This window comes from Dendrobates tinctorius, unplaced genomic scaffold (assembly GCF_039654945.1).
Source record: "Dendrobates tinctorius isolate UK_male_01 unplaced genomic scaffold, ASM3965494v1 ptg000029l, whole genome shotgun sequence".
NCBI classification, from domain to species: Eukaryota; Metazoa; Chordata; class Amphibia; order Anura; family Dendrobatidae; genus Dendrobates; species Dendrobates tinctorius.
This window is the reverse complement of record NW_027361697.1, coordinates 20,149,518-20,221,355: the sequence shown is the minus strand read 5'-3', so window position 1 is coordinate 20,221,355 and position 71,838 is coordinate 20,149,518. Positions and strand designations below refer to the sequence as shown.

Here is a 71,838-nt window from a genome sequence, read left to right as displayed (position 1 = left end):
AAGCAAAAAATAATGATTTATCATACCACCGAACAAAAAGTGCAATAACGCGCGATCAAAAAGACGCATATAAATATCCATGGTACCGCTGAAAACATCTTTTCCCACAAAAAACAAGCTGCCATACAGCGTCATCCGCAAAAAAATAAAAAAGTTATAGCTCGCAGAATAAAGCGATGCAAAAATAATTATTTTTTATATAAAATAGTTTTCATTGCATAAAACCGACAAAACATAAAAAAAGACCTATATGAGGCATCGCTGTAACCGTACTGACCCGAAGAATAAAACCGCTTTATCAATTTTACCGCACGCGGAACGGTGTAAACGCACCCCCCAAAAGAAATTCATGAAACGCTGGTTTTTATTCATTCTGCATCCCAAAAATCAGAATAAAAAGCGATCAAAAAATGTCACGTGCCCGAAAATGGTACCAATAAAAACGTCAACTCGTCCCGCAAAAAGTAAGACCTCACATGACTCGGTGGGTCAAAATGCAGAAAAATTATAGCTCTCAATATGTGGTGATGCAAAAACTATTTTTACAATAAAAAGTGTCTTTTAGCGTGCGACAGCTGCCAAACATAAAAACCGCCATAAATAGTAAATCAAACCCCCCGCTATCACCCCCTTAGTTAGGGAAAATAATAAAATAAAAAAATGTATTTATTTCCAATTTCCCGTTAGGGTTAGGGCTGAGATTAGGGTTAGGGGTGTGTTGGGGTTAGGGTTGGAGTTTTAATTGGGGGGTTTCCACTGTTTGGGCACATCAGGTGCTCTCCAAATGCAACATGGCGTCTGATCTCAATTCCAGCCAATTCTGCGTTGAAAAAGTCAAATGGTGCTCCTTCCCTTCCAAGCTCTGCCATGCGCCCAAACAGTGTTTTACCCCTACATATAGGGTATCAGCATACTCAGGACAAATTGGACAACAACTTTTGGGGTCCAATTTCTCCTTGTACCCTTGGGAAAATAAAAAATTGGTGACTAAAAGATCATATTTTTGGATTTTTTTTTATTTTCACGCCCGGGCGTTATAAGCTTCTGTGAAGCACTGGGGGGGTTCATAGTGCTCACCACACATCTAGATAAGTTCCTTGGGGGTCTAGTTTCCAAAATGGGGTCACTGGGGGGGGGGGGGAATTCCACTGTTTTGGTACATCAGGGGTTTTCCCCATCGCGACATGGTGTCCGATCTCAATTCCAGCCAAAAACATCAAATGGCGCTGCTTCCCTTCCGAGCTCTGCCATGCACCCAAATAGTCATTTATACCCACATATGGGGTATCAGCGTACTCAGGACAAATTGCACAATAACTTTTAGGGTCCTGTTACCCTTGGAAAAAAAAAATTGGGGGGGAGGGGATCATTTTTGTGGAAAAATTATTTTTTTTAATTGTACCGCTGTACGTTATAAACTTCTGTGAAGCCCTTGTGGGTTCAAAGTTCTCACCACATATCTAGATAAGTTCCTTGGAGGGGGGGGTCTAGTTTCCAAAATGGGGTCACTGGGGGGGGGGTTCCACTGTTTAGGTACATCAGGGGCTCTCCAAATGCGACATGGCGTCCGATCTGAACTCCAGCCAATTTTGCATTGAAAAAGTCAAACGGCGCTCCTTCCCTTCTGAGCTCTGCCATGCGCTGAAATAGTGATCCCCCCCCCACATATCGGGTATCAGCGTACTCAGGACAAATTGCACAATAACTTTTGCAGTCTAATTTCTCCTGTTACCCTTGGTAAAATAAAAAAAATTGAACCTGAAGTATTTTTTTTGTAAAAAAAGTTAAACGTTCATTTTTTTTTTTTTAAATATTCAAAAAAATTCCTGTGACGCACCTAAAGGGTTAATAAACTTCTTGAATGTGGTTTTGAGCACCTTAAGGGGTGCAGTTTTTAGAATGGTGTCTCTGTTGGGTATTTTCTATCATATAGACCCCTTGAAGTGGCTTCAAATATGATGTGGTCCGTAAAAATAAAATGGCGTTGCAAAAATGAGAAATCGCTGGTCAATTTTTACTCCTTATAAGTTCCTACCAAAAAAAAAAAATAAAAATTTTGGTTCCAGTGTAAAGTAAACATGTGGGAAATGTTATTTATTAAGTTTTTTTGTGTGCCGTATCTCTGATTTGAGGGCATAAAAATTCAAATTTGGAAAATTGCGAAATTTTCAAAATTTGCCAAATTTCCTTTTTTTCACAAGTAAACACAAGTTATGTGAATGAAATTTTACCACTAACATGAAGTACAATATGTCATGAGAAAACAATGTCAGAATCACCGGGATCCATGGAAGCGTTCCAGAGTTATAACCTCATAAAGGGACAGTGGTCAGAATTGTAATAATTGGCCTGGTCATGAACGTGCAAACCACACTTGGGGCTTAAGGGGTTAAAGGGAAACTGTCACAGCATTTCTCCAAAATAAGCTGCGGCCACTGCCTATCTGAAGCATTCTATAATGTTGTAGATAAGCCCCCGATTTAACCTGAAAAACAAGTTTTATTATAGTCACTCAGGGGCGGTCTGCTCTGGCACCTCCCATCTTCATGCGATGTTGTCATCCTCGTCGCAGCTCCTGCGCAGGTGTAATTCTCTGCCCTATTGAGAGCAGAGCCAAGTACTGCAGTGCACAGGCACAGGGAAAGGTCAGAGAGGCCCAGCACTTGCAGTACTTGGCTCTGCTCTCAATAGGGCAGATCAGTACGCCTGCGCAGGAGCCAAAGGAGAAGCAAGGAAGATGAAGACATCTCAAGATGAGAGGCACCGGACCTGCGATGCCTATCGGACCAGACTGCCCCGGGTGAGTATAATTAAACTTGTTTCTCTTATCCTTCAGGTTAGATTGGGGGCTTATCTACAGCATTATAGAATGGTGCAGATAAGCTGCGGCCACTGCCTTTCGGGGCGTGTTGCAGAACAACGATGTGACAGGTTCCCTTTGATACGATTTTTTGCAAGTTTTTTTTTTGGGTGCAGATTACATGTGTGCTTTATCTACAGTCAAAGTTTTTTTTTTTTTGTTTTTTTTCTTCAGCATTCCCCCTGTCTATGGGTGAAAAACCCTGCAAAAATGCTGAGAATTGACATCCCACGGGATTTATAAAGCACTGCAGTTCTCAAATTGTCAGGAGGGAAAAAAATAAATAAAACCACGCACGCATTGAGAGTGCTAGAGTGCTAAAATATGATCCTTTTAATTTGCATAAAAAAAAAAACAAATGAACATGCCATGTAAAATTTTAATACCTAAAAACAAAAAGGACAACTCTTAGAATTAACAGTTATAATAGAATGCAGGATTTCACTGTTCTGAGTTTTCCTGAGATCATTGACACTTTACAGTTCCCTTAAGTGTTCTGTAGCTTGTATGAGTGGAGGTCACGGGTTCTCCCTTTTTGCTAGTTGATTAGTAATATGGTAGACATATGAATGGGAATTAAAGAAAGGGCAGCATAAAGAGCATTCAAGTGAGGAGCATGAATCAAGCACATCACATAGAGAATGAGTAACGGAAAAAAAAAAAAAAAAAAAAAAACACATTATGATGTCCACACACCTGGAATAGCTGCTAGCCAAATACTCATTTGGTGCAGATTACTCCTGACCCTACGCACACCAACTTCTAAAGTGTTTGTAATGGAAGTGCAGAATAAGCTGCTCGTCTTTGGTGCACCCTTGGCACGACCAACAGTTTAGCGCACACTTACGCCTCTATTTGTATATTGGGGTCCTTCCCCTGCTTCTGATTGACAGCATGCGCTTCCCAGAGCTAGCGCTGTCTGACTGCTGCCAGCCTGCTTGTTTTACCTGTCTCCCTTCTTCTGACGCCGCTTGCTACACAAATAGACCTAAGATTGTGGAGTGTGGCGTTAGAAGAAAAGGAGACAGGGAGGATAACACTCAGCCACTTCCAATCAGAAGCAGAGAAAGGGTCCCAATATGCAAATTAGGTGTAACTGGGCACGAAACTCTTAGTCACACCAAGGGTGTATGAAAACCTTCTCATTTGCATATGAATTAAAGTTAAATTCTCAAGCACTAAGCCAGGAACCATACGGGGCTAGTATGATTGTTATAGGGGCAAAAAGTACCCTACAATACTGTAAAGGCCATTAAAAGTGAATTTTGGGGTGATGGACTATTAGATTACTCTTTCACATGTTCAATATTGTGTCAGTAATTGTAAGTCAAAATCATGAGTGGAACAGAGGAAAAAATTTTGGTTTTTTTGCCTCACTCCTGGTTTCGGCTTATATGTACTGATTAGTGATGAGCAAAAGTGCTTGGCAACGTATTATCGAAGAATATTTTCTAGTCCCCGCTGCATGTGTTGTAGCTGTTGAAAAGTCGAGAAAGACATGCAGCTGCCGGGACTAGAACATAATATTTGGGTTTGTCAAACACTGATAACATCTTATCCCAGCACATTAGCTCATCACAAATACTGACCAAAATACTTCTGTGTGAACATGGCCCAAATACCAATGTGTCAAGACATCTTCAATCGTGTTCGGCCAACAACTATTCCGTCCAGTTCCGTGATATACATCCATGTGTTTTCAGAGGGGAGTAAGCCCCTGCCAGACACCTGTGGCAGAAGCTCATCTTCAGCAAGAACAAAAAGATTGAAGTTTAACATGCCTGACCCTTCTTCTCCCAATGTCTGTTAGGGGATAGTCGAGAGGCCCAATTACGCATTGTTAGTCAGTGGGTCCCACCGAGATGTATGGGCACCTTCCGTGGATGTGTAACATGGGAAATGGAATGATAACAGTGTACATCATCTCAGACGCTCTAATTTCACACAGTATAAGAACGGATTCATAAGATATTGCCCGAGTTCTAACTAAAATTCAGAATTGTGACAAAAAACACCAAGTATAAAACTACACACACTTATCCTCAAATAGGAACTTGTACACAAGTAACGCATTTTCTCCTTATACAGTGGTCCCAAAAAGTGTTCTGTCTACATCCGAGTCTTCATCACTTTCAGCGTGGTGATGAACACTCGGAAGGCTGTTACCGTTACCGTGTCCCACATTGGGAAGACAAGGAATTACTTCAGCTTCCTCCATAAGAGAAACTAAAGAAGCCAACATAGGTCGGCTGCGACACATTTCAGCCAGAAGTCGGCTGTGTTGTCGACGGCACTCCAGCTCCCGGTCCTTATTCTTTATGGAGGCCATCAACTTTTCTATTTCTTCTTCAGATTGCGCCAACTTCACCTGGAGTTCAGCAACGGCTCTGTAAAAATGGGAACAAGCTGTATAAGTGAATGGATGTGAAAATAAATCCTTAGTGCTGAATTTTAATTTGAAATTTCCATTATTAATCTATTGCTGGGAGCGCAACACCGTTCCATGGAAGTGGAATGGCTTGCTGTAGTTCCCTGCACAGCCAGCGGTTGCAAGTGTATGCATTCAGGCTTTAGACTTATTAGGGGGGTTTGTTTTAATTCCTGGAAACAAAATTACATCTAAACAGCTTTTCCCCCAGTCTCAACAACTTGAGATGCTGCTATATCAAAACATGCTAATTTGTAGTACAGATGATGGCAGTGATCGGTCAGCACCTGTCTCCTTCTGTGGAGTGTCCTGATAAGCAGAACTCATGAGTATATCATCAGAATAAGGTCTCATTCAGACAACAGTTTCTCTTACGAGAAACCATCCATGTTTTTTCACCAATAACTCGTACTTTTGATAGTCAATGGGGCTGTTCACATGTATGATTTTTTTTCCTTGAACCGGATGGTCCATTAACCCATTTGTGACATGCACTGCACATGTCATGTCTCTCCCTTTGATGAGGGCTCCTTCACTGAGCCCACATCTTTTCTGGCACGTCAGCTGTTTTGACCAGCTGTCATGTGCCCCCTAACAGCCACGGGTGGAATCATGAACCAACCACGGCTGAAAACCCACTAAATGCTGCCGTCATCGCGCCAGAAGCGCGACCATAATCTCGCCCGTGTCACATGACCGCAGGTCGCCAACTGATTGCCAGCAAGTGGGGAAAAAAATAAAATAAAAAACGACATTTGGTATCACCGTGTTCAGAATCACCTGATCAAAATATGAAAAGAATTAAATTGGTAAATGTAGTGAAATAAAAAAAAAAACCACACACACCACACCTAATGAGGCTAGGACCAAACTGATCAAAATAATTGGTGCGATTTTCTCGTACATAGAAGATACCGACATCTGAATAACCATTTGAGACACAGGTGCTCAGATGACCCCTTCACTGCCAGCATCTGTACTCCGAGTGTATGTTCCCATATTAATGCTGTCAAAGGCAGCTGATGCATTTTACACAGCAAAAAAGTAGTGCAAAAACAGGTGTTGACTGTAAATCAGTAAGGAAATGTCAAAACACTGCAAACAATGTATTTCAATTTTTTTGTTCAAAAATTCAGGAAGGAAAATAGAGCTGATACTCGGCATATGTGCACATGGACATTAAAATGACAAAAAACAACACGTTATACTTCTAATATGCTGTTGTCTTTACATGAGATAAATATAAGAGTTTGTTTTCGTAGTTGTGGAGTATCAGTACTGTTCAGGTCATTTTGCCCCAACAACCGTATCTGCGATCCATATCCAATGCTAGTGTATATTGGCCTTGTGGGAAAAAGAAAGAAAGATAGCTCACCATGCACCAACTAGGCCACGTAGATAGCAGGCGACTCCCGCGCCCATCCGCTATGCAGAGGAACACCTCACATCTAATGTGCACTCATCTGAGTTTAATCCAAGGTTTCCATATAGAAGTTGCAACAAAACCAGTTTCATTGTGCCTCAGCTGATTACACGGTTATCAAAAGACATCAGTTGTGACCCAGTGCTCCCCCCCATCTCTACTGCAAAAACAAAACAGACCAGAATCTAAAACTAGTAGCCTATGCAAAAACTAGTTTTCCTTCACATCACTACCCCGCCAAGAAATAAGACTAGACAATTGGATAAGAGCTCATCCACATACCAGGTTCTCACGTACGAGTGCCATCCATTCCCCCCCCCCCATGGATAACACTCATATGTATGATCGGCTATGGGGATCTTCACATATTCGTTATTTGTTGACCAAGTGATCCAAGCAAAATTGCAGAGAAATGCCTGCTGCTAGTCAGAGTATCGTATAAAGTGTATGGAGCCACCAAATCAAAGTAAATAAGAATCTGACACTAGTCAGATGCCATCTGTGTGCGTTGTAATTATTTTTCCACTGACAAATAGAAAGTGGATAAATCTGCTCATCAGTGAAAACCTGGTGTGAATGAGGCTTTAGTAAAGAGCACAGATTTGTAAGACCTCATTCAGAGGTCAGTGATTTTTCTATTAGTCTTCTGGATCCGATTTTTATCGGTGTTTGGTCAGGTTGTCGGTTTTTACCATCAGCGTTTCATTAGTTGTTATATGTAAACAGAAACAAAAAAAAACCTATATGGAGGTTTCTCAAGTTTCTATGGCTATGTGCCCATGTTCCGGAAGTAGCAGTGTTTTGGAAGTGGCGCATGTTCGCTGCGTCCAGAGCGCTGCCTTCTGTTGAACGCAGGTGAATCCGCATGGGATTACTAAACCATGTGTATGCGCCGCCGCACCGGCTGATGAACAGCACCACCGCGGCACCAACCATTACACAGCACCACCGATACTCATGTGATATAGCGGAACTTCTACTTCTAGGGAAGTGGCATTACCAGCACAGCAGCAGTGTGGCACACACACACACACACACACAGATTCGACTTTGGTTCACGACATAGAAATAGTGTTAGTAGAGAAGAGAAGCTTCTGCCGATCGGCGCAGGGCATTACACTACTGACCTGTCTTTGGCATCAGCCAAGTTCTTTAGAGAAGCCTGGTGCTGCTCATCCTTCTTGATAAGACGCTCGGCTTGCTCTTGTATCGTGCCCTCCTGCTCCTCCAGCTGCTTGTACAGCGCGGTCAGGTGGACATTAGCCTCGCTATCCTGACTAGCGGTTGGAGAAGACATGGTGGACCGCGAGCTTCTTAGGTCAGATCTGTGAAGAGCGGACGATCTCCTAGAAGGATCAAGGTGACGAAGCCTGTGCTGCAATTGTGAGGAGCCTCTGGCCTGAGAAGGGGTCACACAATAAGGCTGTGTGCACACACTGCGGATTTTGCTGCGGTTCCGCAGCGGTTTTGGCCGCTGCAGACCCGCAGCAGTTTCTGCTGCGGTGTACAGTACCATTATTCCCTATGGGAATCAAAAACCACAGTGCAGACGGTGCGGATTTTTCCGCGCGGATTATCTGCAGTTTTCAATCCGCAGAAAGAATTGACATGTCAATTCTTTCTGCAGATTCTCCTGCGGTTTGCCATCTCCTCCATTGAGGAGATGAAAAACCGCATGGCAAAACCGCAGAGCAATCCGCAGGTAAAACCGCAGGTCTTTTGACCTGCGGTTTCACCTGCGGATTGTACAGAATCCGCACCTTTTCCGCAGCGTGTGCACACAGCCTTATGGCTGGTGGACAGACCAATTATTTGTCAATGGAGTGAGTGCAAGCTCTGCAGCCCAGTGTGGATGGCAGTGCTGGTGATGTGCCTGCACCATACAGCAGGTTCACCATCCACAGATGAAGGTGGCAACTAATCTGTCAATTACCCTGAAAGCCTCAATAATAAGAGCAAGAAAATAAGTAACTTTCAGCAGCTGTGGCTCCAGGAAGCTTCTGTGCCTGAAGGGGATTGGATGAACACTAGGGGGCGGCAGTGGGGCGCTTATTGGGCCAGGTGAGCCTCCATGGGATGATAGACTGGATTTTGACTCAATTGTGCCCGAGCCGCACCTCGCTGGGGTTCCCCACACACTGCAGCATTTAAGTGAATGGCTGCCGTGAAGGGAAGACGAATTAAGGCCTCATTCAGATGGTGACATTTCTTGCATGCGGAAAAAAAAAACCTGACTTATTTTTATGGGCGATCTGGATCAGCTTTTCATCAGAGTTTGGTCAGTGTCTGTTTTTACCATTAGAATTTCATCGTTTTTTCTTTTCTCGCATGCAAACACCCCAAAAATGATGAAGATTGCTTAAGCTTTACCAAGCAAACAATCAAGACTGCACACCGATGGCATCCGAGTGCTGTCCAATGTTTTCACGGACCCATAGACTTGGCGAGTTTGATCCATGACTCAGATCAAAAACGGATAGACAATCTAGGAAAAAAATCGCAACGTGATGGGATCTGACTCTGAAATTAGATGGATGCGAGAAAAAAAATCAGGAGTCCTGTGGAGCGATAGTGCGGCGTCAGATACATTGCAGTCCTGTAACATCGGAAACTGTAACTGGTCCTGTATGATTAATATCTGCTTAGTAATAAAACGGATTGTATACGACAGAGCAGGGGAGAATGACAGCCGGCTTCAACACAAGCTGCCGGGGAACAGCGCTTACTGTAGCGCTTCTTCCCCGGCGCCAATGCGTGTCACATGGAGGACATTAATGTGTGTTCTCCGTGTGCGGGATGTTTTGTCGTCCGTGCTGACGGCAAAAAACAGACATGGCAGCGTGTTTTGCCCACGGACACGGTCCATGGGAACACACTGACATGTGCACAGACCCATTCATTTGAATGAGCCTACGTGAGTACGTGTCTCCGATACATCGTGTGAAAACTGTCACCACACGTACTGGAGACACGGAACTTTTAGAATGGAAATGAGTAATGGTCAGTGTACAGGGACGGAGAGGAGGTAAACTGTGTCCATTTATTTTACTCACTCATGTAGTGCCATTAATTCCGCAGCACTTTACCTCATCATTACACATCACTGTCCCCATTGGTGCTCACAATCTACATTCCTTGATGTTAATGAAAAAACTGGATTACCACTGTGAACAGGTGACTTCTCCACAAATGAATCCACTAAAAACTGTTTTATTCCCTTGAGTGCCATTTAATAATTTGTCTAGTTCATTACATATTTTTACTACAAGTCAGAATAAAAAATAAATATGAAATAAAGTAATATTGCACCTTGTTGACAAACACATGTAGACATGAGTATTTTGCCCTTTTATTTTCACTTGGCCTTGTGCAGAAATTATATTAACCCCTTTGCTCCAGAGCCCATTATCGGTTTTGCGTTTTCGTTTTTCGCTCCCCTTCTTTCCAGAGCCATACATTTTTTATTTTTCAGTCCATATGGCCGTGTTGTACTTTTGAACTACGCCATTTGTTTTACCATAACGTGTACTCAAAAAAACGGGAAAAAAAATTCTAAGTGCGGTGAAATTGCGAAAAAAAAGTGCAATCCCACACTTTGTTTTTTTTCTTAACCATGTTCACTAAATGCTAAAACTGGCCTGCCATTATGATTCTCCAGGTCATTACAAGTTCACAGATACCAAACATGTCTAGGTTCTTTTTTTTTACTTAAGTGGTGAAAAAAAAAATTCAAAACTTTATTAAAAACTGCTCCATATTCTGATACTCATAGCCTCTCCATTTTTTGTGATCTCGGGTTGAGCGAGAGCTTACTTTTTGCATGCTGAGCTGATTTTTAATGATACAATTTTGGTGCAGATACGATCTTTTGATCGTTGGTTTTGCATTTTAGCGCAATGTTGAGGCGACCAAAAAAAAATGTAATTCTCGTGTTTTTAATTTTTTTCCCGCTATGCCGTTCGTTTAGCGATCAGGTTAATCTTTTTTTGCTAGTTCAAGCGATTCTGAAAGCGGCGATACCAAATATGCTTGTTTGATTTTTTTATTATTTTACTTTGAATGGGGCAAAAGGGGGGTGATTTGAGCTTCTGTATTTTATTTCGTATTTTTACAACTTTTTTTTACTTTTGGCATGCTTCAATAGTCTCCATGGGAGGCTAGAAGTTGCCACAACTTAATTGGCTATGCTACATAGAGGCGATGCTCAGATCACCTCTATGTAGCAGAATAACTTAGTTACTTACCGATAACGGTGTTTCTCGGAACCCATGGCAGCACCACGGAGAGAGGGGATCCGCCCTTCAGGAACAGGAACCTACAGATAAAAAAGGCGGCACCTCTCCTCCGCTCCCAGTTGGTTACAGAGCATCAGAGGGTCTCCAGGTTAGTTAAACAACAGAAATATATACATAACATTATAATATTGCTTATTATCAAGAAGCACCATGCCTAAACGAAAACACTCTACAAATAGTAAAGCGTGCTCACCGCACACATGAAGGGAGGGAATAAGCGGGTGCTGTCATGGGTTCCAAGAAACACCGTTATCGGTAAGTAACTAAGTTATTCTTTCTCACCCATTACAGCACCATGGAGAGAATTACAGAGACTGGTAGCTTAGGGAGGGACCACAGCCTGAAGAACCCTTCTCCCGAAGGTCAGGTCAGACGTAGAGGCTAGATCTAATCGATAGTGTCTGAAAAAGGTTGACTGTGATGACCAGGTGGCAGTCTTACAGATCTGTTCTATCGATACCTCAGATCTCTCAGCCCATGAGTTCGCCATTGCTCTTGTGGAATGGGCTCTCAACCCTTCTGGGATGGTATTCCCGCTGGATGAATAGGCCAGGGCAATCGCATCCTTTATCCACCTTGCCAGGGTACTCTTAGATGCTTTGAGTCCCTTCTGGGGTCCCTGGAAACAACAAAGAGAGAGCCTTCCTTCCTACATCCTTTGGTGGCCTCTATGTACTGAACTAGGCACCTTTTCACATCTAGGGCGTGAAATATCTCCTCTGACGTATTCCTAGGATTTGGGCAGAAGGAAGGAAGGACTACCTCTTGAGACCTATGAAAATGTGATGCCACTTTAGGTAGAGTCATATTAAAACCTGACCCGGCCTATCTTCTAGAATTTTTGTAAATGGTGGCACTGCTGATAGAGCTTGAATATCGCTCACGCTACGAGCCGATGTTAGCACCACCAGAAGAACAGTTTTTAATGACAAGATTCTTAGGGGTGCTGACTGAATAGGTTCAAACGGGGAACCTGTTAGTGTGGATAGTACAAGATTCTGGTCCCACGATGGTAACTTATGGCTAACTATTGGCCTAGACCTGGTTGCAGCCATAATAAAACATGCTACCCAAGGGTTGCCTGCCACATCATGGTTATAAAGGGCACCTAAAGCCGCTACTTGTACCTTTAATGTATTAACCGCCAGCCCCTGCTCTACGCCTCTCTGTAGAAATTCAAGAATTTTATCAATCTGGACCCCATCCTGGACTCTCACCCTGGAGGTGGACAGAAATTTTTTCCAAGTTCTCCCATAGGCTCTTGTCGTAACCGGTTTCCTACTCTTTTGTAGTGTAGTAATTAGGTTCTCTGAGAACCCTCTTTCCCTCAGCAGTGCCCATTCAAATTTCATGCTGTTAAATGGAGGTTCACTGCCAGAGAGTGTAACACCCCTGAGATAGTAGGTCCGGGAGATCCGGTAGAATCCAAGGGTCAGTTACCGAGAGCATTCTCAGCCAGGAGAACCAAGTTCTTTTGGGCCAAAAAGGGGCTATTAATATCATTCTTGTTCCGTCAACTCTGACTTTCATTATGACTGCCGCAATGAGAATGATCGGGGAAAAGGCATATGTCAGGCTCTGTGTGTTAGGCGTCGGGTTCCAGGCGCTGCACAGCGGGACTCCCGAGCCTTGACATCGACAGTCTCCCATTCCCCTCCGGCTGCAGTGGAGCCTGCTCAGCAGACTCCACGATCCCGGCGTTCTGCTCACACCAGCATTGTGAGTTCGGTTGCTGCTGCCACCTCTGGTCCAGTTATGGCAATGCAGCCTGGCCAGCAGCAAAAGACTCCAGAGTCAAAGTCCTTCCTTCGGTCCACTGAGCATGCTCATGAGACGATCTCCCATTGGGGATCGGGAGTCACATGCTCAGGTCCTTCTCCAGTTCTGATTGGTCCACCTGGAGGATCAGGAAGGTCCCGGCTATAAAAGGTTTGAATGGCCGCCCCGCCATGCGCTATGATAGACTGAGGCTATAGTACTTAGTGTATGTGTGATGATGGATGAATGAGCCTGGTGACTGACGCATTATAATTCCCCCTCCTTGGATATTACGCATGAGTTAGGTTTAGGAATTAGAGACAGCACAGCAGCTCTGACACTGCATAGCGCCTCAGTGTTCCTCATCGTTTTCCTTTAGCGCCTTGGGCGTCGGCCAATACAGGCCTCCTGGGCCACTGCTACCGAAGCGTCCGCCTAAACGCCGTGCACCTTAGGGGAGCTTTCCAGCTCAGATGATAGGCTGGTTAGTGGCGTCCGTGAGGGTGGACATTGCACCCGTACTAAGTGGTGGTTCACACTACCGTGATCTGTGACGTCAACAGGTTGCGGTTGTTCGCCGGCTGGTACCTGCTTCGTGAAGCAACGGGCTTCGTGCCTGCTAACACTGGGTCAGTGGTTATCCACCGGTGTCCGGCTTTCTTCTACAAGCCACTCTCTCATTCTCCAGCTGCAGTTAGTCACCTCTGCACGGTGGGCCCGGGCTGCGAACGCACCTCATATAGTGTTTCATCTTTATTTATTTGGTGCGTTCCGCCAGCCCATAACATTATCATAGCGCCAGGGCCCGGCTAACAATGACGGACGAGCAGCACCTGCAGCGATATGTCCAGCAGCTGGAGGGCAGGTTGCCCGCTATTGAGCGCTCAGCCTCAGTTGCGGACGTCACTGCAGTCGCCGTCCAGGCGGCAGCAGGGGCGGTCGTCGGCGCCTCTACATCCATTCCCGTCCCGACATTGTCCCGTCTCCCGTTACCCAACAAGTTCTCGGGCGACAGCGCCACCTGTAGGGGTTTCGTGAGCCAGTGCTCTATCCAGCTTGAGCTACTGGCCACGCGATTCCCTTCAGAGTGGGCTATGGTGGGGTTCATCATCTCCCTCCTGTCGGTCAGGGCTTTGGAATGGCCCACTCCACTGTGGGAGCGTGGTTCTGAGTGCTGTTCAGTTCCTGACCTCCCTAAAGCAGGTCTTCTTGGGGCCGCGGGTCACACACGACACCTCTCTCCAGTTGTTGGCACTAACACAGGGATCCCTCTCGGTCAGCCATTATGCCGTCCGCTTCCGGACACTGGCTTCCGAGCTGGAATGGCCTGATAAAGCACTCGTTCCTGTGTTCTGGAGAGGTTTGGCGGAGCACGTAAAAGATGCTCTAGCCACCAGGGAGGTTCCCGTTAGTCTGGAGGAGCTGATTACCGTTTCCACCCGCATAGATCTCCGTTTAACGGAGCGCCGGTTGGAGCATTCTCAGTCCAGACCGAGGGTTAGGTTGGCTCCCGCCTTCTCTAAACCCCTTGAACACCCCGCTCTTGGAGTCATGCCCCCGGAGGCCATGGAGGAGTCTCGCACCGGCTCCAAGTCGCGCCTGGTGCGAATCTCAGCACGCTGTTTCCAGTATCGACAACCTGGTCACCTGGCTAACAGGTGCCCTCAGCGGTCGGTAAACGATCGCGTCTAGTGGTAGTCGGAGGAGGCCTACTAGACACTGGAACGTTCTTCTCCAAACTGTCCTTCCGAGGGACGTTAGAGAGCGGTGTGTTATGAATGGGTCACCGAGGAGAAAAAAAGCATCACACGCTAAGTCTCAGAAAACCAGAGGTTAGTAACTATGCAGACTGCAGAGCCCTGATCTTAACACACAACTAGAAGCAGTCGTGAAGCGTGCCTACGGTGGTCCTGGATGCTTCGTCACAACCAGAGAGCTAAATAAGCCTAAAGTAAGAAAAGAGGAAAACTAACTCCTCAGAGCAGACCCCAAAGGAAAGACAGCCCCCCACATGTATTGACGGTGAAGCAAAATGAAAACACAAAGGCATAAAAATAGGCTTAGCAAACGATGGGGCCAAACTAACTTGAAAGGAAAGATACTGTCTGCAATCTGCCAAAAAACCCTACCAAAAATAATGTCCAACGCTTCTGATAACAAAATTAACCCTGAAGTCACTAGACTTCTCCCACTATATCAGCACTCTGGAATATTCTGAGACAGAGCAAGAAGAGGCCAATCTAATAAAGGACAAAAAGGCAAATTGGCAAATAAGATAAATAAGAGTGGAAATTCAGCACAGCCCAGCCGGGCTGGCTGACCACTCAAAAACTGAGTTAACCAACATGAGCAAGTGTGAACATTAGCAAAAAACAAACTTCACTTGAGATGACTGGAGCAGAGCTGAAGTCCAAGACCTGAGAAACAGACTGAATCACCAGCAACAGGATAGGGCGTTGGCTGTCTTACATCCAGTCTGATACTCCAGAGATCCAATCGCTATCCTCCTCGTCAGGTGGCAGACCATTACCAATTAAATTACCCTCACTACCTCCTGTCACTACCAGAGGGAGAACGGAAGGAGAACTCCGGGGCAGAGGGAAACTTTATGTCCTTGGCCTTCGCCCAACAGCACCCAGTTCCTTTGGTGCCACTTCCTCACCCTGTGACCATCAGGGTGGTCAACGGTTTGACCTTACCGTCCCAAATTACACTCCAGACAGCACCCCTTGGGCTCTCAATCTCGCCGTCTCACCACGAGACGTTGTCTCTGCTCATTATGCCCGAGGACATCGACCAGGTTCTCCTAGGAGTTCCCTGGCTTCGTTGCCATTCTCCTCATATAGAGTGGTCCTCTGAGAGAATACTGGGTTAGAGCAATTCCTGTGAGGGTAGATGCATGAGGGACTGCGTTCAGGTAGCCACCACCGAGGTGCCCGTTTATCTCTCCGCACTCCCAGGACACTACCAGCAGTACACGGATGTGTTTTCTAAAAAATCTGCAGAGATTCTTCCACCCCATCGCCCCTACGACTGTCTTATAGGCCTTTTGCCAGGCGCGGAGCCTCCTCGAAGGCCGCGTATATCCTCTGTCTCTCCCGGAGACGGAGGCCATGTCACAATACATCCGGGAGAACCTGGCAAGAGGGTTTATTAGGAAGTCGGTATCACCAGCGGCGGCAGGGTTCTTCTTCGTACAGAAGAGTGGAGAGCTGGGCCCTTGCATTGATTACAGAGGTCTCAATGCCATAACCGTCAAAAACAAGTATCGTCTTCCCCTGATCTCTGAGCTGTTTGACAGGTTGCGAGGGGCCCGAATCTTCACTAAGCTAGATATACGGGGGGCTTACAACTTGATCCGCATACGTGAAGGGAACGAGTGAAAGACAGCCTTTAATACCAGGGATGGCCACTATGAGTATCTGGTCATGCCCTTCGGCCTCTGTAACGCACCAGCTGTCTTCCAGGACTTCGTGAATGATGTCTTTCGCGATATGTTCTCCACCTCGGTGGTGGTCTATCTGGATGACATCCTCACCTTCTCTCCAGATTTGGCCTCCCACCGGAGAGACGTGTGGCGCCCCCCAGGAGTATGGTCGCCAGAGTGGCTTTGCCTTCCTCCAGGGGAGGGTAATGCCAGGCTTGGAGGCTATGATGGGTCTCTCTCGCAGTCAATCTATGCATGCAACACAGTTCTACTCCACGCCAGCAGGGGAAACTCTGAACCGGGATTAAGGGGAGGAGTGCTCTCTGAGGGCCAGGAGGAAAGGGTGGTTAGTTAGTTAGTCTGCGGAGGGTGAAGTGTGGAGATGTGTGGAAGGAGCGCTGAGATAGAGCAGAGAGGACGAGCTCATCTCTGGAGAGAGCGCATGAACTGAAGCCTGGTCTCCACGGTTGTACGGATACTAATGGTCCTGCAACAGACACCAGAGGAGTAGGAGGCTGTAAATGCCCTACTCCCATCTAAGACTTGAGGGCACACCAGCAGCTTGGATAGTGAGCCGAGACTCAGGAGAGAGGAGTCCCCGAGATAGGCTACAGCTGTCTGCCGTGCAAGTGAGGTTCTTGAGAACATCTGTCCGGAGGAACTCCAGTGTAACTCAGTACTGGGAGTACTTCACTCGAATGAGCGCTTTTAAGGAGACTGCACAACCCATCTGCTGAGAGAGAATCTCTGAGTTGCTTCCAGGCTAGCCTGCTCCAATACCATCTGTAATCAGGACCCTGGACTGCAGTTACCAAGTAAAGGTACAGAAATTGCACCCCGCTGTGTCTTGTCTGCTTCCTACCTTTCCGGCACCGCTACATCCCCGTGGCCAACCACATCTACACTGCCCTGGGACTATAGCTTCACCTGTGGGAAGCGTTTACATCTTTGCTGCACCATACCATCAGTCCCAGCTGATCTGCATGCAGCGTCGGCTTAACACCTCCCTGGCCGAGCACCACAGGTGGCGTCACTAACTATTCATCTAACTACATTCCACCATTCACATCTTTCTATTACTTGGGCGCCCAGGGCAACGGTCCGGGTCACCGCTGCTGTGACACATCCCACTGATACCGGCCCGGTACCGAGTACCCCACAGCCCTGGGAGGGCGACCCAGACGTCTGCAAAGTCTTTGACCGTTTGCGGGCGAATTCTCTCTTCGCCAAGTTGGAGAAGTGTCAATTTGAGCAGGAGTCTTTGCCGTTCTTGGGCTGTATCATCTCGGCCCAGGGGTTGGCTATGGATCCTGCCAAATTCCAGGCAGTAATGGACTGGCAGGAGCTCCACTCTCTTAAAGCGATGCAGTGTTTTTTGGGGTTTGTTAATTACTACCGCCAGTTCATTCCCCATTTCTCCACACTGGTGGCTCCTTTGGTCGCCCTCACCAAAAAGGGAGCCAATCCTAAGGTTTGGTCAGAACAGGTCTCCGCGGCTTTCTCGTCTCTTAAGACCCATTTTGCTGGCGTCCTATCCTCCATTGTCCCGATGTGGATAAACCCTTTAACCTAGAGGTAGATGCCTCGTCCGTCGGTGCAGGAGCAGTCCTTTTCCAGAAGGATGCTCAAGGTCGGAAGCATCCCTGCTTCTTTTTCTCCAAGACCTTCTCACCGGCGGAGAGAAACTACTCCATCGGGGACAGGGAGCTGCTGGCAATGAAGTTGGCCTTTTCCGAATGGAGACATCTCCTGGAGGGAGCCAGATTTCCCTTTCAGGTGTACACCGATCATAAAAACCTGGTGTACTTACAAACGGCTCAGCGGTTGAACTCTCGCCAAGCCAGGTGGTCGCTTTTCTTCTCCCGCTTCCGCTTCACCCTGCACTATCTGTCCGGTGAGAAGAACGTCCGGGCTGATGCTCTCTCTCGCTCGGTGGTGTCAGCTGAGGAGGCTGAGCCTTGGCTAATCGTCCCCTCTGAGAGTCTGAGGACCGTGGCCGTGGTCGCTCTTGAGTTAGTTCCATCGGGCAAGACCTTTGTTCCTCCCCGCCTGCGGCCAGAGGTTCTCGCGTAGGCTCACGCGTCCAGGGTGGGTGGTCACTTTGGTACTAGGCGGACCACGGAACTCCTGGCAAGGACTTATTGGTGGCCGCACATGGCTCGGGACACGAGAGAATACATTCAGGCATGCGTCTCCTGTGCTCGGAACAGGTCCTCTAGACAAAGGCCGACTGGGTTACTGTACCTCTTGCTGGTGGCAGACAGACCCTGGGAGATGGTCAACATGGATTTTTTGGCGGCCTGCCCAAATCCAGTGGCAGCACAGTCATCTGGGTGGTCACCGATCATTTTTCTAAAATGGTGCATCTGGTGCCACTCGCGCGGCTGCCTTCTGCTCGTGGTCTCGCCGCGCAAAAGCACATATATTTCATTTGCACAGTATGCCGGACAAGATAGTTAGTGACCAGGGTCCCCAATTTGCGTCTCGGTTTTGGAGGGAGCTCTGCAGTCTGCTCAGCATTGAGCTAAATTTGTCCTCTGCCTATCACCCCGGGACGAACGGGTTGGTTGAGAGAGCTAAGCAAACTCTGGTCGCATACCTGCAACATTTTGTCTCGGCCAGGCAGGATGACTGGGCATCCTTATTACCGTGGGCAGAATTTGCTCTGAACAACGCGGTAGCTGACTCCACTGGTCAGACCCCGTTCTTCCTTAATTACGGCCAGCATCCGCGCGTCCCCGTCCCGATGTCAGTGTCTTCCACTGATTCCAGGGTGGCAGACTGGGCAGTGGAGGCTCGCAACATTTGGGATCGCACTCAGGATGCCATCCGAGCCTCTAAGGAGAGAATGAGGGCGTCCGCCGACACGCATCGGCGTCCCGCTCCAACTTTTGCCCCTGGTGACTTGGTGTGGCTCTCTGCCCGAAATATCAGGCTGTGGGCCAAGTCCACCAAGTTTGCGCCGTGATACATTGGTCCCTTCAAGGTCCTGGAGCAGGTCAACCTTGTGGTCTATCGTCTGGCTCTTCCTCCCCACTTGGCCATTTCTGACACCTTTCACATGTCCCTCCTTAAGCCTGCTCACTTGTCCCGGTTTCCCGAGTCATCTGCTGGGACATCCGACCTGTCTTTCGACGAGTTCGAGGTCAATGCCATCGTGGGATGCAGGGTGGTGCATGGCAAAAAATTTTGTTTGGTGGACTGGAAGGGTCATGGTCCTAAGGCTCAGACCTGGGAGCCAGTGAAGAATATCCATTCCCCGCTCCTTATTGTGGCATTTGAGCGCAGCAAGGCTAAGGGGCAGTGGGAGGGGAGGTAATGTTAAGCGTCGGGTTACGGGCGCTGCACAGCAGGAATCCCGAGCCTTGCCATCGACAGTCTCCCATTCCCCTCCGGCCGCAGTGGAGCCTGCTAAGCAGACTCCACGATTCCAGCGTTCTGCCCACACCAGCAATGTGGTTTCGGTTGCTGCTGCTGCTACCTCTAGTCCAGTTATGGCAATGCAGCCTGGCCAGCAGCAAAAGACTCCAGAGTTTAAGTCCTTCCTTTGGTCCACTGAGCATGCTCATGAGACGATCTCCCATTGGGGATCGGGAGTCACATGCTCTGGTCCTTCTCCAGTTCTGATTGGTCCTTCTGGATGATCAGGAAGGTCCCGAAAGGGCACTGCTATAAAAGGTTCACATGGCCGCCCCGCCATGCGCTATAATAGACTCTGAGGCTATAGTACTTAGTGTATGTATGATGATGGATGAATGAGCCTGGGCGTCGGCCAGTACAGGCCTCCTGGACCACTGCTACTGCAGCGTCCGCCTAAATGCCGTGCGCCTTAGGGGCGCTTTCCAGCTCAGTTCATAGGCTGTTTAATGGCGTCCATCAGGGCGGACATTGCACCCGTACTAAGCGGTGGTTCACACTACTGCGACCTGTGACGTCAACAGGTTGCAGTTGTTTGCCGGCTGGTACGTGCTTCGTGAAGCAACGGAGTTCGTGCCTGCTAACACCGGGTCAGTGGTTATCCACTGGTGTCCGGCTTTCTTCTACAAGCCACTCTCTCATTGTTCAGCTGCAGTTAGTCACCTCTGCATGGTGGGCCCAGGCTGCGAACGCACCTCATATAGTGTTTCATCTTTATTTATTTGGTGCGTTCCGCCAGCCCGTAACATTGTGTCCATGGAAGCATAAATGCGTCCAGAGCCCAAGGATTCCCCCTGGGGTCTAGGGAACAGAAAGTTTCCACTTTTTTGCTTTTGAAGTCAGCAAACAGATCAATGTCTGGGGTTCCCCAGGACCTATTCTCCCTGCTGCAATTGGGTGCGGCTCGGAAAGTCTGCTCTCTGTCCCCCGAACGTGTAATGCGGAGAGAGTTAGTAGGTTTGCCTCTGTTAGATTGAGGACTTTGGAGGACGTGTTCGTTCGAGCTGGGAACTGGTTCCCCCCTGATGATTTATATAGCCCACCGTAACTTGATTGTCTGAAAATATGTGGACATGATGACCCCGCAGCAAGGTTAGGAAGTGTGCTAAGGTGTAGCCTACTGCCAAGAGTTCCTTCTGGTTTGTGGAGGCTTCTAGTTTCTGACCTCCCCATCCCCCTTAGCCACCTTGCTGTCCATGTGTGCTCCCCAACCCGTGGGACTGGCATCCATGGTAATTATGTGTGCTATTTTTATCCCCCAGGGGATCCCTTTGGATAGGTTGTCTTTGTTTCCCCACCAGGCTACGGAATGAATAGTTTTGGAATCTAGGGTTATGCGACCCTCTAGGTGGCCTCCTAATGCTATCTGGTTGGCTAATACATCCCATTGGAAATCCCTTGTATGTAGCTGCACCCATTGGACCGCCGGCAGGCAGGCGGAGAGAGACCCCAGTAGTGACATTGCTTTTCTTATTGTCATGGAGGGATTCTGTATTGCTCTTGCCACTATTTGCGCAATTTTCTCTTTTTTTGCGGTCTGGGAGGCGGCATTCTTGGTTGTTTGAGTCTAACATTAGTCCTAGGAACTCCTGCACTTTGCTGGGCTCCAACCTTGATTTTTTCAGGTTTAGAAGCCAGCCGAGGTTTTGTAGAGTGTCTATCACCCTCTCCCTCTGTTCCTTGCATTTTTGGGCCGAGTCGCATGCTAGTCGTCCAGATATAGGATTATTAATATGCCCTGCTCCCTTAGGTGGGCCATCATTTCTGCCACTAGTTTTGTGAATACCCATGGGGCTATAGATATTCCGAACGGCATGGCCCATGTATTGGAATTCTCTTATCTCGCCATCTATAGAGACAGCTAGTCTGAGGTATTTTCTGGAGTCTTTGTAAATGGGGACGTGATAGTACGCGTCACTGAGGTCTAATACCGTCATGAAGCAGTTCAGGAACAGGATTTTGATAGTGGACTTGATTGACTCCATTTTTAATCTTTGATTTTTGACGTATCCGTTTAGCTTCCTGATTGTTCGGAAGGTGCCGTCTGGTTTGGTCACTAAAAAAGAGGGGAGTAGAACTCCCTGCCCGTCTCCTGAAGGGGAACCTCCTGGAGGACTCCTTTTTTTACTAAACTTAGGCCCTCGCATTCTAGAGCTTTTTGCTCTCGCGTAGTGGATCTTAGTGGAGTCACCACGTATTTTTGAGATGGTAAAGAAAGAAAGTCTATCCTTAGGCCTGTCTTCATCAGATTTAATATCCAAGGGCTGTTTGAGATTTTCCTCCAGGCTGGAAGGAAAAGGGTTAATCCCGCCCCCTGGGCAAACTGTCACTTAGAGGGCTTCTTGTCTCGGGAAGAGATACCGAAGGGGCTTGCGGAACGCACCAATAAATAAAAGATGGTATAGCGGTGCGTTCGCAGCCCAGGTCCACCGTGCAGAGACAAACTGCTGCTCGGTAATGGTGGACACTAACTGGCGGTATAACAAATGCACACAGGTTAACTTCTCCCGCTGAATAGAAGGCGAACCCTGTTGCTTCACAGGGTCGCGATACCGCAGAGTGAATGCTAGTGTTTTGGTCACAGGACTGTGCCCCAAGGACACGGGGTTAGAGTCCCTCTAGACCCACTAGTGTTCAGCATCGCATCTGCGATGCCAGGATAAGGTAACTAAAGATGGGCCGCTCAAAGTGCATGCAGCTCCGCACTGCCGGACACCACTAACCAGCCTAAACTTAGGACTGAAAAGCGCACCCTCAGTGCATGGCACCGCTCTGACAGACACTGCTGTATATGCGGTACAGTCGTGCCTTGTGCTGGGTGGCACCATCTGGCGCTAACTCTCATGGAGAGGACTGGGTGTACTGTGGCACATAGGCAATGCCACTATTAGGCTCTGACCCTAATTCCAATAACTCTATTACATACATAACCAGAGTGAGTTATAATGAGTCAGTCACCAGAATCATGTATCCATCATCACACACACAAATTAAGTTTTTTATACTAGCGCATGGCCGGGTGGCCATGCGAACCTTTTATAGTTGCAGCCTTCCTTGACCTTCCTGGTGGTTCAATCGGAGAAGCAACAAGACCTGAGCATGTTACCTCCGACCTCCAATGAGAGATCATCCCACAGGCATGCTCAGTTGCCTGAAAGAAGGACTTAGTCCCAGAAGCTGCTCGCTGCTGGCTAGTGTGGATTGCTATAGCTGGGCCAGGGGTGGCAGCAGCAACCAAACCGACAACACTAGGCTGAGCAAGGCACCGGGTTCGACATCTTTGCTGAGCAGGCTCCTCTGTGGCAAGGTCTGAATGGGAGACCGTAGACGGCAAGGCTCGGGATTCCTCCTGTGCAGGGGAAGAAACCCGACGCCTAACACCCTCTATCGCTCCTTCTCTCATCCCACTTCTGTTCCCTCAGTGGCCTTCTCTGAAAGAACTTTTTGTTCCAAAAGGATCTCTTAAATGCTGCCGGCCCCAGGTTTCGAAACCCCTTCTTATCCCCTGCCTTCTGGAGGATGTCATCTAGCGTCTCACTGAATAGGAACTTCCCTTCACAGGGGATTGAGCGCAGCTTCATTTTAGTTTGTAAGTCCCTTGACCAACATTTGAGCCATAATGTTCTTCGGGGTGCGTTCAACAGTGCTTCCGCTTTGGATGATAACCGTACTGAGTCGGCCGATGAGTCCGCCAAGAAGGCTGCAGCTCCCCTTGTTAATGGGATAGATTCCAGAATCTTCTCCCTTGGTGTACCTTCCCTCAGCTGTTTCTCTAGTTCATCCCCCCATACCATAAGGGCTCTGGAGGTACATGTTGCCGCTATGGCCAGCCTAAGATTTCCTACTGCTGATTCCCAAGCGCCCTTGAGGAAGGCATCGGCCTTTTTGTCTAAGGGGTTTTTAAGAGTACCCATGTCCTCAAAGGGGAGGGCAAACTTTTTTGAGGCCTTGGCAACAGCCAAGTCGCGTTTCGGGGCCTTGTCCCAAAATTTGGACGCCTCTTCGTCGAAAGGATATTTCCTCTTAAGGGAAGGGACTGTGGAGTTTTTCCTGTCTGGCTTCTCCCATTCTTTTTTTGATCAGGCCCTGTACATTCTCGTTTAGTGGGAACACTGTGCATTTCTTTTGGCCCAGTTCCCTGAACATTATGTCCTGGACTGACCTATCAGGGTGAGGGTAGACCTTACTGCTTTTACTAGTGTGTCTACCTCCTCTAGGGGAAAACAATGATACCCTCCCGTTTCCTCGTCTGAGGATGAGTAGCAGGTGTCCGAGGTATGTTAAGTAATTTCCCTCGATGTCGAGGAATATGACTGGGAACCCACTACAGTGTCCTTTTTTACTTTTTCTCTGTTTTAGGGATGTAAAGGCTCTCTGAACCTCCGATCTGATTACAGTTCTTAGTTCAGAGGCGAAATACAGGGTTTCCTCACAAAGCACCTCCTGTATGCATGATTCACAGAGCTTCTTGCCTTCTCCGTCATGCCTGTCCTGCTCCTTCTGCTGATTGTTGTCTTCCATGATGCACAGGACACTTCCAGCTATTAGTAACTTCAGCGCTTCCAATTTGAATGTCCCGGCGTGTGACATCACATGCTCTCCCATGCTGCACTGCTCTCTCCCAGGGAGCGCGCACGGCGCATTCGCTGACCCTTAAGTAGTCATCCATTTCTGTGGCAGCGGCCATGTTGGTACACCTCTGTACCTGGCACTGCCTCTTTTCTGGAGTGGCGACGCCATCCTATCCCTCACCACGCTCACCCCGGCAGTGGCGATCTCAGGCATGACACCCGCTTCCCTGCTGTCAGTGCCCGGACGGGCCAGTCCCGGATCTCCAGGCACGTTCTTTTGTAGGTCACCTAGCAGGGACAGTAACCCAACTGGGGGGGGTGGAGGAGTGGTACTGCTCTTTTTATCTGTAGGTTCCTGTCCCTGAAGGGTGGATCCCCTCTCTCTGTGGTGCTGTCATGGGTGAGGGAGAATGACAGCATTGCTGAGCGCCGACCACCGGGTGGGTGCGCATAGCAATCTGACATCAACAACCATAGATGTCTCAAGGAGACCTCTGGTTTTTATGCCAACGCATCGGTGAACCCTGATCACGTGACAGGGATCAACGGTGCACGTATTTCTGGCCCGATGGCCGGCAGTGCTTGTTAGATGCCGGTCAGAGTTTGACAGTGGCATTTAACTAGTTATTAGCTACAGGTAGATCTCGATTCCACCTGCGGCTATTGCAGGCACATGTCAGCTGTTAAAAACAGCTTACATATCCTGGCTCTGAGGTGGGCTCTCCATCGGAGCCCACTTCAAAAGGGGCAGATGTGACATGCACTGTACTAGTACGGCGCATGTCGCAAAGGGGTTAAGGTCTCATAACAGCGTTGATGCAAAGACTGTAGGATTACAGTATGTAACAGCACCAATTCCATCCCAATGAAGCTTGTAAAACATAATAGTAAAGTATTAGTCCAAACCCTGCAGAAAACAAAAGCGCTTTACAGATTTATTCCTGGTGAGGTTTACCCATCACAGCTTCGCAGTACCCAGCAATCGCTCACTGGTCACAGTGCGTGTGATCCGTCATCCTTGTGGGATGGATTATGTGGGCATGTAGTGCAACTGGGCTGATGCGCTATGAGATCAGCAAGGGAAACAATTAACTGCTAATTCCATATGATGCGTATCCAAGTGTAACAGGCAGTACCCTTATGATACAGAAGAAACGCCAAAAAGGGCTACATATGTCTTTTTCATTTTAAACCTGTCCAGAATGTTTTATTACAGTTACATATAATTCTCTGCAACATTAAGGCTATGTTCACACGCAATGTTTGTGTTGCATTCTCTTCTGCATAGAAAACTTGCTCTTGGCAGTAAAAACACTGCAGTTTCAGTATTTAAAGGGAACCTGTCACATCGTTTTTCCACAATAAGCCCTGAAAAGCAGTGGCCGCAGCTTATCTACAGCATTCAATAATGCTATAGATAAGCCCCCGATCTAACCTGAAGGATAAGAGAAACAAGTTTTATTATACTCACCCGGGGGGGGGGGCAGTCTGGTCCGGCACCTCCCATCTTCATGCGATGTTGTCATCCTCGTCACTTCGTGTCGCAGCTCCTGCGCAGGTGTAATTCTCTGCCCTGTTGAAGGCAGATCAGTATGGCTGTGCAGGAGCATTAACATGAAGCAAGGAAGATGAAGACATCGCAAGATGGGAGGTGCCGGACATGCGACGTTTATCGGACCAGACTGCCCACAGGCGAGTATAATTAAACTTGTTTTTCCTTATGTTTCAGGTGAGATCGGGGGCTTATCTACAGCATTATAGATTGCTTCAGATAAGCCCCGAAAGGCAGTGGCCGCAGCTTATTGTGGAAAAAACGATGTGACAGGTTCCCTTTCATACGATTTTTTGCAGCTTTATTTTGGGTGCAGATTACATATGTGCTTTACCTACAGTCAGTTTTCCTTCAGCATTCCCCCTGTCTATGGGTCAAAAACCCCTGCAAAAATGCAGAGATTGACATCCCATAGGATTTATAAAGCACTGCAGTTCTCAAATTGTCAGAGGGAAAAAAAAAAAAAAATATATATATAAACCACGCACGTGTTGAGATTACTAAAACATGATGCTTTAATTTGCATTATAAAAAAAACACAAGTGAACATGCCTTATAACATTTTAATACCTAAAAACAAAAAGGACAACTCTGAAGTAACAGTTATAATAGAACGTAGTATTTCACTGTTCTGAGGTTTCCTGAGATCATTGACACTTTATAGTTCCCTTAGTGTTCTGTAGCTTGTATGAGTGGAGGTCACTGGTTCTCCCTTTTTGCCTGTTGATCAGTAATATGGTAGACAAATATGAATGGGAACTAAAGAAGGGGCAGCATAAAGAGCATTCAAGTGAGGAGCACGAAACAAGCACATCCCATAGAGAATGAGAAACGTCAAAAAACCACATGATTATGTCCAACACCTCTGGAATAGCTGCTAGCCAAATACTCGTTTGGTGGGTATTACTCCTGACTACACACACCAACTTCTAAAGTGTTTGTAATGGAAGCGCAGAATAAGCTGCTCGTCTTTGGTGCACCCTAGGCGTGACCAACAGTTTAGCCTCTATTTGTATATTGGGGTCCTTCCCCTGCTTCTGTTTGACAGCATGCGCTTCCCAGAGCAAGCGCTGTCTGACTGCTGCCAGCCTGCTTGTTTTTTACCTCCCTGTCTCCCATCTTCTGATGCCGCTCGCTACACAAATCTACAATTTTGGGTGTAGTGTGGCGTTAGAAGAAGGAGACAGGGAGGATAATGCACTCGGCCACTTCCAGTCAGAAGCGGAGAAAGGGTCCCAATATGCAAATAAGGAGGTGTAACTGGGCACCAAACTCTTGGTCACACCAAGGGTGTGGGAAAACTCATTTGCATATGAATTAAAGTTAAATTCTCAAGCACTAAACCAAGAACCAATACAGGGCTAGTATGATTGCCCCTATAACAAAGTACCCTACAATACTGTATAGGCCATTACAATTTTGGGGGTGATGGAATGTTAGATTACACTTTCATACAATTACTGACACAATAATTGAATGTATGTCAAAATCATGAGTGGAACAGAGGAAAAAAATGCTTTTTGCATTTTTCACCCACTCCTAGTTTTGGCTTATATGTACTGATTAGTGATGAGCAAAAGTGTTTGGTAACTTGTTATAGAATATTTTCTAGTCCCCGCTGCTAGACACTCCCTGCATGTGTTGTAGCTGTTGAAAAGTCGAGACATGCAGCTGCCAGGACTAGAACATAATATTTGAGCATGTCGAACACTCTGATAACACCCGAGCATGCTCGGATAACACCTTATCCCAGCACAAATACTGACCAAAATACTGCCGTGTGAACATGGCCCAAATATCAATGTGTCAAGCCATCTTCAATCGTGTTCGGCCAACAACTATTCCGTCCAGTTCCGTGATATACAGCCATGTGTTTTCAGAGGGGAGTAAGCCCCTGCCAGACACCTGTGGCAGAAGCTCATCTTCACCAAGAACAAGAAGATTGAAGTTTAACATGCCTGACCCTTCTTTTCCCAATGTCTGTTAGGGGATAGTCGAGAGGCCCAATTATGCATTACATCTCGGTGGGACCCACTGACTAGCATGGGCACCTTCCGTGGATGTGTAACATGAGAAATGGAATGATAAGTGTACATCTCAGACGCTCTAATTTCACACAGTATAAGAACGGATTCATAAAATATTGCCCGAGTTCTAACTAAAAGTAAGAATTGTGACAAAAAACACTAAGTATAAAACTACACACACTTATCCTCAAATAGGAACTTGTACACAAGTAACTCATTTCTCCTTATACAGTGGTCCCAAAAAGTGTTCTGTCTACATCCAAGTCATCACTTTCAGCGTGGTGATGAACACTCGGAAGGCTGTTACCGTTACCGTGTCCCACATTGGGAAGACAAGGAATTTCTTCAGCTTTCGCCATAAGAGAAACTAAAGAAGCCAACATAGGTCGGCTGCGACACATTCCAGCCAGAAGTTTGCTATGGTGTCGACGGCACGTCAGCTCCCGGTCCTTATTCTTTATGGAGGCCTTCAACTTCTCTATTTCTTCTTCAGATTGCGCCAACTTCACCTGGAGTTCAGCAACAGCTCTGTAAAAATGGGAACAAGCTGTATAAGTGAATGGATGTGAAATTGAGAGAATATAAACCCTTAGTGTTGAATTTTAATTAGAAATTTCCATTATTAATCCATTGCTGGTAGCGCAACACCGTTCCATGGAAGTGGATTGGCTTGCTGTAGTTCCCTGCACAGCCAGCGGTTGCGAGTGTATGCATTCAGGCTTTAGACTTATTAGGGGGTTTGTTTTAATTCCTGGAAACAAAATTACATATAAATGGCTTTTCCCCAGTCTCATTAACTTCATTCAGATGCTTCTATATCAGAACATGCTAATTTGTAGTACAGATGATGGCAGTGATCGGTCAGCACCTGTCTCCTTCTGTGGAGTGTCCTGATAAGCAGAACAGTCTCCTGCAGGAGTTTATCCTCGGAATAAGGTCTCATTCAGACATGATCCATGTTTCTTCACCAATAAGACTCGTACTTTTGATAGTTAATGGTGCTGTTCACATGTATGATTTTTTTTCCTTGAACCGGGAGGTCCATTAACCCATTTGTGACATGCACTGCACATGTCATGTCTCTCCCTTTGATGAGGGCTCCTTCACTGAGCCCACATCTTTTCTGGCACGTCAGCTGTTTTGAGCAGCTGTCATGTGCCCCCTAACAGCCACGGGTGGAATCATGATCCAACCACGGCTGAAAACCCACTAAATGCTGCCGTCATCGCGCCAGAAGCAGGACCATAATCCCGCCCGTGTCATATGACCGCAGGTTGCCAACTGATTGCCAGCAAGTGGGAAAAAAAGATAAATAAAAAAAGCCGGATTACTTACCGGTAATGCTCTTTTAATGAGTCCACGACAGCACCCACTGGAGGTATCGGATCCGCCCCATTTGGAACAGGAAACCCTACAGGAAAGATTAAAGGGGGGCGGTCCGCCTTTCCTCCTCAGTTTTGTATTTCAGAGTACCAGGAGGACCGCCAAGGATTAGGCAATGTCTTTGTATATCCAACTTTACCTATTCACCTATTCGACAGCGAGTGCTGTCGTGGACTCATTAAAAGAGCATTACCGGTAAGTAATCCGGCTTTTTACCCTTCGCCACGACAGCACCCACTGGAGAGATTCCAGAGACCATCACCTGGGTGGGACCACCGTGCTAAGGATAGTCCTGCCAAAGCTTAGGTCAGCAGTTGATGAAAGGTCAAGTCTATAGTGATTATAGAAGGTAGAAGGGGATGACCAAATTGCCGCCTTACATATGGTTTCAATTGGAACGTCTCCCCTCTCGGCCCAGGAGGTCACCATTGCTCTAGTGGAATGCGCTCTGATGCCTTCTGGAGGATTTTCATTTTTTGCGGAGTAGGCTAACCGAATGGCTTCCCTGATCCATCGGGAAATGGTGCTCTTCGTGACTCCGTACCCTTTTTTATGGCCCTGAAAAGAAACGAACAGAGCCCTACACTGCCTCCAGCTCCTAGACCTCAATATACTTTAGGACAGTTCTTCTGACGTCTAAAGTATGGAATTTCTGCTCCTCTGGAGTGGAGGGATCCTCAAAGAAGGTTGGGAGGAGTATCTCTTGAGATCTATGGTATTTTGTTGATACCTTAGGCAGGTATGAGGGGTCTGGCTTTAATAATAACCTATCTTGGTATACCTGAAAAAAGGGTGGATCTATGGACAGGGCCTGGATATCACCTACTCTTCTAGCAAATGTCAGTGCTACCAAGAGGGCCGTCTTGAACGATAAGTATTTGAGGGATATCGTGTCTATCGGTTCAAAGGGTTCCCCCGTCAGGGCGTCTAAGACCAGATTTAAGTCCCATGTGGGGATTGTAAGTATGTGGACTGGTGTTATGCGTTCGCAGGCTGCAATAAATCGTGATATCCACTTATTTCCTGCTATATTATGGCCGTACAGTGCCCCTAATGCAGACACCTGTACTTTGTGTGTTTACTGCCAGACCCAAGTCCTTTCCTCTCTGTAGAAATTCTAAAATAGGAACTATCGGGACTTCTGCTGTATGGGGTGCTATATGAAACTGTAGGAACTTCTTCCATATTCTAGTATAAATCTGGGTCGTGGACTGCTTCCTGCTCTGCAGGAGAGTAGCAATCAGCGTTTCAGAAAACCCTCTTGATCTTAGTAGCTGCCTTTCAAATTCCACGCCGTCAAGTGTAAGCTGTCCACTTGGGGGCGGAAGAAAGGGCCTTGGGAGAGTAGGTTGGGAATCGAAGGGAGGACCCAAGGATCTGTCACTGACATAATTCGTAGCCATGAGAACCACGGTCTCTTGGGCCAGAATGGTGCTATCAAGATTACTCTCGCCTTGTCCTCTCTGATCTTCCGAGTCACCTGTGGCAGGAGAATCAACGGAGGGAAGGCGTATGCCAGTTTGAATTTCCATGAGGCTTGGAGGGCATCCAGTATGTCTGGGTGATCTGACGGAGACAGGGAAGCAAATGTTTTTATCTGTCTGTTCTCCCTCGTGGCAAAGAGATCCACCTGAGGTTGTCCTCATAAGGCTACTATGTCCTTGAAGATCCGGCGGCTGAGGCCCCACTCCCCTTGCCGAAGCTTAAAAAGTCCGCCTCTTGGTTGTTCTCTCCTCTGATATGAAGTGCCGAGAGGGACAACAAATAGCTTTCGGCTAAGTTTAAGATTCTTGCCGCAGAAGACATCAGAGTCTCTGATTGTGTACCTCCCTGTCTATTTATGTAGGCCACTGTAGTGGTGTTGTCTGACAAGATCCTGGCATGTTTCTGTTGGAGCTGTGGAAGAAAATGGTGTAGAGCATAGTATACCGCTGTCAGCTCTTTTAAATTAGACGAGTATTCCCCTTCCTCTCTATTCCACCTTCCTTGACAAAAGCTATTCCCCATATGGGCTCCCCAGCCATGGGGGCTTGCATCGGTGGTTAGGATACAAGATGGTACTATGACCCATGGGACTCCGGAGGATAGATGGTCATCCTCTAGCCACCACTCTAGAGAAGCCAAGACCTCCTGAGCTAAGGTTATGTTGCTCTCGAGGTGACCACCATGTCGCCTGTCCTCTTGGAGGATCTGGTGATGAAGTGTGCGGACATGATAATGGGCCCACCGGACTGCTGGGGCACAGGAATTTAGCGACCCCAATAGCGACATCGCTTCTCTTAGAGACATGCGTGGTCTATCTATGGCTGCCTCTACTTTTCCTTTTGTGAGTGCAATCTTTACCTGAGGAAGTAGACATCTCTGGGTTGTGGATTCTAACTGGAAACCTAAAAACATCTGGAGGGATTGTGGAACGAGTCTGGACTTCTGTATATTGATGATCCAGCCTAGACCCTGCAAAGATGAGATTGCGTCAGCCACACGTTTGGTACATTGGGTGACCGAGTTCCCGATTATTAGGAAGTCGTCTAGGTAAGGTACAATTATAGAGTGTCTTTTTGGCAAAGATAGGCCATCACCTTGGTGAAGATTCTTGGCGCTGTAGAGAGACCGAAAGGCATGGCTGTATACTGAAAATGATGGATCCTGCCTTCGAACACCACTGCGACCCTTAGGTATTTTTGGTGTCTATCATGGATAGGAATATGATAGTAAGCATCCTTCAAGTCAATCCCCGCCATTACACAGTTTGGAAAGAGACGCTTTATGGTGGATCTGATTGATTCAATCTTAAACTTATAATTTTTTATAAACGTATTAAGCTTCCTTAAGTTAATAATTGTTCTAAACGTGCCATCTGGTTTAGAAATGAAAAATAAAGGAGAGTAGAAACCTCTACTTTCCTGTCCCTCTGGGACCTCCACTAAAACCCCCTTGGATAATAGGCTCTGAATTTCTTCTTCGAGGGCCTTTTGTTGAACTATGGAGTTAAGGCGGGTTATGAAAAAGAAATCATAAGGGGTTTGAAGGAATTCTATCTTCATTCCCTCTTTAATTATACCCAAGATCCATGGGCTCGAAGTTATTTGTTCCCATTTTGAATAAAAAAAATTTGAATCTACCCCCTACTGGTGGGTCTGATTTTTTAATTTTTATTTTCCCTCCGGAATGCTGAACCCTTGAACATGCTACCCTTTTGCTTTTCTTCCTTCGTGGGCCATCTATTTGACCTATCCGTTTGTCTTCTTCCAAACGGTCGTCTTTTAAAGGTTTTCCTATAGAAAGGAATAGAAGAGTCAGGGAACGCCTTCTTCCTCTCCTTTGCTTTGGTGAGTATGTAGTCTAGAGCTTTCCCGAAGAGAAACTCACCCTCGCACGGGGTTGCACAAATCTTAGATTTTGATTGTGGATGAAGAGCTGGAAGGGGGACGCGCAATGCCCGCCTGGCGTTGTTCACAAGAGCTGCCGATCTTGCTGCCAACCGCAGAGTATCCGCCGAAGCATCGGCCATAAAGGCTGCTGCCCCTCTGATCAATGGAATAGCGGCCCGTAGCTTTTCTTCTCTTGACGCCTTCTGCTCGATCTGTTGATCCAATTGGTCCAACCATACAAGCATAGATCTGGCGGTGCATGTGCTGGCTACTGCTGGTTTAAATATACCCGTAGTAGATTCCCAAGACCTTTTTAATGCTGACTCTGCCTTACGGTCTAGCGGGTCTGCCAATAATCCTGCGTCCTCTACCGGAATGGTAGATTGTTTAGAGGTAGAGGCTACAACGGCATCAACCTTTGGCACCTTGGTCCATTTTAATAGCTCGTCATCGTTAAATGGATATTTTCTTTTAGAGGCTGATGGGAGAAAACTTCTCTGATCGTGTTTTTCCCACTCTTTTTATTAGGGCCTTAACTGCCGGTATCACTGGGAACGCTCTCCTTTTCTTCTCTGCCAACCCCGCAAACATTATGTCTTGTGCGGTTTGGGCACCCCTTGGTTCCTCACACCCCATAGTGCTCCTCAGATTTGACCAGGTTATCCACACTATCCAGGGGAAAACATGACCGTCCCTCCAAGTCTGATGACGATGACGAGGATGTGAGTGAGGAATCGGAGATTAACCCCTGTTCTTCCTCTGACTCTGAGCTAAGGGTCATCTGTTTCTTGCTCCTAGTCTCTGAGGGAGTACTGGCGCGGTTGATAGCCTGTATTTCCTCCCTGATTATGGCCCGGATGTCTTTTGACGACATTGCGGACCCCTGCCTAGTCTCTCTGGTGCACTGCTTGCAGAGCTTTTTGGGGTAGGAGTCAGGGAGAGGTTCAGAACATAATGCGCATTCCTTATGCTTAGATTTTTCTTTGTCTAGAAAGGGAGACCGAGAGGAGAGGGGGGGGGTAGGAGGTCAGCTTAATAGGCAGAGTATATACTTTGCACACTCACCCAGTGAAGCCTTATTACCGGATCAGATGGCTGAGATCCCGTCCTAGGTCTTGACTCTCCCGTCTCGCTCCTGCGACCGGTGTCTGTCCTAGCGTTGCGGTCCCTGGTGGAGCTGCCCCCCACAGAGTCTCCTGCTGGAGCGTGCGCTTCCGTTGGGGACGACATGGCTCACCACCGCTCAGCTGCGGCGCTGTTTAAATAGATTGCGCGCTCTTTTTTTTTTTTCCTGTGTCCGCCCCGGAAGTCGCTCCTCCTCCCCGGGATCACCGCGCATGCGCCGTCGCGCTCTCAGCCATCCTGCCCCGGAAGTTCAACCATTACTTCCGGGGGTCAGGAGCCTCTGCGCCGGCCGGCTACCGTGCCACCGCTGGTACATGCGGCCCGCGCTTTTTATGTCACCGCCACCGCTGCTCCCTTCTTCGCGCCACTGGCGCACTTACCGCTAGCAGCGGCGGAGCCCTGGTGCCACCCGGCGCGCTCCTGGGTGAGACCGGGCGGCCCACCCCGGACCCGGTCATCACCCTCCATACACCAGACGAGGGGGGAAGCCATCTAACGGAGTCTCCCCCGACGCTGCCTCCGGACCGCAGCCCCTGCCGTTCACATGGAGACTGCACAGGCGGCGTGCATGGCCCAGGTATGTTTCCTGAAGGATCGTGGCTCCGTTTGGAACAGGAAACCAAAACTGAGGAGGAAAGGCGGACCGCCCCCCTTTTATCTTTCCTGTAGGGTTTCCTGTTCCAAATGGGGTGGATCCGATACCTCCAGTGGGTGCTGTCGTGGCGAAGGGTAAAAAACGACATTTTGTATCACTGTGTTCAGAATCGCCTGATCAAAATATAAAAAGAATCAAATTGGTAAAAGTAGGGAAATAAAAACGAACAAAAAAAAAAAAAAAGTCAAAACACCAGAACTAAGTTTTTTTTGGTCGCCTCAACATTGCATTAAAATAAAGGGCGATAAAAAGATTGTATCTGCACCAAGATGTTATTAAAAACCTTCACCCAACATCACGAAAAATGGAGACGCTACGGGTATCAGAAAATTATGAATCCCCCCAGTATACAAACTATGGGTTTTTCCTCACCATTTATACAAACAACTAATACATGTTTTTCATCTACAAACTCAATGACCTGGAGAACCATAATGGCAGGTCAGTTTTAGCATTAGGTGAAGATGTTAAAACAAAATAAAAAAAAGCTTTTTGCAATTTCACAGCACTTGAATCCCACACACACACGTAAATGATATGTTTAAGCCAATAGGGTCGTTCGATAGTACAAATCAGCCTGCAAAAAACAAGTAGTCACATGGCCATACTGACAGAAAAAAAAAAAAATATATATATATATATATATATATATATATATATATATATATATATATATATATACACATATACACACACACACACACACACACACATACACACATTTTGTTAAACCCCTTCATGCCACAGCCCTTAGATCAAACTTGGCAATGCAAGGCTAGGAGGGGGGACATTTTCATTTTTTCTAAATGCACACAAAAAAAATAAAATAAAACTAATGAGGCTAGGACCAAACCGATCAAATTAATTGGTGCGATTTTCTCGCACATAGAATATATTGGCATCCGAATAACCATTTATTGAGACACAGGTGCTCAGATGACCCCTTCACTGCCAGCATCTGTACTCCAAATGTATGTTCTCATATTAATGCCGTCAAAGGCAGCTGATGCATTTTACACAGCAAAAGAGTAGTGCAAAAACAGGTGTTGACTGTAAATCAGTAAGAAAATGTCAAAACACTGCAAACAATGTATTTCAATTTTTTTGTTCAAAAATTCAGGAAGGAAAATAGAGCTGATACTCGGCATATGTGCACATGGACATTAAAATGACAAAAAACAACACGTTATACTTCTAATATGCTGTTGTCTTTACATGAGATAAATATAAGAGTTTGTTTTCGTAGTTGTGGAGTATCAGTACTGTTCAGGTCATTTTGCCCCAACAACCGTATCTGCGATCCATATCCAATGCTAGTGTATATTGGCCTTGTGGGAAAAAGAAAGAAAGATAGCTCACCATGCACCAACTAGGCCACGTAGATAGCAGGCGACTCCCGCGCCCATCCGCTATGCAGAGGAACACCTCACATCTAATGTGCACTCATCTGAGTTTAATCCAAGGTTTCCATATAGAAGTTGCAACAAAACCAGTTTTATTGTGCCTCAGCTGATTACACGGTTATCAAAAGACATCTGCTCATCCTTCTTGATAAGACGCTCGGCTTGCTCTTGTATCGTGCCCTCCTGCTCCTCCAGCTGCTTGTACAGCGCGGTCAGGTGGACATTAGCCTCGCTATCCTGACTAGCGGTTGGAGAAGACATGGTGGACCGCGAGCTTCTTAGGTCAGATCTGTGAAGAGCGGATGATCTCCTAGAAGGATCAAGGTGACGAAGCCTGTGCTGCAATTGTGAGGAGCCTCTGGACTGAGAAGGGGTCACACAATTATGGCTGGTGGACAGACCAATTATTTGTCAATGGAGAGAGTGCAAGCTCTGCAGCCCAGTGTGGATGGCAGTGCTGGTGATGTGTCCGCACCATACAGCAGGTTCACCATCCACAGGTGAAGGTGGCAACTAATCTGTCAATTACCCTGAAAGCCTCAATTATAAGAGCAACAAAATAAGCAGAAAATAAGTAACTTTCAGCAGCTGTGGCTCCAGGAAGCTTCTGTGCCTGAAGGGGATTGGATGAACACTAGGGGGCAGCCGTGGGGCGCTTATTGGCCCAGCTGAGCCTCCATGGGATGATAGACTGGATTTTGACTCAATGGTGCCCGAGCCGCACTATAGAGCCCCGTGCACACCTCGCTGGGTTCCCCGCACACTGCAGCGTTTAGGTGAATGGCTGCCGTGAAGGGAAGACGAATTAAGGCCTCATTCAGATGGTGACATTTCTTGCATGTGGAAAAAAAAACCTGACTTATTTTTATGGGTGTTCTGGATCAGCTTTTCATCAGAGTTTGGTCAGTGTCTGTTTTTACCATTAGAATTTCATCGTTTTTTCTTTTCTCGCATGCAAACACCCCAAAAATGATGAAGATTGCTTCAGCTTTACCAAGCAAACAATCAAGACTGCACACTGATGGCATCCGAGTGCTGTCCAATGTTTTCACGGATCCATAGACTTGGCGAGTTTGATCCATGACTCAGATCAAAAACGGATAGACAATCTAGGAGAAAAAATCGCAAAGTGATGGGATCTGACTCTGAAATTAGATGGATGCGAGAAAAAAAATCAGGAGTCCTGTGGAGCGATAGTGCGGCGTCAGATACATTGCAGTCCTGTAACATCGGAAACTGTAACTGGTCCTGTATGATTAATATTCGCTGAGTAATAAAACGGATTGTGTACGACAGAGCAGGGGAGAATGACAGCCGGCTTCAGCACAAGCTGCCGGGGAACAGCGCTTACTGTAGCGCTTCTTCCCCGGCGCCAATGCGTGTCACATGGAGGACATTAATGTGTGTTCTCCGTGTGTGGGATGTTTTGTCGTCCGTGCTGATGGCAAAAAACAGACATGTCAGCTTGTTTTGCCCACGAACACGGTCCATGGAAACACACTGACATGTGCACAGACCCATTCATTTGAATGAGTCTACGTGAGTACGTGTCTCCGATACATCGTGTGATAACTGTCACCACACGTACTGGAGACACGGAACTTTTAGAATGGAAATGAGTAATGGTCAGTGTACAGGGACGGAGAGGAGGTAAACTGTGTCCATTTATTTTACTCATTCATGTAGCGCCATTAATTCCACAGCACTTTACCTCATCATTACACATCACTGTCCCCATTGGTGCTCACAATCTACATTCCTTGATGTTAATGAAAAAACTGGATTACCACTGTGAACAGGTGACTTCTCCACAAATGAATCCACTAAAAACTGTTTTATTCCCTTGAGTGCCATTTAATAATTTGTCTAGTTCATTACATATTTTTACTACAAGTCAGAATAAAAAATAAATATGAAATAAAGTAATATTGCACCTTGTTGACAAACACATGTAGACATGAGTATTTTGCCCTTTTATTTTCCCATGGGCTTGTGCAAAAATTATATTAACCCCTTTGCTCCAGAGCCCATTATCGGTTTTGCGTTTTCGTTTTTCGCTCCCCTTCTTTCCAGAGCCATACATTTTTTATTTTTCAGTCCATATGGCCGTGTTGTACTTTTGAACTACGCCATTTGTTTTACCATAAAGTGTACTCAAAAAAACGGGAAAAAAAATTCTAAGTGCGGTGAAATTGCGAAAAAAAGTGCAATCCCACACTTTGTTTTTTTTCTTAACCATGTTCACTAAATGCTAAAACTGGCCTGCCATTATGATTCTCCAGGTCATTACAAGTTCACAGATACCAAACATGTCTAGGTTCTTTTTTTTTTTAACTTAAGTGGTGAAAAAAAAAAATTCAAAACTTTATTAAAAACTGCTCCATATTCTGATACTCATAGCCTCTCCATTTTTTGTGATCTCGGGTTGGGCGAGGGCTTACTTTTTGCATGCTGAACTGATTTTTAATGATACAATTTTGGTGCAGATACGATCTTTTAATCGTTGGTTTTGCATTTTAACGCAATGTTGAGGCGACCAAAAAAAAATGTAATTCTCGTGTTTAATTTTTTTCCCGCTATGCCGTTCGTTTAGCGATCAGGTTAATCTTTTTTTGCTAGATCTAGCGATTCTGAAAGCGGCGATACCAAATATGCTTGTTTGATTTTTTTATTGTTTTACTCTGAATGGGGCAAAAGGGGGGTGATTTGAGCTACTGTATTTTATTTCGTATTTTTACAACTTTTTTTTACAATTGGCATGCTTCAATAGTCTCCATGGGAGGCTAGAAGTTGCCACAACTTGATTGGCTATGCTACATAGAGGCGATGCTCAGATCACCTCTATGTAGCAGAATAACTTAGTTACTTACCGATAACGGTGTTTCTCGGAACCCATGACAGCACCACAGAGAGAGGGGATCCGCCCTTCAGGAACAGGAACCTACAGATAAAAAAGGCGGCACCTCTCCTCCACTCCCAGTTGGTTACAGAGCATCAGAGGGTCTCCAGGTTAGTTAAACAACAGAAATATATACATAACATTATAATATTGCTTATTATCAAGAAGCACCATGCCTAAACGAAAACACTCTACAAATAGTAAAGCGTGCTCACCGCACACATGAAGGGAGGGAATGAGCGGGTGCTGTCATGGGTTCCAAGAAACACCGTTATCGGTAAGTAACTAAGTTATTCTTTCTCACCCATTACAGCACCACGGAGAGAATTACAGAGACTGGTAGCTTAGGGAGGGACCACAGCCTAAAGAATCCTTCTCCCGAAGGTCAGGTCAGACGTAGAGGCTAGATCTAATCGATAGTGTCTGAAAAAGGTTGACTGTGATGACCAGGTGACAGTCTTACAGATCTGTTCTATCGATACCTCAGATCTCTCAGCCCATGAGTTCGCCATTGCTCTTGTGGAATAGGCTCTCAACCCTTCTGGGATGGTATTCCCGCTGGATGAATAGGCCAGGGCAATCGCATCCCTTATCCACCTTGCCAGGGTACTCTTAGATGCTTTGAGTCCCTTCTTGGTTCCCTGGAAACAACAAAGAGAGAGCCTTCCTTCCTACATCCTTTGGTGGCCTCTATGTACTGAACTAGGCACCTTTTCACATCTAGGTCGTGAAATATCTCCTCTGACGTATTCCTAGGATTTGGGCAGAAGGAAGGAAGGACTACCTCTTGAGACCTATGAAAATGTGATGCCACTTTAGGTAGAGTCATATTAAAACCTGACCCGGTCTATCTTCTAGAATTTTTGTAAATGGTGGCACTGCTGATAGAGCTTGAATATCGCTCACGCTACGAGCCGATGTTAGCACCACCAGAAGAACAGTTTTTAATGACAAGATTCTTAGGGGTGCTGACTGAATAGGTTCAAACGGGGAACCTGTTAGTGTGGATAGTGCAAGATTCTGGTCCCACGATGGTAACTATTGGCCTAGACCTGGTTGCAGCCATAATAAAACATGCTACCCAAGGGTTGCCTGCCACATCATGGTTATAAAGGGCACCTAAAGCCGCTACTTGTACCTTTAATGTATTAACCGCCAGCCCCTGCTCTACGCCTCTCTGTAGAAATTCAAGAATTTTATCATTCTGGACCCCATCCTGGACTCTCACCCTGGAGGTGGACAGAAATTTTTTCCAAGTTCTCCCATAGGCTCTTGTCGTAACCAGTTTCCTACTCTTTTGTAGTGTAGTAATTAGGTTCTCTGAGAACCCTCTTTCCCTCAGCAGTGCCCATTCAAATTTCATGCTGTTAAATGGAGGTTCACTGCCTGAGATAGTAGGTCCGGGAGATCCGGTAGAATCCAAGGGTCAGTTACCGAGAGCATTCTCAGCCAGGAGAACCAAGTTCTTTTGGGCCAAAAAGGGGCTATTAATATCATTCTTGTTCCGTCAACGCTGACTTTCATTATGACTGCCGCAATGAGAATGATCGGGGAAAAGGCATATGTCAGGCTCTGTGTGTTAGGCGTCGGGTTCCGGGCGCTGCACAGTGGGAATCCCGAGCCTTGACATCGACAGTCTCCCATTCCCCTCCGGCTGCAGTGGAGCCTGCTCAGCAGACTCCACGATCCCGGCGTTCTGCCCACACCAGCATTGTGGGTTCAGTTGCTGCTGCCACCTCTGGTCCAGTTATGGCAATGCAGCCTGGCCAGCAGCAAAAGACTCCAGAGTTAAAAGTCCTTCCTTCGGTCCACTGAGCATGCTCATGAGACGATCTCCCATTGGGGATCAGGAGTCACATGCTCAGGTCCTTCTCCAGTTCTTATTGGTCCACCTGGAGGATCAGGAAGGTCCCGGCTATAAAAGGTTTGCATGGCCGCCCCGCCATGCGCTATGATAGACTGAGGCTATAGTACTTAGTGTATGTGTGATGATGGATGAATGAGCCTGGTGACTGACGCATTATAATTCCCCCTCCTTGGATATTACGCATGAGTTAGGTTTAGGAATTAGAATCAGCACAGCAGCTCTGACACTGCATAGCGACGCAGTGTTCCTCATCGTTTTCCTTTAGCACCTTGGGCATCGGCCAGTACAGGCCTCCTGGACCACTGCTGCCGAAGCGTCCGCCTAAACGCCGTGCACCTTAGGGGAGCTTTCCAGCTCAGATGATAGGCTGGTTAGTGGCGTCCGTGAGGGTGGACATTGCACCCGTACTAAGTGGTGGTTCACACTACCGTGATCTGTGACGTCAACAGGTTGCGGTTGTTCGCCGGCTGGTACCTGCTTCGTGAAGCAACGGGCTTCGTGCCTGCTAACACCAGGTCAGTGGTTATCCACCGGTGTCCGGCTTTCTTTTACAAGCCACTCTCTCATTCTCCAGCTGCAGTTAGTCACCTCTGCACGGTGGGCCCGGGCTGCGAACGCACCTCATATAGTGTATCATCTTTACTTATTTGGTGCGTTCCGCCAGCCCGTAACATTATCATAGCGCCAGGGCCTGGCTAACAATGACGGACGAGCAGCACCTGCAGCGATATGTCCAGCAGCTGGAGGGCAGGTTGTCCGCTATTGAGTGCTCAGCCTCAGTTGCGGACGTCACTGTGGGAGCGTGCTTCTGAGTGCTGCTCAGTTCCTGACCTCCCTAAAGCAGGTCTTCTTGGGGCCGCAGGTCACACATGACACCTCTCTCCAGTTGTTGGCACTAACACAGGGATCCCTCTCGGTCAGCCATTATGCCTTCCGCTTCCGGACACTGGCTTCCGAGCTGGAATGGCCTGATAAAGCACTCGTTCCTGTGTTCTGGAGAGGTTTGGCGGAGCACGTAAAAGATGCTCTAGCCACCAGGGAGGTTCCCGTTAGTCTGGAGGAGCTGATTACCGTTTCCACCCGCATAGATCTCCATTTAACGGAGCGCCGGTTGGAGCGTTCTCAGTCCAGACCGAGGGTTAGGTTGGCTCCCGCCTTCTCTAAACCCCTTGAACCCCCCGCTCTGGGAGTCATGCCCCCGGAGGCCATGGAGGAGTCTCGCACCGGCTCCAAGTCGCCCTCGGTGCGAATCTCAGCACGCTGTTTCCAGTATCGACAACCTGGTCACCTGGCTAACAGGTGCCCTCAGCAGTCGGTAAACGATCGCGTCTAGGGTAGTCGGAGGAGGCCTACTAGACACTGGAACGTTCTTCTCCAAACTGTCCTTCCGAGGGACGTTAGAGAGCGGTGTGTTATGAATAGGTCACCGAGGAGGAAAAAAGCATCACACGCTAAGTCTCAGAAAACCAGAGAGGTTAGTAACTATGCAGACTGCAGAGCCCTGATCTTAACACACAACTAGAAGCAGTCGTGGAGCGTTCCTACGGTGGTCCTGGATGCCTCGTCACAACCAGAGAGCTAAATAAGCCTAAAGTAAGAAAAGAGGAAAACTAGCTCCTCAGAGCAGACTCCAAAGGAAAGACAGCCCCCCACATGTATTGTCGGTGAAGCAAAATGAAAACACAAACAAAGGCAGAAAAATAGGCTGAGCAAACGATGGGGCCAAACTAACTTGAAAGGAAAGATACTGTCTGCAATCTGCCAAAAAACCCTACCAAAAATAATGTCCAACGCTTCTGATAACAAAATTAACCCTGAAGTCACTAGACTTCTCCCACTATATCAGCACTCTGGAATATTCTGAGACAGAACAAAAAGAGGCCAATCTAATAAAGGACAAAAAGGCAAATTGGCAAATAAGATAAATAAGAGTGGAAATTCAGCACAGCCCAGCCGGGCTGGCTGACCACACAAAAACTGAGTTAACCAACATGAGCAAGTGTGAACATTAGCAAAAAACAAACTTAACTTGAGATGACTGGAGCAGAGCTGAAGTCCAAGACCTGAGAAACAGACTGAATCACCAGCAACAGGATAGAGCATTGGCTGTCTTACATCCAGTCTGATACTCCAGAGATCCAATCGCTATCCTCCTCGTCAGGTGGCAGACCATTACCAATTAAATTACCCTCACTACCTCCTGTCACTACCAGAGGGAGAACGGAAGGAGAACTCTGGGGCAGAGGGAAACTTTATGTCCTTGGCCTTCGCCCAACAGCACCCAGTTCCTTTGGTGCCACTTCCTCACCCTGTGACCATCAGGGTGGTCAACGGTTTGACCTTACCGTCCCAAATTACACTCCAGACAGCACCCCTTGGGCTCTCAATCTCGCCGTCTCACCACGAGACGTTGTCTCTGCTCATTATGCCTGAGGACATCGACCAGGTTCTCCTAGGAGTTCCCTGGCTTCGTTGCCATTCTCCTCATATAGAGTGGTCCTCTGAGAGAATACTGGGTTAGAGCAATTCCTGTGAGGGTAGATGCATGAGGGACTGCGTTCAGGTAGCCACCACCGAGGTGCCCGTGGATCTCTCCGCACTCCCAGGACACTATCAGCAGTACACGGATGTGTTTTCTAAAAAATCTGCAGAGATTCTTCCGCCCCATCGCCCCTACGACTGTCTTATAGGCCTTTTGCCAGGCGCGGAGCCTCCTCGAAGGCCGCGTATATCCTCTGTCTCTCCCGGAGACGGAGGCCATGTCACAATACATCCGGGAGAACCTGGCAAGAGGGTTTATTAGGAAGTCGGTATCACCAGCGGCGGCAGGGTTCTTCTTCGTACAGAAGAGTGGAGAGCTGCGCCCTTGCATTGATTACAGAGGTCTCAATGCCATAACCGTCAAAAACAAGTATCGTCTTCCCCTGATCTCTGAGCTGTTTGACAGGTTGCGAGGGGCCCAGATCTTCACTAAGCTAGATCTACGGGGGGCTTACAACTTGATCCGCATACGTGAAGGGAACGAGTGAAAGACAGCCTTTAATACCAGGGATGGCCACTATGAGTATCTGGTCATGCCCTTAGGCCTCTGTAACGCACCAGCTGTCTTCCAGGACTTCGTGAATGAAGTCTTTCGCGACATGTTCTCCACCTCGGTGGTGGTCTATCTGGATGACATCCTCACCTTCTCTCCAGATTTGGCCTCCCACCGGAGAGATGTGTGGCGCCCCCCAGGAGTATGGTCGCCAGAGTGGCTTTGCCTTCCTCCAGGGGAGGGTAATGCCAGGCTTGGAGACAATGATGGGTCTCTCTCGCAGTCAATCTATGCATGCAACACAGTTCCACTCCACGCCAGCAGGGGAAACTCTGAACCGGGATTAAGGGGAGGAGTGCTCTCTGAGGGCCAGGAGGAAGGGGTGGTTAGTTAGTTAGTCTGCGGAGGGTGAAGTGTGGAGACGTGTGGAAGGAGCGCTGAGATAGAGCAGACAGGACGAGCTCATCTCTGGAGAGAGCGCATGAACTGAAGCCTGGTCTCCACGGTTGTACGGATACTAATGGTCCTGCAACAGACACCAGAGGAGTAGGAGGCTGTAAATGCCCTACTCCCATCTAAGACTTGAGGGCACACCAGCAGCTTGGATAGTGAGCCGAGACTCAGGAGAGAGGAGTCCCCGAGATAGGCTACAGCTGTCTGCCGTGCAAGTGAGGTTCTTGAGAACATCTGTCCGGAGGAACTCCAGTGTAACTCAGTACTGGGAGTACTTCACTCGAATAAGCGCTTTTAAGGAGACTGCACAACCCATCTGCTGAGAGAGAATCTCTGAGTTGCTTCCAGGCTAGCCTGCTCCAATACCATCTGTAATCAGGACCCTGGACTGCAGTTACCAAGTAAAGGTACAGAAATTGCACCCCGCTGTGTCTTGTCTGCTTCCTACCTTTCCGGCACCGCTACATCCCCGTGGCCAACCACATCTACACTGCCCTGGGACTATAGCTTCACCTGTGGGAAGCGTTTACATCTTTGCTGCACCATACCATCAGTCCCAGCTGATCTGCATGCAGCGTCGGCTTAACACCTCCCTGGCCGAGCACCACAGGTGGCGTCACTAACTATTCATCTAACTACATTCCACCATTCACATCTTTCTATTACTTGGGCGCCCAGGGCAACGGTCCGGGTCACCGCTGCTGTGACACATCCCACTGATACCGGCCCGGTACCGAGTACCCCACAGCCCTGGGAGGGCGACCCAGACGTCTGCAAAGTCTTTGACCGTTTGCGGGCGAATTCTCTCTTCGCCAAGTTGGAGAAGTGTCAATTTGAGCAGGAGTCTTTGCCGTTCTTGGGCTGTATCATCTCGGCCCAGGGGTTGGCTATGGATCCTGCCAAATTCCAGGCAGTAATGGACTGGCAGGAGCTCCACTCTCTTAAAGCGATGCAGTGTTTTTTGGGGTTTGTTAATTACTACCGCCAGTTCATTCCCCATTTCTCCACACTGGTGGCTCCTTTGGTCGCCCTCACCAAAAAGGGAGCCAATCCTAAGGTTTGGTCAGAACAGGTCTCCGCGGCTTTCTCGTCTCTTAAGACCCATTTTGCTGGCGGTCCTATCCTCCATTGTCCCGATGTGGATAAACCCTTTATCCTAGAGGTAGATGCCTCGTCCATCGGTGCAGGAGCAGTCCTTTTCCAGAAGGATGCTCAAGGTCGGAAGCATCCCTGCTTCTTTTTCTCCAAGACCTTCTCACCGGCGGACAGAAACTATTCCATCGGGGATAGGGAGCTGCTAGCAATGAAGTTGGCCTTTTCCGAGTGGAGACATCTCCTGGAGGGAGCCCGATTTCCCTTTCAGGTGTACACCGATCATAAAAACCTGGTGTACTTACAAACGGCTCAGCGGTTGAACTCTCGCCAAGCCAGGTGGTCGCTTTTCTTCTCCCGCTTCCGCTTCACCCTGCACTATCTGTCCGGTGAGAAGAACGTCTGGGCTGATGCTCTCTCTCGCTCGGTGGTGTCAGCTGAGGACGAGGAGGCTGAGCCTTGGCTAATCGTCCCCTCTAAGAGTCTGAGGACCGTGGCCGCGGTCGCTCGAGTTAGTGCCATCGGGCAAGACCTTTGTTCCTCCCCGCCTGCGGCCAGAGGTTCTCGCGTAGGCTCACGTGTTCAGGGTGGGTGGTCACTTTGGTACTAGGCGGACCACGGAACTCCTGGCAAGGACTTATTGGTGGCCGCACATAGCTCGGGACACGAGAGAATACATTCAGGCATGCGTCTCCTGTGCTCGGAACAGGTCCTCTAGACAAAGGCCGGCTGGGTTACTGTACCTCTTGCTGGTGGCAGACAGACCCTGGGAGATGGTCGGCATGGATTTTTTGGCGGCCTGCCCAAATCCAGTGGCAGCACAGTCATCTGGGTGGTCACCGATCATTTTTCTAAAATGGTGCATCTGGTGCCACTCGCGCGGCTGCCTTCTGCCCGTGGTCTCGCCGCGCTGTTCATAAAGCACATATTTCATTTGCACAGTATGCCGGACAAGATAGTTAGTGACCAGGGTCCCCAATTTGCATCTCGGTTTTGGAGGGAGCTCTGCAGTCTGCTCAGCATTGAGCTAAATTTGTCCTCTGCCTATCACCCCGGGACGAACGGGTTGGTTGAGAGAGCTAAGCAAACTCTGGCCGCATACCTGCAACATTTTGTCTCGGCCAGGCAGGATGACTGGGCATCCTTACTACCGTGGGCAGAATTTGCTCTGAACAACGCGGTAGCTGACTCCACTGGTCAGACCCCGTTCTTCCTTAATTACGGCCAGCATCCGCGCGTCCCCGTCCCGATGTCAGTGTCTTCCACTGATTCCAGGGTGGCAGACTGGGCAGTGGAGGCTCGCGACATTTGGGATCGCACTCAGGATGCCATCCGAGCCTCTAAGGAGAGAATGAGGGCGTCCGCCGACACGCATCGGCGTCCCGCTCCAACTTTTGCCCCTGGTGACTTGGTACGGCTCTCTGCCCGAAATATCAGGCTGCGGGCCAAGTCCACCAAGTTTGCGCCGTGATACATTGGTCCCTTCAAGGTCCTGGAGCAGGTCAACCCTGTGGTCTATCGTCTGGCTCTTCCTCCCCACTTGGCCATTTCTGACACCTTTCACATGTCCCTCCTTAAGCCTGCTCACTTGTCCCGGTTTTCCGAGTCATCTGCTGGGACATCTGACCTGTCTTTCGACGAGTTCGAGGTCAATGCCATCGTGGGATGCAGGGTGGTGCATGGCAAAAAATTTTGTTTGGTGGACTGGAAGGGTCATGGTCCTGAGGCTCAGACCTGGGAGCCAGTGAAGAATATCCATGCCCCGCTCCTTATTGTCATAAGTTGAGGATCCAAGAAAAGCACTTCTGAGCATCCGCGCTGCTTTAGTGATAAGAATTCTTCAGAAATCCATATAAATCTTTCAAGTTCTTTATTATATGTACTACAGAAACTACGCGTTTCGAGGTGACAAACCGCACCTCTTCTTCAGGTTACAGTACAGTAACAAGTCTGTACTGTAACCTGAAGAAGAGGTGCGGTTTGTCACCTCGAAACGCGTAGTTTCTGTAGTACATATAATAAAGAACTTGAAAGATTTATATGGATTTCTGAAGAATTCTTATCACTAAAGCAGCGCGGATGCTCAGAAGTGCTTTTCTTGGATCCTCAACTTATTATATCTAGTGGACGCTGTCCACCTGCACGAGCTCTGCAGCAGCTATATGACTGCAACAAACGTTGAGAGTGGTTGTGTCTGAAAACAACCCATAAAGGGTGAGTACTCCAAAGTACTTTTATATTTTAATTGATTTATACCAGGTGAAGCCCTATGTCTGCGCCCCCGCCCTTGTTTTCTCCGCTCCTTATTGTGGCATTTGAGCGCAGCGAGGCTAAGGGGCAGTGGGAGGGGGGGTAATGTTAGGCGTCGGGTTACGGGCGCTGCACAGCAGGAATCCCGAGCCTTGCCATCGACAATCTCCCATTCCCCTCCGGCCGCAGTGGAGCCTGCTAAGCAGACTCCACGATTCCAGCGTTCTGCCCACACCAGCAATGTGGTTTTGGTTGCTGCTGCTACCTCTGGTCCAGTTATGGCAATGCAGCCTGGCCAGCAGCAAAAGACTCCAGAGTCTAAGTCCTTCCTTTGGTCCACTGAGCATGCTCATGAGACGATCTCCCATTGGGGATCGGGAGTCACATGCTCAGGTCCTTCTCCAGTTCTGATTGGTCCATCTGGATGATCAGGAAGGTCCCGAAAGGGCACGGCTATAAAAGGTTCACATGGCCGCCCCGCCATGCGCTATAATAGACTCTGAGGCTATAGTACTTAGTGTATGTGTGATGATGGATGAATGAGCCTGGTGACTGACGCATTATAATTCCCCCTCCTTGGATATTGCGCATGAGTTAGGGTAGGAATTAGAGTCAGCAGAGCAGCTCTGACACTGCATAGCACCGCAGTGTTCCTCATCGCTTTCCTTTAGCACCTTTTGCGTCGGCCAGTACAGGCCTCCTGGACCACTGCTACCGCAGCGTCCGCCTAAACGCCGTGCGCCTTAGGGGCGCTTTCCAGCTCAGTTCATAGGCTGGTTAGTGGCATCCATCAGGGCGGACATTGCACCCGTACTAAGCGGTGGTTCACACTACCGTGACCTGTGACGTCAACAGGTTGCAGTTGTTTGCTGGCTGGTACGTGCTTCGTGAAGCAACGGAGTTCGTGCCTGCTAACACCGGGTCAGTGGTTATCCACCGGTGTCCGGCTTTCTTCTACAAGCCACTCTTTCATTGTTCAGCTGCAATTAGTCACCTCTGCATGGTGGGCCCGGGCTGCGAACGCACCTCATATAGTGTTTCATCTTTATTTATTTGGTGCGTTCCACCAGCCCGTAACATTGTGTCCATAGAAGCATAAATGCGTCCAGAACCCGAGGATTCCCCCTGGGGTCTAGGGAACAGAAAGTTTCCACTTTTTTGCTTTTGAAGTCAGCAAACAGATCAATGTCTGGGGTTCCCCAGGACCTATTCTCCCTGCTGCAATTGGGTGCGGCTCGGAAAGTCTGCTCTCTGTCCCCCGAATGTGTAATGCGGAGAGAGATAGTAGGTTTGCCTCTGTTAGATTGAGGACTTTGGAGGACGTGTTCGTTAGAGCTCGGGACCTGGTTCCCCCCTGATGATTTATATAGCCCACCGTAACTTGATTGTCCGAAAATATGTGGACATGATGACCCCGCAGCAAGGGTAGGAAGTGTGCTAAGGTGTAGCCTACTGCCAAGAGTTCCTTCTGGTTTGTGGAGGCTTCTAGTTTCTGACCTCCCCATCCCCCTTAGCCACCTTGCTGTCCATGTGTGCTCCCCAACCCGTGGGACTGGCATCCATGGTAATTATGTGTGCTATTTTTATCCCCCAGGGGATCCCTTTGGATAGGTTGTCTTTGTTCCCCCACCAGGCTACGGAATGAATAGTTTTGGAATCTAGGGTTATGCGACCCTCTAGGTGGCCTCCTAATGCTATCTGGCTGGCTAATACATCCCATTGGAAATCCCTTGTATGTAGCTGCACCCATTGGACCGCCGGCAGGCAGGCGGAGAGAGACCCCAGTAGTGACATTGCTTTTCTTATTGTCATGGAGGTATTCTGTATTGCTCTTGCCACTATTTGCGCAATTTTCTCTTTTTTTGCGGTCTGGGAGGCGGCATTCTTGGTTGTTTGAGTCTAACATTAGTCCTAGGAACTCCTGTACTTTGCTGGGCTCCAACCTTGATTTTTTCAGGTTTAGAAGCCAGCCGAGGTTTTGTAGAGTGTCTATCATCCTGTCCCTCTGTTCCTTGCATTTTTGGGCCGAGTCGCATGCTAGTCATCCAGATATAGGAATATTAATATGCCCTGCTCCCTTAGGTGGGCCATCATTTCTGCCACTAGTTTTGTGAATACCCATGAGGCTATAGATATTCCGAACGGCATGGCCCTGTATTGGAATTCTCTTATCTCGCCATCTATAGAGACAGCTAGTCTGAGGTATTTTCCGGAGTCTTTGTAAATGGGGACGTGATAGTACGCGTCGCTGAGGTCTAATACCATCATGAAGCAGTTCAGGAACAGGATTTTGATAGTGGACTTGATTGACTCCATTTTTAATCTTTGATTTTTAACGTATCCGTTTAGCTTCCTGATTGTTCGGAAGGTGCCATCTGGTTTGGTCACTAAAAAAGAGGGGAGTAGAACTCCCTGCCCGTCTCCTGAAGGGGAACCTCCTGGAGGACTCCATTTTTTACTAAACTTAGGCCCTCGCATTCTAGAGCTTTTTGCTCTCGCGTAGTGGATCTTAGTGGAGTCACCACGTATTTTTGAGATGGTAAAGAAAGTCTATCCTTAGGCCTGTCTCCATCAGATTTAATATCCAAGGGCTGTTTGAGATTTTCCTCCAGGCTGGAAGGAAAAGGATTAATCCCGCCCCCTGGGCAAACTGTCACTTAGAGGGCTTCTTGTCTCGGGAAGAGTTACCGAAGGGGCTTGCGGAACGCACCAATAAATAAAAGATGGTATAGCGGTGCGTTCGCAGCCCAGGTCCACCGTGCAGAGACATAAACTGCTGCTGGGTAATGGTGGACACTAACTGGCGGTATAACAAATGCACACAGGTTAACTTCTCCCGCTGAATAGAAGGCGAACCCTGTTGCTTCACAGGGTCGCGATACCGCAGAGTGAATGCTAGTGTTTTGGACACAGGACCCTGCCCCAAGGACACGGGGTTAGAGTCCCTCTAGACCCACTAGCATTCGGCGCCGCAACTGCGGTGCCAGGATAAGGTAACTAAAGATGGGCCGCTCAAAGTGCATGCAGCGCCGCACTGCCGGACACCACTAACCAGCCTAAACTTAGGACTGAAAAGCGCACCCTCAGTGCACGGCGCCGCTCTGACAGACGCTGCTGTATATGCGGTACAGTCGTGCCTTGTGCTGGGTGGCACAATCTGGCGCTAACTCTCATGGAGAGGACTGGGTGTACTGTGGCACATAGGCAATGCCACTATTAGGCTCTGACCCTAATTCCAATAACTCTATTACATACATAACCAGAGTGAGTTATAATGAGTCAGTCACCAGAATCATGTATCCATCATCACACACACAAATTAAGTTTTTTATACTAGCGCATGGCCGGGTGGCCATGCGAACCTTTTATAGTTGCAGCCTTCCTTGACCTTCCTGGTGGTTCAATCGGAGAAGCAACAAGACCAGAGCATGTGACCTCCGACGAGAGATCATCCCACAGGCATGCTCAGTTGCCTGAAAGAAGGACTTAGTCCCAGAAGCTGCTCGCTGCTGGCTAGTGTGGATTGCTATAGCTGGACCAGGGGTGGCAGCAGCAACCAAACCGACAACACTAGGCTGAGCAAGGCACCGGGTTCGACGTCTTTGCTGAGCAGGCTCCTCTGTGGCAAGGTCTGAATGGGAGACCGTAGACGGCAAGGCTCGGGATTCCTCCTGTGCAGGGGAAGAAACCTGATGCCTAACACCCCCTATTCTCTCCTTCTGTTCCCTCAGTGACCTTCTCTGAAAGAACTTTTTGTTCCGAAAGGATCTCTTAAATGCTGCCGGCCCCAGGTTTCGAAACCCCTTCTTATCCCCTGCCTTCTGCAGGATGTCATCTAGCGTCTCACTGAATAGGAACTTCCCTTCACAGGGGATTGAGCGCAGCTTCATTTTAGTTTGTAAGTCCCTTGACCAACATTTGAGCCATAATGTTCTTCGGGGTGTGTTCAACAGTGCTTCCGCTTTGGATGATAACCGTACTGAGTCGGCCGATGAGTCCGCCAAGAAGGCTGCAGCTCCCCTTGTTAATGGGATAGATTCCAGAATCTTCTCCCTTGGTGTACCTTCCCTCAGCTGTTTCTCTAGTTGATCCCCCCCATACCATAAGGGCTCTGGAGGTACATGTTGCCGCTATGGCCAGCCTAAGATTTCCTACTGCTGATTCCCAAGCGCCCTTGAGGAAGGTATCGGCCTTTTTGTCTAAGGGGTCTTTAAGAGTACCCATGTCCTCAAAGGGGAGGGCAAACTTTTTTGAGGCCTTGGCAACAGCCAAGTCGTGTTTCGGGGCCTTGTCCCAAGATTTGGATGCCTCTTCGTCGAAAGGATATTTCCTCTTAAGGGAAGGGACCGTGGAGTTTTTCCTGTCTGGCTTCTCCCATTCTTTTTTTGATCAGGCCCTGTACATTCTCGTTTAGTGGGAACACTGTGCATTTCTTTTGGCCCAGTCCCCTGAACATTATGTTCTGGACTGACCTATCAGGGTGAGGGTAGACCTTACTGCTTTTACTAGTGTGTCTACCTCCTCTAGGGGAAAACAATGATACCCTCCCGTTTCCTCGTCTGAGGATGAGTAGCAAGTGTCCGAGGTATGTTAAGTAATTTCCCTCGATGTCGAGGAATATGACTGGGAACCCACTACAGTGTCCTTTTTTACTTTTTCGCTGTTTTAGGGATGTAAAGGCTCTCTGAACCTCCGATCTGATTACAGTTCTTAGTTCAGAGGCGAAATACAGGGTTTCCTCACAAAGCACCTCCTGTATGCATGATTCACGGAGCTTCTTATCCCATGACACTGGTAAGGCTCTGCTACAAGTGGGACATTCCCTGTTCTTCCTTTTCCCCTAATAAGGGTAAAGAAGCCTATTACAATGGTGAACATTCTCGAAGATCACTCACCATATATGCGCGGTTGCAGGTACCAGTTCGGGAGGTAGAATCAAGTCCTGCATAGACTGATCCAAGGATGATGACTTGCTCCTTGCAGCTGACCTGTGTGGTGTGGCTGCTGGAACGGCCGTCACGCCTGTCCTGCTCCTTCTGCCGGTGATGGTGCTGCTGCTGATTGTTGTCCTCCATGATGCACAGGACACTTCCAGCTAGGAGTAACTTCAGCGCTTCCAATTTGAATTTCCCGGTGTGTGACATCACATCCTCTCCCATGCTGCACCGCTCTCTTCCGGGGAGCGCGCACTGCGCATTCGCTGACCCTTAAGTAGTCATCCATTTCTGTGGCAGCGGCCATGTTGGTACACCTCTGTACCTGACACTGCCTCTTTTCTGGAGCGACGATGCCGTCCTATCCCTCACCACGCTCACCCCGGCAGTGGCGATCTCAGGCATGACACCGGCCCTGACAGGTGCTTCCCTGCTGTCAGTGCCCGGATGGGCCAGTCCCGGATCTCCAGGTACGTTCTTTTGTAGGTCACCTGGCAGGGACAGTAACCCAACTGGGGGGGGGTGGAGGAGAGGTACCGCTCTTTTTATCTGTAGGTTCCTGTCCCTGAAGGGCGGATCCCCTCTCTGTGTTGCTGTCATGTGTGAGGAAGAATGACAGCGTTGCTGAGCGCCAACCACCGGGTGGGTGCGCATAGCAATCTGGCATCAACAACCATAGATGTCTCAAGGAGACCTCTGGTTTTTATGCCAACGCATCGGTGACCCCTGATCACGTGACAGGGATCAACGGTGCACGTATTTCTGGCCCAATGGCCGGCAGTGCTTGTTAGATGCCGGTCAGAGTTTGACAGTGGCATTTAACTAGTTATTAGCTACAGGTAGATCTCGATTCCACCTGCGGCTATTGCAGGCACATGTCAGCTGTTAAAAACAGCTTATATATCCTGGCTCTGAGGTGGGCTCTCCATCGGAGCCCACTTCAAAAGGGGCAGATGTGACATGCTCTGTACTAGTACGGCGCAAGTCGCAAAGGGGTTAAGGTCTCATAACAGCGTTGATGCAAAGACTGTAGGATTACAGTATGTAACAGCACCAATTCCATCCCAATGAAGCTTGTAAAACATAATAGTAAAGTATTAGTCCAAACCCTGCAGAAAACAAAAGCGCTTTACAGATTTATTCCTGGTGAGGTTTACCCATCACAGCTTCCCAGTACCCAGCAATCGCTCACTGGTCACAGTGCGTGTGATCCGTCATCCTTGTGGGATGGATTATGTGGGCATGTAGCTATGAGATCAGCAAGGGAAACAATTAACTGCTAATTCCATATGATACGTAGCCAAGTGTAACAGGCAGTACCCTTATGATACAGAACAAACGTCAAAAAAGGGCTACATATGTCTCTTTTTTTATTTTAAACTTGTCCAGAATGTTTTATTACAGTTACATAATTCTCTGCAACATTAAGGCTATGTTCACACACAGTGTTTGTGTTGCATTTTCTTCTGCATAGAAAACACTGCGGTTTCAGAATTTAAAGGGAACCTGTCTCATCGTTTTTCCACAATAAGCCCCGAAAAGCAGTGGCCGCAGCTTATCTACAGCATTCAATAATGCTATAGATAAGCCCCGGTTCTAACCTGAAGGATAAGAGAAACAAGTTTTATTATACTCACCCGAGGGGGGGGGGGGGGGGGGGGGGGGGCAGTCTGGTCCAGCACCTCCCATCTTCATGCGATGTTGTCATCCTCGTCGCTTCGTGTCGCAGCTCCTGCGCAGGTGTAATTCTCTGCCCTGTTGAAGGCAGATCAGTATGGCTGCACAGGAGCAATAACATGAAGCAAGGAAGATGAAGACATCGCAAGATGGGAGGCGCCGGACATGCGACGTTTATCGGACCAGACTGCCCACAGGCGAGTATAATTAAACTTGTTTTTCCTTGTGTTTCAGGTTAGATCGGGGGCTTATCTACAGCATTATAGATTGCTTCAGGTAAGCCCCGAAAGGCAGTGGCCACAGCTTATTGTGGAAAAAACGATGTGACAGGTTCCCTTTCATACGATTTTTTGCAGCTTTTTTATTTTGGGTGCAGATTACATATGTGCTTTATCTACAGTCAGTTTTCCTTCAGCATTCCCCCTGTCTACGGGTCAAAAACCCCTGCAAAAATGCAGAGATTGACATCCCATAGTATTTATAAAGCACTGCAATTCTTAAATTGTCAGAGGGAAAAAAAAAAATAAATAAAAACCACGCACGCGTTGAGATTACTAAAATATGATGCTTTAATTTGCATTATAAAAAAAACACAAGTGAACATGCCTTATAACATTTTAATACCTAAAAACAAAAAGGACAACTCTGAAGTAACAGTTATAATAGAATGTAGGATTTCACTGTTCTGAGGTTTCCTGAGATCATTGACACTTTATAGTTCCCTTAGTGTTCTGTAGCTTGTATGAGTGGAGGTCACTGGTTCTCCCTTTTTGCCCGTTGATCAGTAATGTGGTAGACAAATATGAATGGGAACTAAAGAAGGGGCAGCATAAAAAGCATTCAAGTGAGGAGCACGAAACAAGCACATCACACAGAGAATGAGAAACGTCAAAAAACCACATGATGATGTCCAACACCTCTGGAATAGCTGCTAGCCAAATACTCGTTTGGTGGGTATTACTCCTGACTACACACACACCAACTTCTAAAGTGTTTGTAATGGAAGCGCAGAATTAGGCTGGTTTCACATTAGCGCTTTTTAAGCGCACGCACGGCCGGGGGTAGCTCCGCCCCCGAGCCGGCTCTCTGCCCGGCGTGCCTGCCCCTTGCTTGTAGCGCCGCCTCCTAGCGCACAGCGGCGCCTGCGATCGGCGCACCCTATCTTTAGCAATGTATAGGCCATTAAAATTTTGGTGGTGATGGAATGTTAGATTACACTTTCATACAATTACTGACACAATAATTGAATGTATGTCAAAATCATGAGTGGAACAGAGGAAAAAAAATGCTTTTTGCATTTTTCACCCACTCCTAGTTTTGGCTTATATGTACTGATTAGTGATGAGCAAAAGTGCTTGGTAACTTGTTATAGAAGAATATTTTCTAGTCCCCGCTGTTAGACACTCCCTGCATGTGTTGTAGCTGTTGAAAAGTCAAGACATGCAGCTGCCAGGACTAGAACATAATATTTGAGCATGTCGAACACACGAGCATGCTCGGATAACACCTTATCCCAGCACGTTAGCTCATCACAAATACTGACCAAAATACTGCTGTGTGAACATGGCCCAAATATCAATGTGTCAAGCCATCTTCAATCGTGTTCGGCCAACAACTATTCCGTCCAGTTCCGTGATATACATCCATGTGTTTTCAGAGGGGAGTAAGCCCCTGCCAGACACCTGTGGCAGAAGCTCATCTTCACCAAGAACAAGAAGATTGAAGTTTAACATGCCTGACCCTTCTTTTCCCATTGTGTTAGGGGATAGTCGAGAGGCCCAATTACGCATTGCTAGTCAGTGGGTCCCACCGAGATGTATGGGCACCTTCCGTGGATGTGTAACATGAGAAGTGGAATGATAAGTGTACATCTCAGACGCTCTAATTTCACACAGTATATGAACGGATTCATAAAATATTGCCCGAGTTCTAACTAAAAGTAAGAATTGTGACAAAAAACACTAAGTATAAAACCACACACACTTATCCTCAAATAGGAACTTGTACACAAGTAACTCATTTCTCCTTATACAGTGGTCCCAAAAAGTGTTCTGTCTACATCCAAGTCATCACTTTCAGCGTGGTGATGAACACTCGGAAGGCTGTTACCGTTACCGTGTCCCACATTGGGAAGACAAGGAATTTCTTCAGCTTTCGCCATAAGAGAAACTAAAGAAGCCAACATAGGTCGGCTGCGACACATTCCAGCCAGAAGTTTGCTATGGTGTCGACGGCACGTCAGCTCCCGGTCCTTATTCTTTATGGAGGCCTTCAACTTCTCTATTTCTTCTTCAGATTGCGCCAACTTCACCTGGAGTTCAGCAACAGCTCTGTAAAAATGGGAACAAGCTGTATAAGTGAATGGATGTGAAATTGAGAGAATATAAACCCTTAGTGTTGAATTTTAATTAGAAATATCCATTATTAATCTATTGCTGGTAGCGCAACACCGTTCCATGGAAGTGGATTGGCTTGCTGTAGTTCCCTGCACAGCCAGCGGTTGCGAGTATGCATTCATGCTTTAGACTTTTTAGGGGGTTTGTTTTAATTCCTGGAAACAAAATTACATATAAATGGCTTTTCCCCAGTCTCATTAACTTCATTCAGATGCTTCTATATCTGAACATTCTAATTTGTAGTACAGATGATGGCAGTGATCGGTCTGCACCTGTCTCCTTCTGTGGAGTGTCCTGATAAGCAGAACAGTCTCCTGCAGGAGTTTATCCTCGGATTAAGGTCTCATTCAGACATGATCCATGTTTCTTCACCAATAAGACTCGTACTTTTGATAGTCAATGGGGCTGTTCACATGTATGATTTTTTTTCCTTGAACCAGGAGGTCCATTAACCCATTTGTGACATGCACTGCACATGTCATGTCTCTCACTTTGATGAGGGCTCCTTCACTGAACCCACATCTTTTCTAGCACGTCAGCTGTTTTGACCAGCTGTCATGTGCCCCCTAACAGCCATGGGTGGAATCATGATCCAACCACGGCTGAAAACCCACTAAATGCTGCTGTCATAGCGCCAGAAGCACGACCCTAATCCCGCCCGTGTCACATGACCGCAGGTTGCCAACTGATTGCCAGCAAGTGGGGAAAAAAAGATAAATAAAAAAAACGGCGTTTTGTATCACTGTGTTCAGAATCGCCTGATCAAAATATAAAAAGAATCAAATTGGTAAAAGTAGGGAAATAAAAACGAACAAAAAAAAAAAAAAAAGTCAAAACACCAGAACTAAGTTTTTTTTGGTCGCCTCAACATTGCATTAAAATAAAGGGCGATAAAAAGATTGTATCTGCACCAAAATGTTATTAAAAACCTTCACCCAACATCACGTAAAATGGAGACGCTACGGGTATCAGAAAACTATGAATCCCCCCCGTATACAAACTATGGGTTTTTCTCACCATTTATACAAACTACTAACACATGTTTTTCATCTACGAACTCAATGCTCAGTGCTTTTTGCCATTTCACAGCACTTGAATCCCACACACACGTAAATGATATGTTTAAGCCAATAGGGTCGTTCAAAAGTACAACTCGGCCTGCAAAAAACAAGTAGTCACATGGCCATACTGACGGAAAAAGAAAAATACACATTTTGTTAAACCCCTTCATGCCACAGCCCTTAGATCAAACTTGGCAATGCAAGGCTAGGGGGGAGGGGGGAAGAGACATTCATTTCTCCAAATGCACACAAAAAAAAAAAATAAAATAAAACTAATGAGGCTAGGACCAAACCGATCAAAATAATTGGTGCGATTTTCTCGCACATAGAAGATATTGGCATCCAAATAACCATTTATTGAGACACAGGTGCTCAGATGACCCCTTCACTGCCAGCATCTGTACTCCAAATGTATGTTCTCATATTAATGCCGTCAAAGGCAGCTGATGCATTTTACACAGCAAAAAAGTAGTGCAGAAACAGGTGTTGACTGTAAATCAGTAAGGAAATGTCAAAACACTGCAAACAATGCATTTCAATTTTTTTGTTCAAAAATTCAGGAAGGAAAATATGCCGAGTATCAGCTCTATGTGCACATGGACATTAAAATGACAAAAAACACGTTATACTTCTAATATGCTGTTGTCTTTACATGAGATAAATATAAGAGTTTGTTTTTTGTAGTTGTGGAGTATCAGTACTGTTCAGGTCATTTTGCACCAACAACCGTATCTGCGATCCATATCCAATGCTAGTGTATATTGGCCTTGTGGGAAAAAGAAAGAAAGATAGCTCACCATGCACCAACTAGGCCACGTAGATAGCAGGCGACTCCCGCGCCCATCCGCTATGGAGAGGAACACCTCACATCTAATGTGCACTCATCTGAGTTTAATCCAATGTTTCCATATAGAAGTTGCAACAAAACCAGTTTTATTGTGCCTCAGCTGATTACACGGTTATCAAAAGACATCAGTTGTGACCCAGTGCTCCCCCCCCCCCCCCCCCCCATCCCTACTGCAAAAACAAACAGACCAGAATCTAAAAACAAAAAGCGTTTTTTTTGATTTGGCTCCTTCAAGGTTCCGGTGGCATGGACAATTCAATAGTAAACTAGTAGCCTATGCAAAAACTTCACATCACTACCCCACCAAGAAATAAGACTAGACAACTGGATGAGGGCTCATTCACATACCAGTTTCTCACGTACGAGTGCCATCCATTCCCCCCCCATGGATAACACTCATATGTATGATCGGCTATGGGGATCTTCACATATTCGTTGACCAAGTGATCCAAGCAAAATTGCGGAGAAATGCCTGCTGCTAGTCAGAGTATCGTATAAAGTGTATGGAGCCACCAAATCAAAGTAAATAAGAATCTGACACTAATCAGATGCCATCTGTGTACATTGTAATTATTTTTTCACTGACAAATAGAAAGTGGATAAATCTGCTCATCAGTGAAAACCTGGTGTGAATGAGGCTTTAGTAAAGAGCACAGATTTGTAAGACCTCATTCAGAGGTCAGTGATTTTTCTATTAGTCTTCTGGATCCAATATTTATCAGTGTTTGGTCAGGTTGTCGGTTTTTACAATCAGTGTTTCATAAGTTGTTATATGTAAAAAAAAACAAAAAACCTATGGAGGTTTCTCAAGTTTCTATGGCTATGTGCCCATGTTCTGGAAGCGGCGCATGATCACTGCGTCCAGAGTGCCGCCTTCAGTTTAACGCAGGTGAATCTGCATGGGATTACTAAACCATGTGTATGCGCCGCTGCACCAGCTGATGCACAGCACCGCTGCGGCACCAGCCGTTACACAGGGCCTCCGATACTCATGTGACATAGCGGACCTTCTACTTCTAGGGAAGTGGCATTACCAGCACAGCAGCAGTGTGGCACACACACACACACACACACACACACACACACACACATTCAACTTTGGTTCAAAACATAGAAATAGTGTTAATAGAGAAGAGAAGCTTCTGCCGATCGGCGCAGGGCATTACACTACTGACCTGTCTTTGGCATCAGCCAAGTCCTTTAGAGAAGCCTGGTGCTGCTCATCCTTCTTGATAAGACGCTCGGCTTGCTCTCGTATCGTGCCCTCCTGCTCCTCCAGCTGCTTGTACAGCGCGGTCAGGTGGGCATTAGCCTCGCTATCCTGACTAGCGGTTGGAGAAGACATGGTGGACCGCGAGCTTCTTAGGTCAGATCTGTGAAGAGCGGATGATCTCCTAGAAGGATCAAGGTGACGAAGCCTGTGCTGCAATTGTGAGGAGCCTCTGGACTGAGAAGGGGTCACACAATTATGGCTGGTGGACAGACTAATTATTTGTCAATGGAAAGAGTGCAAGCTCTGCAGCCCAGTGTGGATGGCAGTGCTGGTGATGTGTCCGCACCATACAGCAGGTTCACCATCCACAGGTGAAGGTGGCAACTAATCTGTCAATTACCCTGAAAGCCTCAATTATAAGAGCAGCAAAATAAGCAGAAAAGATAATAAAAAACTTTCAGCAGCTGTGGATCCAGGAAGCTTCTGTGCCTGAAGGGGATTGGATGAACTCTAGGGGGCAGCCGTGGGGCGCTTATTGACCCAGCTGAGCCTCTGTGGGATGATAGACTGGATTTTAACTCTATGGTGCCCGAGCCGCACTATAGAGCCCTGTGCACACCTCGCTGGGGTCCCTGCACACGTGGAGCGATAGTGCGGCGTCAGATACATTGCAGTCCTTTAACATCGGAAACTTAACTGGTCCTGTATGATTAATATTCGCTGAGTAATAAAACGGATTGTGTACGACAGAGCAGGGGAGAATGACAGCCGGCTTCAGCACAAGCTGCCGGGGAACAGCGCTTACTGTAGCGCTTCTTCCCCGGCGCCAATGCGTGTCACATGGAGGACATTAATGTGTGTTCTCCGTGTGCGGGATGTTTTGTCGTCCGTGCTGACGGCAAAAAACAGAAATGTCAGCGTGTTTTGCCCACGAACACGGTCCATGGAAATACACTGACATGTGCACTGACCCATTCATTTGAATGAGTCTACATGAGTACGTGTCTCCGATACATCGTGTGATAACTGTCACCACACGTACCGGAGACATGGAAACTTTTAGAATGGAAATGAGTAATGGTCAGTGTACAGGGACGGAGAGGAGGTAAACTGTGTCCATTTATTTTACTCACTCATGTAGCGCCATTAATTCCACAGCACTTTACCTCATCATTACACATCACTGTCCCCATTGGTGCTCACAATCTACATTCCTTGATGTTAATGCAAAAACTGGATTACCACTGTGAACAGGTGACTTCTCCACAAATGAATCCACTAAAAACTGTTTTTTTCCCTTCAGTACCATTTAATAATTTGTCTAGTTCATTACATATTTTTACTACAAGTCAGAATAAAAAATAAATATGAAATAAAGTAATATTGCACCTTGTTGACAAACACATGTAGACTTGAGTATTTTGCCCTTTTATTTTCACATGGGCTTGTGCAAAAATTATATTAACCCCTTTGCTCCAGAGCCCATTATCGGTTTTGCGTTTTCGTTTTTCGCTCCCCTTCTTTCCAGAGCCATACATTTTTTATTTTTCAGTCCATATGGCCGTGTTGTACTTTTGAACTACGCCATTTGTTTTACCATAACGTGTACTCAAAAAAACGGGAAAAAAAAATTCTAAGTGCGGTGAAATTGCGAAAAAAAAGTGCAATCCCACACTTTGCCTGCCATTATGATTCTCCAGGTCATTACAAGTTCACAGATACCAAACATGTCTAGGTTCTTTTTTTTTAACTTAAGTGGTGAAAAAAAAAATTCAAAACTTTGTTAAAAACTGCTCCATATTCTGATACTCATAGCCTATCCATTTTTTGTGATCTCGGGTTGGGCGAGGGCTTACTTTTTGCATGCTGAGCTGATTTTTAATGATACAGTTTTGGTGCAGATAAGATCTTTTGATCGCCGGTTTTGCATTTTAACGCAAATGTAATTCTCGTGTTTTTAATTTTTTTCCCGCTATGCCGTTTAGCGATCAGGTTAATCTTTTTGTGCTAGATCAAGCGATTCTGAAAGCGGCGATACCAAATATGCTTGTTTGATTTTTTTATTGTTTTACTTTGAATGGGGCAAAAGGGGGGTGATTTGAGCTTCTGTATTTTATTTCGTATTTTTACAACTTTTTTTACTTTTGGCATGCTTCAATAGTCTCCATGGGAGGTATAGAAGTTGCCACAACTTGATTGGTTATGCTACATAGAGGCGATGCTCAGATCACCTCTATGTAGCAGAATAACTTAGTTACTTACCGATAACGGTGTTTCTCGGAACCCATGACAGCACCACGGAGAGAGGGGATCCACCCTTCAGGAACAGGAACCTACAGATAAAAAAGGCGGCACCTCTCCTCCGCTCCCAGTTGGTTACAGAGCATCAGAGGGTCTCCAGGTTAGTTAAACAACAGAAATATGTACATAACATTATAATATTGCTTATTATCAAGAAGCACCATGCCAAAACGAAAACACTCTACAAATAGTAAAGCGTGCTCACCACACACATGAAGTGAGGGAATAAGCAGGTGCTGTCATGGGTTCCAAGAAACACCGTTATCGGTAAGTAACTAAGTTATTCTTTCTCACCCATTACAGCACCACGGAGAGAATTACAGAGACTGGTAGCTTAGGGAGGGACCACAGCCTGAAGAACCCTTCTCCCGAAGGTCAGGTCAGACGTAGAGGCTAGATCTAATCGATAGTGTCTGAAAAAGGTTGACGGTGATGACCAGGTGGCAGTCTTACAGATCTGTTCTATCGATACCTCAGATCTCTCAGCCCATGAGTTCGCCATTGCTCTTGTGGAATGGGCTCTCAACCCTTCCGGGATGGTATTCCCGCTGGATGAATAGGCCAGGGCAATCGCATCCCTTATCCACCTTGCCAGGGTACTCTTAGATGCTTTGAGTCCCTTCTGGGGTCCCTGCAAACACACAAAGAGAGAGCCTTCCTTCCTACATCCTTTGGTGGCCTCTATGTACTGAACTAGGCACCTTTTTACATCTAGGGCGTGAAATCTCTCCTCTGACGTATTCCTAGGATTTGGGCAGAAGGAAGGAAGGACTACCTCTTGAGACCTATGAAAATGTGATGCCACTTTAGGTAGAGTCATATTAAAACCTGACCTGGCCTATCTTCTAGAATTTTTGTAAATGGTGGCACTGCTGATAGAGCTTGAATATTGCTCACTCTACGAGCCGATGTTAGCGCCACCAGAAGAACAGTTTTTAATGACAAGATTCTTAGGGGTGCTGACTGAATAGGTTCAAACGGGGAACCTGTTAGTGTGGATAGTACAAGATTCAGGTCCCATGATGGTAACTTACGGCTAACTATTGGCCTAGACCTGGCTGCAGCCTTAATAAAACGTGCTACCCAAGGGTTGCCTGCCACATCATGGCTAATAAGGGCACCTAAAGCCGCTACTTGTACCTTTACTGTATTAACCGCCAGCCCCTGCTCTACGCCTTTCTGTAGAAATTCAAGAATTTTATCAATCTGGACCCCATCCTGGACTCTCACCCTGGAGGTGGACAGAAATTTTTTCCAAGTTCTCCCATAGGCTCTTGTCGTAACCGGTTTCCTACTCTTTTGTAGTGTAGTAATTAGGTTCTCCGAGAACCCTCTTTCCCTCAGCAGTGCCCTTTCAAATTTCATGCTGTTAAATGGAGGTTCACAGCCCGAGGGTGTAACACCCCTGAGATAGTAGGTCCGGGAGATCCGGTAGAATCCAAGGGTCAGTTACCGAGAGCATTCTCAGCCAGGAGAACCAAGTTATTTTGGGTCAAAAAGGGGCTATTAATTCTTGTTCCGTCAACTCTGACTTTCATCATGACTGCCGCAATGAGAATGATCGGGGAAAAGGCATATGTCAGGCTCTGTGTGTTAGGCGTCAGGTTCCGGGCGCTGCACAGCGGGAATCCCGAACCTTGACATCGACAGTCTCCCATTCTCCTCCGGCCGCAGTGGAGCCTGCTCAGCAGACTCCACGATCCCGGCGTTCTGCCCACACCAGCATTGTGGGTTCGGTTGCTGCTGCCACCTCTGGTCCAGTTATGGCAATGCAGCCTGGCCAGCAGCAAAAGACTCCAGAGTCAAAGTCCTTCCTTCGGTCCACTGAGCATGCTCATGAGACGATCTCCCATTGGGGATCGGGAGTCACATGCTCAGATCCTTCTCCAGTTCTGATAGGTCCACCTGGAGGATCAGGAGGTTCCCGGCTATAAAAGGTTTGCATGGCCGCCCCGCCATGCGCTATGATAGACTGAGGCTATAGTACTTAGTGTATGTGTGATGATGGATGAATGAGCCTGGTGACTAACGCATTATAATTCCCCCTCCTTGGAAATTACGCATGAGTTAGGTTTAGGAATTAGAGTCAGCACAGCAGCTCTGACACTGCATAGCGCCGCAGTGTTCCTCATCGTTTTCCTTTAGTGCCTTGGGCGTCGGCCAGTACAGGCCTCCTGGACCACTGCTACCGAAGCGTCCGCCTAAACACAGTGCACCTTAGGGGAGCTTTCCAGCTCAGTTGATAGGCTGGTTAGTGGCGTCCGTGAGGGTGGACATTTCACCCGTACTAAGTGGTGGTTCACACTACTGTGATCTGTGACGTCAACAGATTGCGGTTGTTCGCCGGCTGGTACCTGCTTCGTGAAGCAACGGGCTTCGTGCCTGCTAACACCAGGTCAGTGGTTATCCACTGGTGTCCGGCTTTCTTCTACAAGCCACTCTCTCATTCTCCAGCTGCAGTTAGTCACCTCTGCACGGTGGGCTCGGGCTGCGAACGCACCTCATATAGTATTTCATCTTTATTTATTTGGTGGGTTCCGCCAGCCCGTAACATTATCATAGCGCCAGGGCCTGGCTAACAATGATGGACGAGCAGCACCTGCAGCGATATGTCCAGCAGCTGGAGGGCAGGTTGTCCGCTATTGAGCGCTCAGCCTCAGTTGCGGACGTCACTGCAGTCACCGTCCAGGCGGCAGCAGGGGCGGTCTTCGGCGCCTCTACATCCATTCCTGTCCCGACATTGTCCCGTCTCCCGTTACCCAACAAGTTCTCGGGCGACAGCGCCACCTATAGGGGTTTCGTGAGCCAGTGCTCTATCCAGCTTGAGCTGCTGGCCACGCGATTCCCTTCAGAGTGGGCTAAGGTAGAGTTCATCATCTTCCTCCTGTCGGGCAGGGCTTTGGAATGGCCCACTCCACTGTGGGAGCGTGGTGACCCCGTGGTTCTGAGTGGTGCTCAGTTCCTGACCTCCCTAAAGCAGGTCTTCTTGGGGCCGCTGGTCACACACGACACCTCTCTCCAGTTGTTGGCACTAACACAGGGATCCCTCTCGGTCAGCCATTATGCCGTCCGCTTCCGGACACTGGCTTCCGAGCTGGAATGGCCTGATAAAGCACTCGTCCTTGTGTTCTGGAGAGGTTTGGCAGAGCACGTAAAAGATGCTCTAGCCACCAGGGAGGTTTCCGTTAGTCTGGAGGAGCTGATTACCGTTTCCACCCCGTTTTACGGAGCGCGGGTTGGAGCGTTCTCAGTCCAGATGGAGGGTTAGGTTGGCTCCCGCCTTCTCTAAACCCCTTGAACCCCCCGCTCTGGGAGTCATGCCCCCGGAGGCCATGGAGGAGTATCGCACCGGCTCCAAGTCGCGCCCGGTGCGAATCTCAGCACGCTGTTTCCAGTATCGACAACCTGGTCACCTGGCTAACAGGTGCCCTCAGCGGTCGGTAAGCGATCGCGTCTAGTGGTAGTCGGAGGAGGCCTACTAGACACTGGAATGTTCTTCTCCAAACTGTCCTTCCGAGGGACGTTAGAGAGCGGTGTGTTATGAATGGGTCACCGAGGAGGAAAAAAGCAACACACGCTAAGTCTCAGAAAACCAGAGAGGTTAGTAACTATGCAGACTGCAGAGCCCTGATCTTAACACACAACTAGAAGCAGTCGTGGAGCGTGCCTACGGTGGTCCTGGATGCCTCATCACAACCGGAGAGCTAAATAAGCCTAAAGTAAGAAAAGAGGAAAACTAACTCCCCAGAGCAGACCCCAAAGGAAAGACAGCCCCCCACATGTATTGATGGTGAAGCAAGATGAAAACACAAACAAAGGCAGAAAAATAGGCTGAGCAAAAGATGGGGCCAAACTAACTTGAATGGACAGGAAAGGAAAGATACTGTCTGCAATCTGCCAAAAAACCCTACCAAAAATAATGTCCAACGCTTCTGATAACAAAATTAACCCTGAAGTCACTAGACTTCTCCCACTATATCAGCACTCTGGAATATTCTGAGACAGAGCAAAAAGAGGCCAATCTAATAAAGGACAAAAAGGCAAATTGGCAAATAAGATAAATAAGAGTGGAAATTCAGCACAGCCCAGCTGGGCTGGCTGACCACACAAAAACTGAGTTAACCAACATGAACAAGTGTGAACATTAGCAAAAAGCAAACCCTCATCCATGCCACCAGGCCGATCAGGATGGGCCCGGTGAAAAGCACGAACCAATCTATCGGCATGAATATCTGAGGCAGAGACCCAAGAATTATCCTCCTGGCCATAACCCTTCCATTTGACCAAATACTGGAGTCCCCGTCTGACCAAGCGAGAATCCAATATTTTCTCTACCTCATATTCCACATTGCCTTTAACCAAAACAGGGTCAGGAGGAGCCGCCACAGGAACTACTGGCTCAACAAACCTCTTCAACAGTGATTTGTGAAATACGTTATAGATTTTGAACGTAACTGGAAGAGCCAACCAAAAAGAAACAGGATTAAGAATTACCAAAATCTTATAAGGTCCAATAAATCTTGGCTTAAATTTTGGAGATGCAACTTTCATAGGAATATTCTTAGACGACAGCCAAACCATATCACCCACTTTAAACCGGGGACCAATGGTCCTATGCCGGTTGGAAAAACACTGGGCCTTTTCCTGAGAGAGTGACAACTTATCCACCACTTGGTCCCATATCTGCTGCATTCTCTCAACCACAGTGTCCACACCTGGGCAGGACGAAGATTCCACTTGTCCTGAAGAGAATCGAGGATGAAACCCAAAATTACAGAAAAAGGGTGACATCAAAGTGGCAGAACTAGCTCTATTGTTCAGCGCAAATTCGGCCAAGGGTAAAAATGAGACCCAATCATCTTGATCAGCAGATATAAAACATCTTAAATAAGACTCCAAGGTCTGGTTTGTTCTCTCAGTCTGCCCATTGGTCTGGGGATGAAACACGGAGGAGAAGGATAACTGAATTCCCAGATTGGATCAAAAGGCTTTCCAAAATCTGGAAACAAACTGGACCCCTCTATCGGACACAATGTTCTCAGGAATCCTGTGTAACCGAACCACCTGTTGTAAAAACAAGGGTACCAACTCAGCAGAAGATGGCAACTTTGGGAGTGGTTCAAGATGGACCATCTTCGAAAATCTATTACAAATCACCCAGATAACAGTCATTCTCTGAGAGACAGGAAGATCAGAAATAAAATCCATTGAGATATGGGTCCATGGCCTCCTGGGCACCAGGAGGGGCATCAGCAACCCACTAGAACGAGAACAGGGTTTAGACCGTGCTAAATATTAATAATTTGGACTCAGTTCTGTACATTGCTTTAGCTGACACGACATAGGCTATTTTTGTAAGCTTGGCTCATGGTACAGGACAACTCCATATATACCGAGATCACGTGCTTTAAGAGACGTATATTATTCATGGCTCACTGTAGAGGTCGCTGTCTCCTTCCCTCACCACCATGAAACACAGACGCAAGGATGTCATCTCTGCACGGACATAGCTGAACAGCTGGTATGTAACTTTGCTATTTGAGAAGCCGAACAGAGCCAGACGCCATTTTACCATTTGCCATCCCAGAGAAAGAAGGTGACAAGCTTTTGCTATGAACTAATGGACAATCTCTCTTTCACCTATTTTTATATTTTTCTGTAATAATCTTTTCTTTGATGGAAGAATCCAAATAAACCACTACATTTTTTATCTGGTAACTAGTCCTGAGTATTTTACAAGAATACGCATTATTTTACATTGGAGAGCCAGCCAGATCTGAATTTTTGTACTTTTTTGCGGATTTCCCTCAACTTGCCCAAAAGGGGGATTGAACTTTGCTAACATCAGTCATATGTGCAAGTTATCAGGAACTCCACTACTCACAAGAATCAGACAGAACCTAGAAGTGAGGACTAAGAAGTGCCAGACGTGCTGAAGCCAGACGTGTGAAGACAAGAGCCCAGCGTTGTCCATCAAAGGAACAAGCTGAGACATTTCAAGGTAAGAGAAATGGATTTCATTACTTCTTATGCTAAGCAGAGTAAATTGAAATTTAAGTCTGTAGAAAAGTCTAATTCAGAAGTATTATGGCTTAGCTTATATGCAGAGTGTGAAATGGAAAATCAGAAGTTAGATTCTAAGCTTTTCAACAGAGAAAGAGATAAGTTGAAAAATATTCTACAGATGGTAGATATATTTCATAGATCTGTGTCAGAGAAATCCAAACATGATTGGGTAGAGGATAGTGATATTCCCGAGATTCACTGTAATGTGGAGAAACAGTTACAAGTAGCAGCAGCCATTCAAGGTGACCTTGCAGACGTGTAACAAGATGGAGAAGTAGGAGGAGACTTCAGAACTGACGTAGAGGACGTACAAGGGAAAGACAGACCACTAAAAATAGACGACTCACAAGCCCAACTCCGAAGTAAAGTAAGGAAAAATTTGATAAAAATATGCAAAATCATTCCTGCATATGATAACAAAATCCATGTTTGCAGAAACTCTGAGGTTTTTGAAAGCTGTGTTGAAAAATTTGAGTTATCTAACGAGGAGAAGAATCAGTTGTTCAAAATATGGATCCCTGTAAACTTTGCTAGGAGATTATCTTTAAAGATATCTGGTGAAACACATGAGAACTTAAATGATAAGGACAGATTAAAAATTCTTATTTTTTGTTCATCAAATGAAAATCATCCAGATATTGATATTCTTCAAAAATTAAGGATTGGTCGGAAGGAATGTACTTTTACGTTTATGTCCATATATGACCGTCTGTACAAAATGCTGAGTGAGAATGTCAAAACACAGTCCCTCATAAGGAGTTTTGTAAGCAAATTTTGGTTTTTAAATCCTGCATCTCGTGTGATTGCGTTACAAAAAGATTCTTTATTTGAATGTGCGCAATCCCTTGATTTTGCCAGAAAACACGAGAATCCTGAAAGGAAAGTAAATTGTGCTAATTTTGTGAAGACAGGCAGAGTAAAATCTTATCAGAAGCCTGTATTAGCAAAGCCTTCTAAAATGAGTTTTCCCCAAAATCAAATCTAAGAAGAACGAAGAAAATCACATGTTTGTTTCCATATGGAATGATGCAAAGGATCACCGAAAAGACACAGATTGAATTAAGGAAAATGATGAGTTTTGATCTTCTTTCTGTAAAAAAGATGGCCGAATGTGACAGACAGAAGCAGGTGGTGAGTGACATCATTGACTTTGAGCTGAAGGGTCCATCTGAGCAGCTCAGAAAATCTGTTAACTTCAAAGTAGCAAGAATATTTAAAGACATCTTTTACAGGGAAAGAGTGGGTGTAGGAATTGGCTAGAAAAAGTAGTTATATATATAGTGTAAAAGAATTATACAATTAGTCAGTTATATGTACTTATTTTATAGAGTATAATCCTGTAGTTCTATAGTTTTGTATATACATATTCATACAGTATATATAGAGTGTTTGTAGGAGTAGAGATTGTAGAACTGTATTTTCTAGTGAAAATTAAAATCTACTCCAGTAATAAAATTTAGAATTATGAATATGATATTAACCTTCTCTTTTATTTTTCCTTAGAATTTTCATTTCAAAGCAGGACTTAATAGGAAAAATTCTCTTACAAGGATTTATGCCTTTATTTACACAGGAAGTTGCAATAATTGCATGATTTCATATATTTAACACTTAAAAGAAAATAATTAACTGCATTTTAAATGTTCTGTGTGTGTGCTTTTACTGCATGGCTTGACATGACAACCACAGCATGTGAAATTTGAACCTTGTTCTAATAATAGGTATACCAGTATACTATGTCCCTTGTTTTAGAGCTGTAATGCCTACAGCCTTAGGGAAAGGATGTTTAAGGGGGTCTCAACTTTTGCAAACCAATGGAATTTTTTTCCAGGCCTAAATGTCAAGTATAGCTATACAATATATATTTATGTCATGTGTAGTTGGGGAATATTCAAAGAAATATTAAGACTAAATTTAAATAGTTTACAATGCATTGATAATTAGGATAATTTGGGTTAAAATACGTGTATTTATCACACCTTCGTATATGTGACACAGTCTGAGTGACAGTGACTGAGTGTATGAGCAGCTGCTTAGGAGTGATGTGATACGTTTGTTGTATGTGAGGACTCAGGATTCTGAATGCAAGAAAAAAAAAACTGTCTTTAGGAGAAATATGCAAATCAGTTAAATTATTAGAATATTAAGATACATAATGAAATATTATCTACACAACATATATTTCTATATTTCTATAGTAATTATTATTTCTTGATTTAGTTAATTGTGGATAAGTGCAATCGCACATCAAAATGGTTTATGAAGAAAATCTACATTTAAATTAACTTTTCCAAAGGAAAATTTTATGATATTCAAATTAATTTTAATGGTTACACGTCTTCAGACAAATAAATGGTAAAGCAAGTATAATATTTACACAATTTATAAATTAAATATTTTTAATTTTGGTTTTGATAAATGAATTATTTCATAAAACAATATTTTTCGGTATTAAGGAGGAAAATATGTTTTTGATCCTGACTACATCATCACATTTGATAAATACCTCTTCTTCACACATTTTAATAAAAAAGAAATATTAATAAGGTACAATGGTATAAGTATTGGGTATAATAACATTAAGTATTATAAAGAGTCATTTCTTTACACTAAGAAGAGTATTACATGCAAAGTTGCATAATTTGAATATTTTGGTAACACAAGTTTATGACAATTATGAAATAATCCAGATCATGGAAATATTAAGGGTATATGTTACTGAAGACATAACTACTCTGCATCAACATAAAGGCCTTATTTTTATTTTTATTCTTAGTCTTATTTTTAATTTTCAATTTTTTATTCTATTTTTATTTTTTTCTTTCATCAATATTTAGTAAAGTAATATCTACTATAGAATATTGCTTCATTAAATATAGTGATGATATGGTTCTATTACAATGGAAAATGTTTCACTTCTGAGTTATATGCAACAATTCTTTTATTCATTCATTCGCTCACTCATATATACTTATTTTGGTTCATGGCTATACATTCCTACATATTATTAGTATAATAAATATATTCCTTATTAATAAAGATGAAATCACTGGTTACATAAAACACAGTGACACCTATGGGTTGAAAAAGGTAATTACACCTATGACATAAAAAAAAGTTCTATCACATGAAGAATATGGATAATAATATATTATCACTTATTATTGGTTTATTATTTCAATCATTGAAATCCATGTACGGTTCAAATTCTGATAATAATTATATGGATATTACTGATTGCTATAGTACGCTGTGATATTATAGGATAGGAAAATTACCAGATTTGGTATAGACTAGGGAATGAAGACTTCAAGCAAGATACTGAAATTATGTTAATAAAGACTTTTCATATTTCAAACCTTTATTGATTCTTATCAGTTGCAAGAAGAAGAATGCCGCTATCCAGAAGTCCCAGAAGTTAACAAAGCTATAATTTCTGAGTAATAGACTGTGTTAATTACAAGTGCAGCATCCACCACTGACAGCCACAAGTGCAGTATCCACCACTGACAGTCACAAGGGCAGTATCCACCACTGACAGTCACAAGGGCAGTATCCACCACTGACAGTCACAAGTGCAGTATCCACCACTGACAGTCACAAGTGCAGTATCCACCACTGACAGCCACAAATGCAGTATCCACCACTGACAGTCACAAGTGCAGTATCCACCACTGACAGTCACAAGTGCAGTATCCACCACTGACAGTCACAAGTGCAGTATCCACCACTGACAGTCACAATTAAAGTGTCTAACCTGACAACCAGAGGACGATGATCCTATGATGCTGAGATGAACTGTGTTATCACGTTCTTATCAAGTTCCAGAGGTTTCCAATCACCTGTAAAGCTTCGATGAAGGCTGGTGAACAATAAGGTAATTGTCAGGAAGCTACAACCCTGACATATGTCCTGTGCATTAGGACTAAGGACTGGTTATGGTGCTATGTTTAGCAAGGAAAAGTCATTTTAACCCTTGCTTTGCTGACCAAAGACGTGACACCTGTTCAAAGACCAGTGCCGATGGAGGATTCCAGAATATCCAAGGCAAGC

General features: G+C 46.5%; 2 protein-coding genes and 1 long non-coding RNA gene across 3 annotated transcripts; all 3 read right to left on the bottom strand.

The window, feature by feature from the left end:
* Positions 1-3,170: 3,170 nt before the first annotated feature.
* On the bottom strand, positions 3,171-8,610 carry LOC141085843 (vimentin-type intermediate filament-associated coiled-coil protein-like). The gene is made up of 2 exons (XM_073571428.1): positions 7,839-8,610; positions 3,171-5,247 (listed from the first exon to the last, which is right to left on the bottom strand). Exons 1-2 carry the CDS (start codon positions 8,225-8,227, stop codon positions 4,941-4,943), a joined length of 696 nt encoding a protein of 231 aa, XP_073427529.1. The 5' UTR covers positions 8,228-8,610; the 3' UTR covers positions 3,171-4,940.
* Positions 8,611-26,222: 17,612 nt separating this feature from the next.
* On the bottom strand, positions 26,223-36,090 carry LOC141085842 (uncharacterized). Its single transcript, XR_012231424.1, has 2 exons — positions 35,652-36,090; positions 26,223-28,286 (listed from the first exon to the last, which is right to left on the bottom strand). It is a non-coding gene; the product is annotated as an uncharacterized lncRNA (long non-coding RNA).
* Positions 36,091-54,446: 18,356 nt separating this feature from the next.
* On the bottom strand, positions 54,447-59,838 carry LOC141085841 (vimentin-type intermediate filament-associated coiled-coil protein-like). Its single transcript, XM_073571427.1, has 2 exons — positions 59,381-59,838; positions 54,447-56,231 (listed from the first exon to the last, which is right to left on the bottom strand). The coding sequence occupies exons 1-2, from the start codon at positions 59,548-59,550 to the stop codon at positions 55,928-55,930; spliced, it is 474 nt and encodes a 157-aa protein (XP_073427528.1). The 5' UTR covers positions 59,551-59,838; the 3' UTR covers positions 54,447-55,927.
* Positions 59,839-71,838: the final 12,000 nt, after the last annotated feature.

Coding starts and splice junctions, on each gene's coding strand:
- LOC141085841 (XM_073571427.1), bottom strand. CDS start 59,550: ATGTCTTCTCCAACCGCTAGTCAGGATAGCGAGGCTAATGCCCACCTG. Junction 56,232..59,380: donor TTGGCTGATGCCAAAGACAG/GTCAGTAGTGTA, acceptor CCATTTTTACAG/AGCTGTTGCTGAACTCCAGG.
- LOC141085843 (XM_073571428.1), bottom strand. CDS start 8,227: ATGGTACTGTACACCGCAGCAGAAACTGCTGCGGGTCTGCAGCGGCCA. Junction 5,248..7,838: donor TTGGCTGATGCCAAAGACAG/GTCAGTAGTGTA, acceptor CCATTTTTACAG/AGCCGTTGCTGAACTCCAGG.